A 72,089-nucleotide genomic window follows, 5' to 3' on the forward strand; every position below is an offset into this window, starting at 1 on the left:
TAACGATGAAAGCGGAAAAGTGTAGATTTGGTTGTTCACAGGTTACTTATCTTGGCCATGTTGTCGGCCAGGGCACGAGACGGCCGGCCGAGCTGAAAATAGCTAGGATTGGAGAATTTTCTCAGCCGCGCACGAAAACAGACCTTCGTTTATTTTTGGGACTTGTGGGGTACTGTCAACGGTAGATTCCGAATTACTCGCAAATGGCAAGTCCATTAACGGACGCCCTCCGAAAGGGAGCACTGAAAAAGCGTACACTCGGATAAGGGCAAAGAGAACGCTTTGCAAAGTTTGAAAACGCTATTGGTTTCTCGTCCTGTGCTTCGCGCGCCAGACTACACAAAGGAATTCGTAGTTCAATGCGACGCAAGCGACAGAGGTATGGGCGTGGTACTTAGTCAGGTCGGCGACGATAACGAGGAGCATCCTATCCTCTATGCCAGCCGTAAACTAAATGTAAGAGAGGAAGCCTACAGCGCTTCAGAGAAGGAATGCGCTTGTTTAGTTTGGGCCGCCGAGAATTTGTCGTGTTACTTGTACGGAGCGAAGTTCATCTTCGAGACCGCCCACTGTCCTGTGACGTGGCTCAATCAAATGTCACACAAAAATGGCCGCTTGCTCCGATGGAGTCTCACTCTCCAAGAGTACAACTTCTCCGTTAGATATAAGAAGGGAAAGTTGTATAGCAATGCGGATGGTTTGAGCAGGCTAATCTGAATTCTGCGTTTGAGGGTCCCGCCTAAATTTTAGGGTTACTAGTGTTAATTTTGTTAAGCCAAGAAGATCACCTCTCATTTAGCAGGATTCCCTCCATGATTGCTGAATTTGTCAGCACGAAATTGCTTCAAAAATTGGCATAGCGAAATGCAGCATTTTTTGTTTCTGCACTTATGTTTTCTTTGAAGCCTAGCGGGTCTAAAGTGAGAGCCAAGGTACGTCTTCTCGGCGCAGAGCCGTGTTGTGGGGTGAGTTTTGCAGTTGCCTGTCCTTGTTCGATGTTTTGGGGCGGTGACATCATTACACAAGTGGTTGCTGCGAGCCAAGGCATCACCCCCTGGCCACCAGCCATTCTCTTCCTGCCTAGCGGTTGTCTGCGCTGGACAGTCGAGATTTTCCGGGCCATGGAGGCGCTGTTAAGAACGACCCAGCTGAGGTGCAAGTTTTGCTAGCCAGTTGCGACAGCGGCGTCAACTTTCTTGGAACACCACCGTTACGCTCTAGGCTCGTCGCCGTTTTGACTGAATGCGATCAGCGGACCAACTATTGTTACTGAGCCCGCCACCGCCACCCTGGTCTGCCGCGAGCGGGGGAGTGCTCGCGGGAGCGTAGTTCGAGGCTCCTTCCCACGCGCCGTCCAAGACGCAAGAGAATGGGCACCCGGCCGCGCTGCGGGGGTCAGCTCGGGGAATAAAATGCATCTTTCCTGACACAAGCCCCGAGTTCTACGAAGTCCATCTGACGTTGGCTTCGGACCGTGAACCTGTGCGGAAGTGTGTGTGTGTAAGCTGTCCCACAGAGAGGAGGCTTGTTTACGATGACTGGACGAACGTTTCTGTCACCTTGGGATCGAGGGGGGGACCGAGTGTTTATAAACCGCTGTTGTGCGGATGCTCAGTGTACTTTTCTCAAGCAGTCATGTTAGACTGATGTACTTTCTCTCGCAGTCATGCTAGACTGATGTAGATACTGTAAATAAACCCATATTCCTCGTTCTCGATGAGAAGCAGTCCTTCCCTTTATCAATGTCCTCAGCGTGGATAAGTTGGACGACGGCATGGGCCAGCTACCTTCTAATTCATGCCGGACTCCAATCTTGACAACGGGTTACGAGCGATGGGATTGAGCCCCCAATCCTAACAGTACCTATAGCACGTCGCTGCAAGAGCAAAGGCTCCCGCGACACATCGATAGGAAAAGTACCCGCGGCTATGTGCTTGCTCTCGCGATAACCAGTGGGCCAACTCGCGTGAGCTCGGGCAATCTCCTTCGGCTCGGGACTCCGATAAGTGCGGCTCGGCGCAGTTCGACCACGCGCAAGCACTAGGCACCGCCCTTCAACATAAGGCACGCGCTTGCCGTACGGGCAAAGGCACCGTACCGGAGCTCGACTCCGAGACTCAAAGGGGCCGGCGGACGAGAGGAACCGTTGTCAGATCGGAAGAGGACTTGGCACCTTTGAAGGCGCCGCGTTCATGAGCTTACATGTACTCATCAACCCAGCATCATTCGATACATTGACCCCGGTTCTCCCCCTCAACCCGGGTTGACTGGGCGGGGGGCTTTGGTTCGGGCCAACGGTCCTTCCCGGACAAGGGGACTGTTGTGCTGCAGCAACACTGAGTTACTGCACTCAACACACAAACAGTCATGTCGGTCTTACAGGACACAAGCCTGACTGACCCTCGGACTGCCTTGACGCAAAAGAGGCGAAGGCATACAACCATGGAGAGCACCAAAGCCGCCCGCGTAGCAGCGCGACCACCCGAGGGTGCGCCACGACCGGTTCCAGCTGTAGGTTCCACTGAGCCAAACAAAACCCCGTAGATCGACTGGCACACACGGCCGAGCCGAGCGCATCTTAGGAGCATGCATCATAACTTAATGGATAGCTTTCCACCTGCCTCGTCAAAAATCACAGCAGGACGAGCCCACATTTCGAGAAACTTCTCGCCCAAGCGGTGCCGCTTCCGAGTGAGATGGAATCAGACCTCCTTCCGTGCTTTCGCAAGCACTTCGTGAAGGTCCGGTGCCCGACCCCCGAAAACTGCATCGCGGCGTGCCAACCAAACTTGGTAGGAGCACTCGGCGAGGAGAAGCACGAACTGGTTGATCGCCTGATTGGGCAAAGGGTGCAAAAATCGGACTATCTCATAAGGAACGCCTGGGAGATTAAAAAGACTAGCAATCCTTCGGAGAAGAGCTGCAGGAAGGAAACACTGCGTAAAGGCATGAACTGAGTCCTCACGAGCGCCACAGAACGGGCACACCCCACGAGCCGGGACGGTTGTGAAGGGCCTGTAGCCCAACGGCAGGCACCCTCGCGCCAGGCGGTACATGAACGTAGCTCGCCTAGCGTCGAGGAAACTGGCCGTGATGAGTTTCCAGTTTGGCCTGTGAATGGACAGGTCATACATTTGGCAATGCGAGGGGAGACCTGGGGTGAGTATATCTACTAATTCTTGGAGTGGAGTTGAAACTACGTCGATATCGGGGCGAACCGTGCGGAGGCTTACCAAAGAACTGGCAGCCGCCGCATAAATGGTGGACGGGGAACCTGAGCGAGGAACACAGTGGGAAAATGTGCTCTGCGAAAAAGCAGAGTCGGGTGCTAAGGAAAAATGAGGTAAAGCTTCGAGTCAGGAGCATACCCGAGTTAAGAGCGACCTGGGTCCACCTGACGTGTAGTGCAGTAGCCACGACGCCCAGGTCGGGAATTCCGAGTCCTCCCTTATGCCTGGGTAACTTGAGCACCCGCCTAGCTACACAGCCATTTGTAGCCTTCCAGAGAAAGCGAAAGAGGACCCTCTCCAAGATAAGCTTGGTTCGGGTTGGAACAGGAGACACACACGCCACATACGTCAGGAACGAAAACAGAAGTGAGCGCAGGATTGTCGCTCGAGCAGTCAATGGGCATGACAACCGGCTGAGTTCCTGAATCCTGGTTTCAAGTTTCTCCTTAGCCTGTTGCCAGTTTTCAGGAGAGATACCATCTGGTTCGAATTGGAAGCCTAGAATGCGCAGACGCGTTTTCACGGGGAGACCATGAACGGGCTGCGGACTAGACGGAGTTGAGTTCAAGTACATGGCTGCACTTTTCGACCTAATCAACCTTGCACCGCTCGCCTTGCAGTAACTGTCCATGACCTCCAAGACGCCGCAAGCTGATGCCTCGTCCGGGATGACAATGGACAAGTCATCCGCATAGGTAAAAAGTGCAACCGGAAGGAAACCTGGTGGGAGGAGGAACCTGCCAATTCTGCTGCCACAGGACAACCTCCGCAGAAGCAGTTCAAATGCGAGTACGTAGAGGGCAGGTGAGAGAGGGTCCGAAGCGGCTATCCTCGCGACGTGAGCGCCCCTGCCGCAAACCATTGCGAGTGGAGCGCCACTGCCAACAACCATCGCGAGTGCAAAGTGGGGAGAGGCGTAGGGACGGCGGAGCATGTGAATGCCCGCACAATGGCGCCGGTGCATACCTCAATCCCCACAAACAGTATATCTGTAAGTGGTCACTGATATCGCAAACTATGTCACTTGCTTTCAGATCTCCAATAGGAAAGCTGGTCACAATAAGATCAAGAGTTGTTTCAGATGCGGTAATTCTGGTGGATACGTCGATTACAGTTGAACAACCGTAGGAATGGAATATTTTTTCAAAATGCGAAAACGCAAAACCCCCTTTTTTAAGGACGACATATGGAGACACAGTCATAACCATAACCAGTTAGGACAAACTAACCAGTAAACGGGGACGTACGCCCATTATCTCAAGGAAACCAGGTCCACTTCTTCATATATGGCAATAGCACCATCGCTGTTCTTTTCCCGCACCAGCAATTTGCCATTTGTGCGTCAGACAAAAGCGTATCCGGACTTCTGCGCCCATTCTTTTGCTTTCGACAAGAGAAACGGTGACAGCCGCGCCAAATTCTCGCAGATATATAAGTTAGCATTTACCTGCTTTGGCTGTTTTCTGCTAGCAAGCCAGCAATCGCGAATTTCCTGGCTACAGAAACGTACTACGATACCTCACGTTTTTCTTGGTTTAGCCGGCAGTCTATATGCAAGGTTGCGATGTCTTCTTTCTGCAGCTGCAGAGTTAGCTTGATTTGACTTGCAATATCATTCACCTTCATGAACAAATCATCTTTACTGAAATTTTGCAAAAGGCCGCTTCTCCGCAATCGCAAACTCCCACCTCTTTAAATACTCCTACCCGCGCGCCGCCCAGCTCTTATGGGCATCGGCGCACTCCTTTCTTCCAGGTAGCGAGGCTGCCCACTATGCCGCTCGAGGATTCGTCAACCAAGCCCCGGATCAGCCGACACTAGGATCGTTGAGGAACCGTATCGTTTCCTAACAAGAAATCACGCGACACTACCGCCTAGACCGGGGCCTCTACCCAGCAGCGCATAAATCCTTCTCCAAGAAAGATGTAGATTGGAAGCAACTCCAAATCAATGCCTATCCGAACCCCATAGCCTTTTTCCACTACTATACCGAACTCTACTCCAACAAATGTGCTCATTGTCAGCAGATAGCTGATCTTGTTCGTATGTTATGGGATTGGCCATAAGGATACCCCCTCAGGTACCCCAATATTTAATCTTAAGGAGTGGGAGGCCGCGTTGCTCAGCCCCGACCCGGATGTCGACCTCCAGGTCCGCGTCATCCATAAGGCTGAGGCGGCCGCCAGAGCCCAAGGGCGCCTGACCGCCTAGCGTGGCCAACCGCTACCTTTTACTTCTTCTTAATAACTCACTCACTCACTCACTCACTCACTCACTCACTCACTCACTCACTCACTCACTCACTCACTCACTCACTCACTCACTCACTCACTCACTCATTCACTCACTCACTCACTCACTCACTCACTCACTCACTCACTCACTCACTCACTCACTCACTCACTCACTCACTCACTCACTCACTCACTCACTCACTCACTCACTCACTCACTCACTCACCGAGGCTGCTGTTCGCTCCAGTTTGTAAACCTCGTTCGTGAGTTCCGTACTCGTTTTCTCCTGTGCCTTTAAACGTGTTTGCAGCTTATCGAACTTATTGGAAAGGTGCTACCATGAATTTCAATGTTTAGCTGACAGCTGCGGCTCTCCAGATTGTGGGCATCTCGTTTGAGCTGAGCCATTTCTTTGCGTGAGACTGCTGTTCGCTCCAGTTTATCAACCCCGTTCGTGAATTCCGTACTCGTTTTCTCCTGCGCCTTTAAACGTGTTTGCAGCTTGTCGAACTTATCGGAAAGGTGCTGAACAGAAGAGTCCAGTCCTTGCAGTTTTGTCGGTAAAACCCAAAGGGCGTCTAATTTGTTTTTCAACTGCAAGAAGAACTGCCACATCTTGCTCATATTGCTGCTTCTAAATTTATTCAAAATAAATTTAGCCGCGGCAGCTTATGAGAACCGCTTATGAGCTTATGAGAAGTTCATTATTATCCTTAAAGCTCATTCACTATCCTGCCTATCGAAATCGACCCACTTGATTGAGAGCTTTTCTACGCGTTGTTAAACATTTCCGTTGGAATTCTTCTGGTAGCAGCACCATGAATCGTCAGAAATAACGACTGAACATATATGTCAGATTTGGGAATTTTTGGCTGGATAGGAGAGCCTGGGAAGACAGAACTTAGACTAAAGGTATCGTCTAAAGTAGCCTCCAGTGCTCCCAGCACTTCTTCAATAAAAAGATGCAATATTAGCGGTTTGGTCAATTCGGCAACATAATTTTTGAATGACAGCTGCAGTGAAGACACAGAAGCTTCTTTCGGCTTGTCAATTTTCCAATTTTATCGATGTCTCAAGCAACGGCAGATGCTCATGAGTGCGTGTTATTTTCATAATTCTGTTCGACTAATACCAAGTGCAACTTACAGCATATGTAGAAACTATTACGAGCAGTTCTTCCAGTAGTGTGGGGTTTTCAGTTACACAAGAACCCGCAGTCGATTTCAGACCGATCTTCGACCCAAGCTCGACTAGGACTCTAATTTTGGGCACCGCCTGTGCAAGTGTCCTTTTGCATTATTGTACAATATTGTGCAACACTCCACATTCTTGTGCACGACTGTACAGAAACTAAACAATGCATGTGCAGGCTCCAACGACGGTTGAACGCACACTAGACCACCTTGCTTGCACAGAAAAGCTGATCGAACGCAATAATCAAGTATATGGAGGCTTCTGCATGCTGCCTGACCTGACAGCCATTTCTTCGCGAGCCTGGTGTCAAAACAAATGCTCTCTGTACAATAGGAACTTACTTGTTTTCACACTTGCAAAGCAGCTGCTTCCCCGCATAGCGTGGACATCACTATGGCTAGTGATGACAACAAATCTTCATAATTTCTTTTTGCGTGACCTGACTTGCAAAAGTTGGCAACTAGGAACCAGGTGAATATTTTGTATATATCGGATATTTCTTTACTCTCAGTATTTATGCTAAAAATAGCAAATTATTACTTTCATTCGTGTTCCTTGAGGTGCTTCTCTGAAGTTTAACATAAGAATTCTAAAAAAATTGGAGAGCAATTATTACTGCTATACATCCATTAAAAACACCACTGATCAGGCTATAATTTTATGTATCGCGGTATACGTTGCGACGACTACGTCTTGAAATAAGATGTTAAATAGTACCGAAAATGAGCACATTTCTAGCGGTAACGAAGGAGTTAATCCAATATACAGGGTCTTTCAGCGAACACTTTCAAAATTTTTGTTTAATTTGCCTGTGGCAGATAGCGCAATTCTAGTTCATGAGCTGATCTACTCGAAGAGTATGACATTACTTGCACAAGAAATTGAAATGCATAGTCGTCTAATTAACAAAGATTCAAGGTTTTAACTAATTACCCTGACACATATTGCAATTTACAAATCCTAGCGGGTAAGACTGCGAGGTATATCTACTTGAAAATAATTGTTTGCATGACACCATTTACAAGGCATGCGCCGTCAAACTTGAGGTGAAATGCACTGTCGTACCACTTACTTTCTTAACACATCACATTTTGTGCATTGAAGCATTAAAGCAACTAGGACGCCAATGCATTTGTCGGCAAAATTCCAGAATTATCTCGAAACTGGTGTCATCCTCCTTGTGGATCACACCAGAAGTGGATCCGCCTTGCACACTGCCTGGCTAGAACGTGTAAATTGCAATATGTGCCATTAGGTAATCAGTTAAAAACTTAATTACTTAATTTTTTGTTAATTAGTCAATTATGAATTTCAGATTTTGTGCAATTAGTGTCTGCCTCTTCGAGTAGACGAACTCATGGAAAATAATTGTGCTATCTGCAACAGGCAAAATATGTAAAAACATATTTTTGAAAGTGTTGGCTGAACACCCAGTATGCGACCTGCTTTCCGTTCATACTCGTTAGAAAGAACAGAAAAATCCGTTAAGGGTGAATAAGCTTTGATCTTGAGACTATAATACAGAAGCAAAATGTCCTCTTTAATTTATTTATTAGGACTAAAAATACAACTGTACCTAAAGAATTCATGACTTATTCATCAACCAATAGCTAAAAAAGGGCGAGACGCGAGTATTTTAATTATCTATTCACCTCTTCGTGTGCAGGATGTTTCGAGAAAAAAGTTCTGCGCTTAAGCACAATGCTGAATTTGACAAGCTCCATGAGATCAATCGTAATCGAATCAAATTAGCAGGCAAAGAAATAACTGCTGCCTTTAATAAATATGTTGTGAGTGCTGCAAGCCAATTTGCTGTAGATATCGACCTTAAACATATTGCATATAATACAATATATACATATACGTATACATATACAATACATATATATACAATAAAAACTTTTTTTTAGATCATTTAAATGAAGCCCGAGTGGCTAACGAAATAATGGGTCTGAAAAACAGCAACCAATTACACTTTGATGACTTAATAGTGAAACCTGTGTGGTTTGTTATATCGGTTATTGCTCACATTTGTCATTTACGCCTCAATTTAGGGCACTTTTTACACTCCAAATGCGGGTCGCGTGTGTTACAGCGCTGTTTAAAAAGACGTATTTAGAGCGACATGGACAACTACATACGGCTTTCTATCCTACCTATATTTAGGTGCGATTAACATCGTTTGCCTATTTTAGCCACTCAGTTTGAGTCTATCTCTCTAGACTCCTACGCTGTCGTGATGCAGTTGTGGCCGTTTCTTTACCTGGACAGAGAGAGAGAGAGAGAGAAAGCAAGGGCAGGAAAGGTAGTGAGGTCAACCAAAAGAGCACCCGGTTTGCTACCGTACACTGGGGGTAGGGGAAAGGGGAATAGAAAGAGGAAAAAAAGGAGAGAGTAAGCACTGAGCGCGTGTGGGAGGGACACTAATTTTTTACCTGGATATACATCAGTACATGCATGACATGCCATGCATGAAATATGAATGACATGCATATCATGACATGTATGTCGCTTACGCCGTCGTGATGCTGTCGTGGTCGTTTAACTGGATATACAGGTTGTCCCACATAACTTGAGCCAAAGTTTTAAAAATGAAAGGTACTCCGGACGCGAGTTGAACCAAATGCATAATGTTGGCACTGGCCTAGTGTTACTCAGGCTATTTTTTATTTTCCCCTTAACTTACGGATTAGTTATGTTTAATTAATCAACTTTTTAAGTATTGGCTGCAGACCCCAAGTGTGATACGCAAAGTTGTGGAGCACCTTGAGAAACCCGTCAATACACTATATATGTCGTGTGGTCCTTTTCCCGCGTTCCAAAGAAAGCCCGCGAAATGTGGATATAGAAAAATTTGTCCGCTTTGGATGCTCTTATGGATATAGTTCACAGAACTGCGCCAACTATGCTTGGTGCAGAGCTGCAAATCTGTAGACTTCTTGCTTCTACTTTTTTTAACCTTAAGAATTTTTGAAAATTCCTTTTAAAACATTCAGGCCCTAAATAGAACTTCCTCTTCCAACCACTAGAGTTTAACTTTCTCTTTGAGGTGCAACAAATTTAATTAAAATCGGCCTGGTGTTGATCTCAGAAAAGCGTTTCTGCGTTTTACATGTATTTGAACAGGCGGCATCGGAGTTGGGCCCGAGCTTCCTCCCATACATTCCTGCTGCACTGCTCCAGGGATCGCTCAACTCGTGCACTAACGCTATACTTGTAACACAGCAGCGGGTGCGACGGCTGACGAATACGTCGCAGTTTATTACGACGTGATGATGTAATCGTTAAGTGGCGACCGACGACGTCTTCAAGCCATCTATGGCGGAAAGGACGGGAATGTCAGCGAAGGCAACAGTGTTGAAGAGCCTCTAAATAAACCAAGAAATCTGACGGTAAGGGAGGCGACAGGGGTGTTAGGCGATGTGCAGCTTGCGTCGCTTCTTGCGTCGCTTCCTCCATTCGCTGCGGAACATGCCGTGAACCTCGTTGTAATAAGGTCGGCTGCAGTCGCACATTTCTTCCATCAGACAAAGTGCGCACCAAAAAAGGAGAAGAAAAAAAAAACAGTCTTATTGTACTAAGCCACTCTTGAATTCATTTTAAATAAAGGTTTTCTGTTGCTGAACGTGCTTAGCCTGCTATATTGTGAGCGGTACTGTGCGCGATCTTTACAACGAAGTGACCAGTATAACGAAGGTTTTTAGAGGTTCCAAGACCTTCGTTATAAAGGCGTTTGACTGTAAAATCGGACTGTAGAACACGACAGCGCAGCTGAATAGACACAGGGCTGCTTTTCGCGAAGCTGCCTGCCTCACCGCCGTACTTCTGGACGAAGGCCCATCCCAGGTGTTCTTGGATATCCTCGCCGAAGCGCGCCAACAGGTCCGATAGCGTGCCGCGAAGGCGGCTGTCGCTCAACAGTACTTCGTCGTTGTCGGTGAGCTTGCTGTGCGTCTGCACGTGCCTGCGGGGGGACAGAGTCCCGTGACCCTAAATGCCACGGACAGTGGTAAAGGTACACGGAAAACACAATGTTGGCAGTTGACGGCGTCTCAAACGTCAACGCGATTGCCACCGTCAGTTGCGTTTCTCCGGAAAGTCACGACAGTTAGTCGCCTCACCTATAGACAGTTGACAAAATTGAGCTTTCTGTTGGGCCAGTTGGTGAAAATTACGTGCGCTTGTCCTTTCAGTGTTGATGTGTTTATTGAGCACTACGTCGCCGGCTTAGTATACAGGGTGTCCCAGCTAACTTGGACCAAGGTTTTGGAAAAACCTATGCGTTCTTCAGAGCAGAAATCGCGTGGATGTTGTTAGCGTTTATCTAAACTTACAACACAATTTTATGCTCGTATTTCTGAGTAATTAGCCGAGATAAATTTACTTTTTTAAATATAGCTTGAAACGTTCAGGCGTCAATAGGAAAGTTGTGGAGCTCCACAAAGATTGCCCAACCCAGGTACTTCCAACGAGATAGACTTAGCGTGGCCGTTTTTATTCGGGAAAAACGAAAGCCCGCGGAGTTTAAAAAATACCACGTGACACTGCGCTCTGTGCGCCCGAATGCGCCACGATTACAGCGCTCTCAACCGTGCTTTGTAAAAAAACATCGCTCGCTTCTTGCCTTTCGTGCTGCCCACGACAGAGCTTCGCGTTGTGCTTGGTTCCGAGATCAACGATAAAAAGATAAAATACAGCGCGGCTCCCGTTTCTGCGGCGATAGTTGCACTCTCACGCTAGCAGAATGCATGCGGAGGAAAAATGACAAGCTCATGAGTTCGAATTTGGGAGCAAGCCCCAACAAGCAAACACGCATTCTAACAAGCTTGATAACGTCGTGTGAATTACGCTGGTTCTCACAAAAGGAAGAATTGTGAACTGACACGGAAGGTTGCTTTTTAGCTTCCTATCCATTCCTTGTCGGCAGAGGATTTGTAATTTCATATTACGTGCCTTTTTCCACGTGAGTGAGTGAGTGAGTGAGTGAGTGAGTTAGCGAGTGAGTGAAATAACTTTAATAGGTCCAGAGAAGACGCAGGAAAGACCGCGCGGTGGGACCACCAAGCCGAGCTTGACGGCCCGATCGCGGGCACTCTGGACGGTCAGGGTTTGGTCGTTGAGTTCGGGGCTACCCAAGAGCGCAGCCCACCTATCCTCGCTGAAGGAGGAGCCGATGGCTTCGCACTCCCACAACACATGGTCCAATGTTGCCGTTAGTCCACAGACAGGGCAGTCCGCACTGGGATACCTTTCAGGGTATATTGCATGAAGAACCGCAAGGTTAGGATACGCACGGGCTTGTAAAAGTCGAAGGGCCACCGCCCGCGCCCTGCATAAGGCGGGGTGCGAGAGGGGGAATACCCGTCTTGACAGACAGTGGTGTGCGGTAACCTCATGGAACGTGAGCAAGGGTTCCCCGCGGGGAAGGGGGAGTGCGGAGGCGTCGCGGTCGGTGAGTCCTCGCGCGCGCCCTCGTTAGGGTTAGAAGGAGAGCCCAGTCGACACCAAGTGAGCGGGAAACCAAGTGATAGAATACGGACTTTTGGCGCTTTGGAGAATGCGGAGGGCCTGAGTGGAGACCTTCCCGGTTTGGTAGGCTTTAATGGCTGCCTTGGAATCGCTATATATTGCCTCTCTGCGACCATCGAGCACAGCCAGCGCGATTGCAACCTGTTTGGCTACCACGGGCCTCGAAGTGCGTAGCACAGCAAGTGAGCCTGGAATTGGATTCGACGATGGAGACGGCGAATGCCTCTTGATGGACATATGCCGTGGCATCCACAAAGCTTGCCTCAATGTGGTTGTTGCGGACATGCTCGAGTAGAGCTGAACCATTGCCCGACGTCATGCTGACGTTGTTTGCAGGGTGCATATTGCGGGGAATTGGCGCGATGTGCAGTTGAGACCTGATGTCGCTGGGAATCCGCATGGCATCGGGGCACTGGTCGACAGGGTTGAGGCCCATCTTGTCGAGTATCTTGCGGCCCGCCGGGGTGCTGGATAGCCTGAGCAGCTGTGAGCGCTCTTGTGCCTCGATTATTTCTTCGAGCGTGTTGTGGACTCCGAGCTTGAGCGTGTTGTAGAGATAAAGAATGTGTTCAAACAAGTCGCCCTCTGCCATAATGCAGTATTGGTACCTTTTCAGCACGTCAGATGTAGCTTTTTTTGATGACGTAATACGGTATCTCGCTGCACGTCTCAGCAATCTCTGCCTTTAGCGCTTCTGGTGTAGTGTTAGGTTTGCGGTACACTCGGTCTTTCACATGTCCCTACTAGAAGTCAAGAGGTGTCAAGTCCGGTGACCTTGCAGGCCATGCCACTGGTTCATGCCACCCGACCCAGTGGCGTTTGAAGGCTTCGCCAAGCCAGGCTCGGGCAAGGCTGCTGCTGTGAGCTGGTGCACGCCGTGCTGATACCAAGTTCGCTTTAGAAACGCAAGAGGCAGATCACAGCGAGAATCTTCGACTGGGCCTTCCACGATGTCGTTCACGTACCGCTGAGCAGTGAGCATGTGGGCAAAAAACATGGGGCCAATTATTCTTCCGTCAAAGATACCGCACCGCATACTGAATGACCATTGGTATACTGGTGTCCGGTCTGCGCCACCCAATGCAGGTTCGTATCGCTCCAGTAATGCGCATTTTGGATGTTGACTTGAGAATTTCTGGAGAAGGTTGCCTCATCTGTCCAAAGCACTTTGTCAACAAAATCCGGTATTTCGTCACTGTTCACAAGGATCCAATTTGAGAAATCAAGCAGCCATTGGAAGTCTCTTTCTTGCAGGTTTTGATGCAGGTGGAGGTCGTACGGATGCATTTCAGCCTTCCTAAGAACTCTTGACATTGAAGACTTTGAAATGCCGACCTCACCACTCACATCACGCACGCTAGAATGAGGGTTTGCAGTCATGAAAGCCAAAATGTCTCCTTCAGCCTCTTCACTGATGGTCCCCTTTCTGTGGCGCGTCTCCTTGAAGCTACCTGTTTCTTTGAGCGTCAAGTAACTCCTCATAATTGTGTTCGCGCTAGGTCTTCCCCCACATTGCCAATTTTGGTGTGCAATCAACACCAAAAGATTGCGGGATACGCGAGCGCGTGGCAAAGCAACCCTCCTCCCCTTCTAGCAGTGAACTCCTGGTGCCGAGACCGACGCCTGTACGCATGCGCGTTCCTCCGAGACTGCAGGCGTGCATGTTTCCGCACTTCCTCTTTGCGTACCCGGTGATATCCGAATGTAGCCGCGAGGTAGCCCTCTTGCGATATGCGCCGTGGCGGCTTCGACGGGAAGAACTTCGTTTATACAACGGAAATCAAGGGTGCGGTCTTGTACGCGTTCCAACTTAGAACGGAGGCGATCCGTTCCACCGAGCCGCGTACGCTTCGTCAATTTGAACCGTGATGAACGTCATGATGTCAATTGTGACGTGATATCTGCTGTCAATCATTCCGTGTCGTCTGCTATCGGACGAACGCAATGGCACGGACCGGCTATTTCGTGACGTAAGGAACGGACCACCTCCGTTCGATTTTGGAACGCGTACAAGATCGCACCTCAATTGTCCATTTTCGTCTTGCCGGTCTCCTTCTATAGAGCGGGTCTTCTGCCACGCTCTCTTGCGGTAGAACGCACCGTTCGTAAAAAGAAAAAAAAAACAGCGAAGATTGGCCACGAAAAGGTGCAGCCCAGAAAAAAAAAAAAAGAAACGGCTTGTTGCGTTCGCCACCGGGCCGGCCCTATGCGTCAGCGCTCGTGACTCGACAAAAAGCGGACGCAGTGGCGCCCGCAAGTTTACGCTTCTAAACACGTTTCACACAGTTTCTCCCGACGAAGACGCCACAGCGCATATCGCAAGAGGGCTACCTCGCGGCTACATTCGTATATCGCCGGGCGCGCAAGGAGGAAACGCGGAAACATGCACGCTTGCAGTCTCATAGGGACGCGCACGCGTGCAGGCGTCGGTCTCGACACTAGGGGTCACCGCTAGAAGGGGAGGAGGGTCGCTTTGCCACGCGCTCTCGCTTTCCGCAATCTTTTGCTGTTGACTGTACCTTGGCAGGTAAGCTACCTCTTGTCGCCCCTTGCCGCTTCCAAGGCGAAGACCATGTTCGCCTTCTGCTCGCATGAGTATGGCATGCTTTAGGCACTGCAAACAATTTCTTCGAAACGGTCGCGTGGTATGACAGTAACAGACAGTCGAGCTCACATGCATCTAGCTGCTGGCACAGCTTGGAAGAAAAGTAGCGTTGTAACAAATGATGCTCTCTGGTTCCAGATGTATGATGCATGTTTTGTGTGTATTTTTTCAATTCCACATCGACTTGAACGCTGGAAAGAAAAATTGCTCTTCCCGTGATATCGGAATAAACGGCTGATGACGGCGCGTTCTCCGGCGACAGGCGCGAGCGGCTGCTGACGAAGCGCTTTTTCAGAGCGCCGTCGCCAGCCGCTGCCGGTAATGTCGGAGCCGAGCAAAGGTTGAAGCCCTTTCTCGTAAGTGAAGGGAAGGCGCGGCGCTGGCGATGTTTTTACAAATCACTCATGAGAGCGCTGTAATCGCGGCGCATTCGGGCGCGCAGAGCGCGCTGTCATGTGATATTTCTTAAACTCCGCGGGTTTTAGTTTTTCCCGAATAAAAACGACTACGCTAAGTCTATCTCGTTGGAATTATTCTTTAAAACTGATGGTAGAGCTAAAAAGGACGGACACACGATGAAAAGACGACACGACGACGAGGAAACGCTACTGACAACTGGTTTATTTCTGGTTACTGGTCTTTTCATCGTGTGCCCGTCCTTTTTAGCGCTACCATCAGTTTTAAAGAATGCATCACCAACATGAAATAAACCAGTTGTCAGTAGCGTTTCCTCGTCGTCGTGTCGTCTTTTCATCGTGTGTCCGTCCTCTTTAGCGCTACCATCAGTTTTAAAGCATGCATCACCAACTAGCCCAGCACCAAGTTTTATCGTTGGTATTACCTGGGTTCGGCAATATTTGTGAAGCTCCACAACTTTCCTATTGACGCCTGCACGTTTCAAGCTATATTTAGAATGTTAATTAATTTATCTCGGCTAATTAATATAACAAAGACAACCGAAAAAACGGTGCTGTAAGTTTAGATAAACGTTAACAACTTCCACGCGATTTCTGTTCTGAAGAACGCATAGGTTTTTTTCAAAATCTTGGTCCAAGTTAACTGGGACACCCTTTATATAAAGCAGATGGGATTGCCGTCTTCTTTTTTCGGAGGAGCTGCTGGCACGCCGACGTAACGTTCTGCGCACACGAGCGTCACTTTGCGGGTAGGCTGCCTCGATGCGAGCGCGCGCATCAAAGCACCGGGTAGAGATGGCGCTGGCGTGCACCGACCGGGACGTCGGTAAAGGCACGCGTCCGTCGGCGCGTGCCAGCGACAGCCGCGTCGTGCACTGCAAAACAGTAATTCTCCCCAGCGCGACGTGGCGCCCACGCGCGGACGTTATGTCGGGCTATGAACAAGCCTTTATTCGAACAGTGTCGGTGGCGCGTACGCGGCTGCGGCCGCGCAAGTTTCTGTGGAGAAGAAAGCCTACCGGTTCAGCGCCGCCGCCCAGCTGTAGGGAGTGCCCTCGGCCAGGGCGCCCAGCGTGGTCAGCGCGGGCGTCTGCGTGTCGGCGACCACCAGCTGCCTGAACGAACCAGCGATTTCGCTCTCCATCAGCCGAAAACGCTCCACCCGCGCTTCGTCGAACTCCGCTAGTCGGCCCGAAAAGGCCCGGTAGAAGGCGGCCCAGTAGTCGCGGAACCGCCTGGGGTCGCCGAGTCGCGACAGATCGTTCTGCCTCTCGTACACGGGCGCCGAGGGACGCAGGACTACGCGCTGCTGCGCCTTAGGTCCCGGCACCAGCGACAGCCTGATCCAGCTCGGTAAATCCCACACGAAAGACAGCTTAACGAGCAGGTCAACGGGGTCGGCGGGCTTAGGCGGCCTGTGGGGCCAGGGCAGACCCAGCTGGTTCATGAACGCGGCCAGCTCCCGGGTCGCGTTCGCCACGTCCGTCAGCGAGCGCAGCGTGCACGTCCTGCGTGCCCACATCGCCGTCTTGCAGCTGGAGCGCACACGGCCTTCGATGCCGCCGTGAGGAGAGCGTCACCGACGAAGGCCTCGCGTCTCCTGATTGCGCGACGCTTCAAAGCGAGCCCGGGGGCGGCTTGCAGGAACACTTAGTAACGAAAGTAATAATGAATTTTGGAACGCGTTCTTAAATGATCCCTAGACAACTCCCTAGTCCGCACAAGAACGCGTTCTTAAATTCGTTATTACTTTCGTTATTAAATGTTCGTGCGAGCCGGCCTCAGTATCACCTGTCAAAACGTAATAGAACTGTATAAAAAACGTCCCTGTAACTGTTTGCCTTTGTTCGTTGACGAGCGCACCTAATATGCAGACATGCGCGGATACAGGGATGTCCTGATACCAAAGAAGAATAAAAAATATCCCTGGAACACATACGGCTGAAGCTAAATCTCGTCTTCTCACTGTAGCAAAAAAAAAAAAAAAAAAAAAAGACGAGAAGAAACAAACAAACAAAAAAAAGCTCAGCTGGAGGCGGAAGCTCGCAAGAGTTCTGACGCTACCACCTATACGCGGCTGAAAAATTTTGAAGTGCTATGCTTTTTCTAGAAAGACTGGCCTGGCTTTTGGCCATATTTCATGCAAATTGATCATGCGCAATAAGCAATGAGCATGTGTATAAATTTTAACTTCTTTTTACATTTTTCTTTCGATGTTCCGCTGTTTTTACTATTTGCACAGTTTTTTTTGTACACAGTATAACTCACTCCCCGCCAAATTTTGCGTACACAATCATAGGGATTTGTAAAATGCAAGTATCTAGGCTTTATTCTCATTTCCAGTAATTTTGACGATGTGCATTTTAAGAGGCCAGTTGTCAATGTTCCCGATAACTATATAATCTGGGTGAAAAAATTTTCCTCCAAATAATATATAAAGAAAATAATTTTTTAGTTTCACTTCAACTATTCCTGGCAAGTATGACAAACGGCAAGTTCAGGGACACTGAATACGACCTATACGATTCGAGTTGTCGATCAATTTAGCCTCGTCCTGCAACTTCTCTTTTGTTCGATCAGGTAATAGAGTGACCGCCCCGAAAAGGCATTGGGCGCGAGTGCGATCTGAGGACCGAGAACATGTATTTTTCAAATTCGAAACTTTCTTTCAGAAGTCCTTTATACATAGCTTCGTATACACTCCGAGTGGATGGCAATTTTTCATTTCATGGAACTTACGCCACATTGCGTGCTTACGCAGAACTGATTTGCCAGTGCAAACTTCTTTGCCATAATGCACGAACTGTTTTGTGGGGCTAATAGATGCCATCGAAGACCTCATCGTCATGAAAATTTTTTATGACCCCGTGGCATGTCCACCGTGAGTCCTTTCCCTCGCCTTGGTTCGACATGCCACGAATATACTACACATTATGACAACAGCCGCAATGTTTAAATAATTCAATATGTTTTGTTCCTAATTTTCAAGCACATCTTCACAAGAAGGAGGCAACCCATTTCGTCCGATCATTTTCCGTTAGCTCAAAGAACGCTGATAGCGGCCAGCGTTTTTTGTCGTCGCATTTACAGGGTGTCCCACGTAACTTTAGCCAAAAATTTAAACAGTGTGCAAATGCCACGTAGCTGGACAGAACCAAGGCAATATTGTTTGCCGTCGCTTGGACATACTCAAATTATTTTAATTCCGCCTATTTAGATAATTACTCTCAATTAATTAATCAACTTCTCAAATATTATAATTCGATGAAAAGTGTCAATGAGAAAATTGTAGACCAACATGAAAAATTCCCGATACAGACCTCTGTTGCTCAATATGCGCTACATAAAAGTTTTTCCGAGCGTGAAAGCAGCCCGCAAATGCACGCAAAATTGCCGCGTGACTGGACGCTCGAGGCACTTCGAGTATGTTCGCGGGCTTCTTTCACGCTCGGAAAAACACTCTTACGTAGCACGTATCGAGCAACAGAAAGCTGTATCGGGAGTTTCTCATGCTGCTCTACAATTTTCTCATTGACACTTTTCATCTAATTATAACATTTGAGAAGTTGATTAATTAATTGAGAGTAATAATCTAAATAGGCGGAATGAAAATAATTTGAGTATCTCCAAGCGACGGCAAACAACATTGCCTTGGTTCTGTCCAGCTACGTGGCATTTGCACATTTTAAAAATTTTGGGATAACGTTACGTGGGACCATACAAGATGTGGACGTGCTCAGCAAGGTGCGCTGCAGTGACCATAGTATGGTAAGAACTCGAATTAGCCTACACTTGAGGAGGGAATGGAAGAAACTGGTACATAAGAAGCCGATCAATGAGTTAGCGGTAAGAGGGAAAATAGAAGAATTCGGGATCAAGCTACAGAACAGGTATTCGGCTCTAACTCAGGAAGGGGACCTTAGTGTTGAAACAATGAGCGACAATCTTATGAGCATCATTAAGGAGTGTGCAATGGAAGTCGGTGGTAACTCCGTTAGACAGGACACCAGTAAGCTATCGCAGGAGACAAAAGATCTGATCAAGACACGCCAATGTATGAAAGCTACAGCTAGAATAGAGCTGCCAGAACTTTCGAAGTTAATCAACAAGCGTAAGACAACTGACATAAGGAAGTATAATATGAATAGAATTGAACATGCTCTCAGGAACGGAGGAAGCCTAACAGCAGTGAAGAAACTAGGAATCGGCAAGAATCAGATGTATGCCTTAAGAGACAAAGCCGACAATATCATTACTAATATGGATGAGATAGTTCAAGTGGCTGAGGAGTTCTATAAACGAGAAGAAAGGGAGTTAACCGAGGGGCCCGATTTTTATTAGTCATATCATAAGAAGCCAACAAACACTAACACCAAGGACAACATAGGGGAAATTGTGCTTAATAAATGAAATAAAGAAACGATAAATTCATGGAACTTAAAGTGGATGAAAAAACAACTTGCCGCAGGTGGGAACCGAACCCACAATCCTACTTTAATTTCCATTAATTTATCGTTTCTTTATTTCATTTATTAAGCACAAGTAATTTACCCTATGTTGTCCTTGGTGTCAGTGTTTGGGGGCTTCTTATGATATGAGGAGTTCTATAGAGATTTATACAGTACCAGTGGCATCCACGACGATAATGGTAGAGAGAATTGCCTAGAGGAATTTGAAATCCCACAAGTAACGCCGGAAGGAATAAAGAAAGCTTTGGGAGCTATGCAAAGGGGGAAGGCAGCTGGGGAGGATCAGGTAACAGCAGATTTGTTGAAGGATGGTGGGCAGATTGTTCTAGAAAAACTGGCCACCCTATATACGCTATGCCTCACGACCTCAAGCGTACTGGAATCTTGGAAGAACGCTAACATAATCGTAATCCATAAGAAAGGGGACGCCAAAGATTTGAAAAATTATAGACCGATCAGCTTACTGTCCGTTGCCTACAAAGTATTTACTAAGGTAATCGCAAATAGAATCAGGAACACCTTAGACTTCCGTCAACCAAAGGACCAGGCAGGATTCCGTAAAGGCTACTCAATGATAGACCATATTCACACTATCAATCAGGTGATAGAGAAATGTGCGGAATATAACCAACCCTTATATATAGCTTTCATTGATTACGAAAAAGCGTTTGATTCAGTCGAAACCTCAGCAGTCATGGAGGCATTACGGAATCAGGGTGTAGATGAGCCATATGTAAAAATACTGAAAGATATTTATAGCGGCTCCACGGCCACCGTAGTCCTCCATAAAGAAAGCAACAAAATCCCAATAAAGAAAGGCGTCAGGCAGGGAGATACGATCTCTCCAGTGCTATTCATAGCGTGTTTACAGGAGGTATTCATAGACCTGGAGTGGGAAGAATTGGGGATAAGAATTAATGGAGAATACCTTAGTAATTTGAGATTCACTGATGACATTTCCTTGCTTAGTAACTCAGGGGAATAATTGCAAGGCATGCTCACTGACCTGGAGAGGCAACGCAGAAGTGTAGGTCTAAAAATTAATCTGCAGAAAACTAATGTTTAACAGTCTCGGAAGAAAACAGCAGTTTACGATAGGTAGCGAGGCACTGGAAGTGGTAAGGGAATACATCTACTTAGGGCAGGTAGTGACCGCGGATCCGGATCATGAGACTGAAATAATCAGAAGAATAAGAATGAACTGGGGTGCGTTTGGCAGGCATTCTCTGATCATGAAAAGCAGGTTGCCATTATCCCTCAAGAGAAAAATGTATAACAGCTGTGTCTTATCAGTACTCACGTACGGGACAGAAACCTGGAGTTCTACTTAAATTCTACTTAAAAGTTCTACTTAAGAGGGTTCTACTTAAATTGAGGACGACGCAACGAGCTATAGAAAGAAGAATGATGGGTGTAACCTTAAGGGATAAGAAAAGAGCAGATTGGGTGAGGGAACAAACGCGAGTTAATGATATCTTAGTTGAAATCAAGAAAAAGAAACGGGCATGGGCAGGACATGTAATGAGGAGGGAAGATAACCGATGGTCATTAAGGGTTACGGACTGGATTCCAAGGGAATGGAAGCGTAGCAGAGGGCGGCAGAAAGTTAAGTGGCCGGATGAAATTAATAAATGTGCAGGGACGACATGGCCACAATTTGTACATGACCGGGGTAGTTGGAGAAGTATGGGAGAGGCCTTTGCCCTGCACACAGGCGACACACGAACCTACTCGCAAAACACGCACACAGTACGTACACAGCCCAGCGTCACAGCTCATTGCGCATTTATAGGACGTTTTAGTCATTGACAGAGCAATGACGTCCTGTTATATCAGGATGTACGAGCTTATAAAACTGCGAGCCATACAGCAGTCAAATGTCAGGTTAGGGAGCTGTCTGTATGCCCGTGCACCCTTGAGAGCCGCCCCTGTGGCCGCAAGGAACGGTATGATGTGGCGCGTGCCTATACAAAGCCTCCGGCTTGTTCATGATCCTGAGGCCGGCGCGGCCCTCGTTGAGCTGCGCCACTAGCGAAGTAGTCCAGCGGACGCGCGCGTCCACCTCGACGCTGTCCGAGTAGTCGACCAGCGGCCGCCAGCCGGAGCACACGAACGCCGAGAAGTCCTGGCATGGGTCCAAGGTGCGGTTCAACGTTCTCGCCACTAGCGTTGCGTGCTCCTCGCACTCACGGACCTCGCACACCTGCGGAAGGCAATTAAAGCTCAAACCCGACGACTATGTCTTGACATGTACGCAAGGCAGCATCCGCGGCTCATCTAGAGAGCGCAAAACAGACTCAGCTGGTCACTCGTATTATTGCGTCAACATTCTACGGGCCTTTCGTTGTCGTCGGCGGTATGCCCATGTGCCCGCGTGCGTGAACATGTCTTCAAACGCGGTGAAGCCTACAACGTAACTCGCTTTCCGCGACACGCTACCGGAGCGTACAGGTCCGCAGACAAAGTAGTTTTGTTGGATAACCTTAACGTCGACAAGCCTGGTTACGAATGCGCTCGCTTTCTCTTGTGCGCGGAGGGACTGGGCTACATTTACTCTTAATTAACGATGTCAAGAGGCCCATATCACGGTGGCGAACCTGCATTGACTTTGTACTCGTGCGCGATTTTACTAGCGTCTGATTTCTCCTGATGGCCCACTTCACCGTTCATAGAATTATCGTGCTGCGGTTTCTGCGACGCGGTAGTGTGTGCAGAACATTGACGCAGAGCGCGCCTTGGGCGAGTTGGCAGTTCATACTGTGCTGGGGCGCGCTTGAAGACAAAGACAGAGTGAAGTACACAAAGACGCCTATACGGGAGTGCTCCCGCGTGTTTGTGTGCCTCACTCTATCAAAGTGCGTTTGGTGTTCAATTGAAGTCTACGCGTGTGTTCAACTGGACAGCAGTACCTGCATTAGAATGGACAATTCGGTTAGTTGGTATTTAATTATTGGAAAGCTAGAGCACAGAAACGACGAGACGCGTAGAAGAGGACACAAACAATGCTTGTTTGTGTCCTCTTCGTGTCTCGTCGTTCCGGCCGCTTTAGTTTCCCAATAATTCAGTCCCTGTGCATTGTGTTCGTCGTCAGAACTTCGCAGAAGTTAACGCGCACACAAGCTTAAAATATGTGGCCATGTGTCCTGGCTAAACATATCTGTTGTCACCGAAACGGTAATTATCGAGTGCTCCCAAGGTGTCTGTCCTTCGTATGACATGGCGCGAATGTGTAGTCGTTGGTTGTCGCAAACGTTGTTTCTCGTGCGCATCGTCTGCAGGACTCCCTCTCACAGAGAACAGTGGTCGCATGCTGACGCATACATATGTCTCCCCAGCATAGCGTGAAAAGTCGGTGAACTTCTTTAACGCAGGGTATACAGGAAGGTACAGTATAGGGGCTCGCTTAAGCTATACATTTAGCCGAAAACCCAGACCGACGCGCTTGCTCTACGCGCGGAGCAACGGATAGTTTACCTTGAAATTTCAGTGTCCGGGCCCAGTCGTCAAGGTAACTACCTATTTCTTTCTTTTTCTATTTTTTTGCCCCGTCTACCAGTGAGCATTTTCATAGTGCGCTAACTCTTAAGAATCATGAGAATTCTTTCCTGCGCGAAAATAATGAAAGAAATTGGAGAACGCCGCAGTCAGTAACGGGTCAAGAATGTATAGGACTAGCTTCTTGCACAAAAACATGATATAGCACCTTCTCTCCGACCGTCCGCGCTTAGTAATAAAGTAGTTCTCTGTGCACAGGCCGGAAGAAAATGCCCCCCCCCCCCCAAACGGTTCAGCAATGAATGAAACTAAGTGTATACTAGGAAAAGTTCACAACCGGATTTTAGAATAAGTAGATGGTTAAAGAATAAGCGCTTCGTTTTTACTTTCTGTGTGTACCAGGAAGGATGTACACATAAGTAGCCTTCCTAGACAACACTGGTGTATATAATGATGTGAATCAGATAATGTGGAACACGCCTAAAGAATAGGGTGTCCGTGACGTGAAAATACGGCTGCTGAAGGTGGTTTACAGGGATAGTAGTGTCTGCGCTAAATGTGGAATGAAGGAACGCTGAGGCGCTTGGCACCCCGCTATCACAAATACACTTCTATTCATATTGTATATAGCACGAATGTAAATATCTCTAAAACAAAGCAGAGCAATTGGCACTTCCATAGTGGAACAAGACATAGTAGATCAACACGTAGTAAAGCAAAACGTACCACCGTTTGTTGGATCATCAAACTATAATAGTGTCAGCTGATGGCCGGCTATCAATTGTATGCTATGTTTTATCATGGTTGCGCCTTCCTTAGCTTTCGCCTTGTGCTATTTATCTTTTTGGCGTTATTATTTTCCTACTAACTGCTAGCTAGAGACACCAGGGGCCCTATAACGTAAAGCTGTTCCAATCTGTTTCTATTCAATTTTTGACACAAGCCTCTCCAAGATTCGTAAAAAAATTTTCTGGTCACCCCCACTTCGCCTGTACGTCACGTGACGTCACGTGACGTCACGAAAACCGCAACAATTCCCCATTGTATATGCCGTGTACTCACTGATCATACATGATTAGGCCAAACACAGGAGAAAAAAAATTGTGCAGATCCCACGAACTGTGGTATCGACGTTATGCGAAGCATTTTTCAGGCAACTGGCTGTGCAGCATTGTTTGGGGTTCCGCAAAGCGTTACCAGGTTGACTAATGTGTTTGTGTAAATCCACTATTTATGTGTGTGTGTGACACCGAGTACAGTGAACTAGAATTAACGCGAGTGCGTGCGTGTGACGACAGCAGCGAGACACGATGACGGTAACGACGATTGCACGGTTTCTACTAACAATCGAATTAATATGAACGAGCGGCATGGAAGTGTGAAATGGGTAAGAAATGCAAAAACTAAGTGCTCACTGACGACATTCGAGACAGCTTGGCTGCACTGTTCGGTGACAATATGTGACCCAGCATCTCCTGCGTGCAACAGGAGGTCTGCACGTGCCCATGATCCCACCGGAGTGCACAACCACCGATGAACAGGGAACGCGTGTGCATCCTCTGCGTCGGCAAAGCCTGTCCTGCTCCAAGGTGCTTCAGCGGGAATGGCACTGACGCCAGTACGTAGTATCCCTTAGAGGACACGAACAGGTGACTTTATGCGGCGAAGCTGTAGCCACAGCCTGGAACCAGTGTCCTTTTATAGCCGTTCGGACGAGTGGCGTGGTACAGCTGCTCGCCTTGGCCAAGCCGTGATGGCACTGCCATGGTGGGATTCGATGTAGTGTTGTCGTATTCAGACAATATGTGTACCAGGAAATAGCACGCCTCAATTTTTTATTGAGATGCCTGGTAACGACGAGAAGGGCCGGGAAAATCCGTTACGAGCTTTGAGAGGAACGAGGAGGCGGAGCGCATTGCTATCCGCAGCTCGGAAATCAACGCTCGTGGGAAGCTTGCTTTTCAGTCGCTGTTTGAACGGATGCGACCATCACCCGGTATTCTGCTACCGAGATGCAGGGATCTTATTACGCGTGCCACCGCCCACGAGCGCAGTCGGCGCGCGAGAATCAGAGGCGAGAGTCAGATTACGAAGGTGGAACGACGATGCGATCACCATCACGGCATCACGAATATAAGCATATAATGATCGACCCAATTAGTTAGTAGACAATTTTGTCCACTGGGTCCGCATAAGTTCTTGTCATGGTAATGTCATGCCGTGCATGCATGCGTGCATGTCATGACTTTATCTCACTCTTATCATGCAAGGGTTCATGGTCATATGAATGTCATACATTCATGGGAATCATGTTATGACTTGACATAAGATCATGACATTCATGCCAGCCATTTATGACACAGATGGCATGATATGTAGTCAATGTCGCACATGCATGTCACGACATGCATATCTAGAATATATATTTAGTAAAAAAATACATGCCATTTCGTTCAATTCATTACAGCCACCTCATCTATGACATTCATGTCATGATATGATTGTCATTCATGTCAGGTCCATTTTCTATACTCGCGGACGAATTTCTGTGGCTATGAAGGGAAAGCTACGTGGGCGGAGCTTCTGCACATGTGTTACCGCGCCGAGTAGTCTGCCAGCGTTTGACAGCGCTTTCGGTTGCTCGGAACAGGCGCTGAATCGACGCAGCTTCCACGTGCGACGGTTTCGCGTTCGCCCAGACGCGGAAGGGAGAAGGCTCAAAATAAGTAAACTTTTACATTCAGTGGTGTGTTTTGTCTTATTTAACTGTTTCTAATAAGGTGTTTACGTTCTCTTACCCAGCTTAAACTAACGTGGATGAAAACGCGGGACTCTTGTCACAAGCGCTCTCACTTGTGCCGCTTTGCCTTCGTAGTTTTCCATTCATAGCCACAGAAAGGTATCCGCGAGTATAAAAAGTGATATATAAGGATATCTATGACATGAATGAAATGACATGACATGCATCGCATGAATGACGCGAAATGCATGTCATGACATGATTGTCATGAATTGCATAAATGACATGAGGTGATGGCGTCATGGTCATTTCTTTACCTGGATATGTATCAGGATATGTCTGGCGAGACATGCGTACATGACATGACAGGAATGACATGGAATGAAATGCTCATGCATGTATTGTCATTATTGTCGTGTCATGCAATTAAGTGAAACACGCTGTATGTACTGCAGCTATGATTTCTAGGAAGGGCGCATTGACTGCGACGCAATTTTTATCTTTCTTTCGTTATTATTTTTTTCCCCAGAAACCATGCTCAGATACCTTTACGAATGGAAGTATTTTACGAGCTTCTTCTTCCTGCATGCAGCGCTTCCGGAAGTGTTTATAGGCTTTGCACGCGGTGCTGTCCCTACTTATGATATACATAGAGCCCGAAATATTGTCATGAGTCAACGACGTGAGCTAAACTTTACCTGAGCGTCAGAGCTTTTGACGTCCGGTTTGGTGAACCTGGGCTCTGGTGAATCTGGTCTCTGTTTCAGATCCCAGATTCACCAATCAGCTTGTATGCACAGGGGGCCGGTCGGTGAACAATTCTCTCCAGCAGACAGTCTTGTGAAACTGCTGCCTCGAAGCGCTTTCGCTTGTGAACGGAAGCGGGTGTTCAAATAGGAATATATAGCTAGCAGTATTTCTTTTTAACTAGCATTGTGCACTGACCATGTCCTTCCGCGTCAGCGGCGGCGGTCCCTCTCGCAGCAGAATGAAGATGATGGCGATCAGCAGTGTGATAGAGAAGGTGCCGATGAGGCACAACAGGGCAGTGCGGAAGGTGCAGTAGCCGATAGGGATCTCCTGCTGGCCCGACTGGCTCAGCACCTGCGCCACGAGGAAAGAAGCGGTTTACTGCGTGTTGCAGCTTGCAAAGCCGGAGAAGGAAGGCGACGAAATTTTGCAGCGACAACGTGACCGGCCGAAAGGCTCCAAGATATTACGGCCATCTGTGCGTTTCCTCGAATTGAGCGTTGAATTCACGGCACCGAGGAAACACGCCTTATATTAACACACTCCAGACACCACAAAGCAGCATACTCGGAGAATTGCAGCTGTCGATCTAGCTGACACAGAATGCTCCGCTGCAGCTCCTCATTCAGGAAACACTAGCACTTCCTTTCGTTCCTTTCTCTCATACACAGCTGCGAGACGAGGAAAGAAATAAAGAGAAAGAAAGAATAAATTGTACTGCTATAGCGAGCTCTTAATCCGCTAAGTGTGTCTCTCGGTAAATGAGCAGAAAAGCTCGTCGTATTGCGCAACGTGGTCGAACAGCGAGTTCAGTCGTGCTACGCTTGATCTGAGTGAACCATCCGGCGCGCGCACACATATATTCACGACGTCGTGACCATATAGTTGTTGATCGCTTGATATGCCGTATACTACTCGTGTGTGCATACAGACTGATAACTGAAAATGACATGCGGCTTGTTGTGTCTCGGTCAGTGGGTGATCAGGCAAGGGTTCTAACAGGAAAACGGTGTTTATTGCCCGAAGCTTACGGGCTCCTGGTTACATCAAGAATCAACGGTTAGCGCACATAGCATGGTATTATAAGCACTTGTGCGCACATGCGCACTAACAGCAGTCTGCTTATCAGGCGCGCTATCGCCGACACAACACTTCCTCCGCTTTTATTATGAACCTATCAAAGTTCACATTCCTGCTTGGAACCTGTCAGGTGGTCGACGATATCGAATTGGGTAGCGTCGATCCTCGTCGCACCGTGAAGTGTCAGCCTGCGACGTCGGTGGTGAAAGAGAAACATTAGCTGGTGGTACTGTAAGTGCTGCTCCCGATCCGGGGTCACTGTGTGGCCCCACGGAGAACCCATCGCCTTCAACGACGTTATCCGCAGCTGGTCCCGATCCGAGGTCGCTGTGTGGCCCCACGGCGAACTCATCGTCTTGAACGACGTTTTCCGCAGGCACTGTCGTGCTTTGAAGTAACTGGTTCTTGTGACGCCGCCACTCCAAGCATCCTGAAGGTGTTGATACACGAACCTTGAAAGACACTGGTCCAGTCCCATTACAACTGCTGGCATCCACTTTGGCTGTCCCCTGTAACTGCGTGCGAGAACATGATCACCAAGAGTGACTTCGCGCACTCGACATGGTCGGCTCACCGTCTGTTTGAACTGTTCGTAAGCCACCCTCTCCCCCACCACAGGTTTGAGCACGTCAAGGCGCGTACGCAAACGTCGACCCAACAACAAGTTGGCCGGCGCCTCGTGCGTTGTAGCGCGAGGAGTGTTCCGATAGGCGAGCAGAAACTTGTTTAGCTTTACCTTGAGTGGTTGGCGCGTGTCATCCTTTCGTAGCGCATTCTTCAGAGTTTGTACGAAACGTTCCGCGAGCCCATTTGCGCTAGGATTTTAGGGTGCTGTTTGCACGCGTCGGCAGCCCATCTCTCGGACGAACTGTTTGAAGTCCTGTGACGTGAATTGCGGGCCGTTATCAGACACAATTGTCTCGGGGAAACCGAAACGTGCAAAAACATCTCTTAAACACTGAATTGTGGCCTCTGTAGTAGTCGACGGCATCACGAAAACTGCTGGCCACTTGGAGTGGGCATCGACCACCATGAGAAACATGGATTGTTGAAATGGTCCTGCAAAATCAATGTGTATGCGTTGCCACGGCGCTGTGGGCCAGGACCACGGGTGCAATGGTGCTTTGCAAGGGGCGCTGCGTTGTTCTTGGCACATGATTGCACCATACGCTCGAGGTCCCCTTCGATACACGGCCACCAGACAATAACTTCGCGCGAGCGCCTTGCTGCGAACTATACCTGGGTGACCCTCGTGTAACTCATCCAAAACTGCACTCTGTAGTTATGCGGGGATGACTACTCGTGTTCCCAGCAATATACATCCTTGATGCAAGGTTAATTCATTGCGCCTGGTGACGTAATGTTTCAGCCTGTCTTCACCGACGGATCTTGGCCAACCTGTACTTATGAATTCTTTTACTTGGACCAGCTCGCTGTCGCGTTGCGTGGCACGCGCGATTTCTTTACTCGACGCTGGCAGGGAGGCCAGTCGCAATGTATAAAAAGTTTCACAGCTTTCTTGCGTCTCATCCTTGACATATGGAAGCGGCAACCGGGAGCAAAAATCAGCTTCGGCATTATCGGCTGACTTCTTAAAGAGAAGGTCGTAGCTGTACGCCGATAACGTCACTGCCCAACGCTGTAATCGCGCAGCTGCAATAGGCGGGATCCCGGTTGTTGGTCCTAAAATTTGCTGTAACGGCTTATGGTCCGTGATTAGAGTGAATGCTCGACCATAAATGTAGTAGTGAAACTTCTTTATGCCAAAAATCATGGCCAATGCGTATTTTTCAAGCTGGCTGTATTTCTTCTCCGACTCTGACAATGTGCGCGATGCGAAAGCAACCGGTCTAGACCTGCAGTCCTCGAAAACGTGGGAAAGTACGGCCCCTACTCCGTACTGCGATGCGTCACAGGCCAGCTTCAACGGCCTATCCGGGTCGTAATGGGCCAGCACCTGAGGTGATGATAACATTGTTTTGATTTGTTCGAACGCTGCGCGGCAGCGGTCGTCCCAGCACCACGAAGCATCCTTCTGCAAAAGCCGGTAAAAGGGGTTAGCAACAGTTGACAAATTGGGTACGAACTTCCCGTAATATTTGACGACACCTAGGAAGGACTGCAGTTGCTGCTTTGTTATCTATGCACAGACAGCAGCAAAATCAGCATTCTTCAAAATCCAACTTGAAACAAAGGCTGATTTTGAAAAGACTTGCCTTCTTCATCAAACTGACCTCTGCCTTCGTGCGTCGCCAGTGTTGTGTCTCGGTCAGTGGGTGATCAGGCAAGGGTTCTAACAGGAAAACGGTGTTTATTGCCCGAAGCTTACGGCCTCCTGGTTACATCAAGAGTCAACGGTTAGCGCACATAGCATGATATTATAAGCACTTGTGCGCACATGCGCACTAACAGCAGTCTGCTTATCAGGCGCGCTATCGCCGACACAACACGGCTCTATACGCTTTTGTTTCGCGTTTTCGCAGCGTCTTGTGTCGAGCAAAGCGGCTGCAGGCAGTTTACTTCCAACCTCCGATGCGAGGCATAACCGTCGGCTGAAATGTAGAGGCTTCCAAATGAAATGGGCACACGCCTCATAAACTTTTGCCCCTTACTAGACTTACGAAATATGCAGATTATTTGTTGGATGGGACTCTTGCCTTGGTAAGTCTGCAACGTATGCATCAGTGGTACGCCAAATATGACATACTGTCACGTTATAGTGATGGTGAAGAAACGCGCTACCAAACGTTTGTTCCGCGACGACATTAACTAATTTTCGGATACAGTAGGCGCGTCTTGTGCTCAGTAACAGATCAATATCAGTGACGATGTGGTGAAAGATGGTCACCGTCAAAGAGCAATGCAATGTACACGTGATATCTTTTTTTTTCTTTTTTTGCTCACTCAGGTAATTTTTCTCGTGTTATATTGATACTATATACTACATTTCGCCTATTTTGTAAGTCACGGGCGTTCGACAACTATCGCTACGAGAATAAATAGTCTCACTTCGTTTCAGTGGTGACTTACGAAATCTCTCCAATCCCGTCGATAGCCCAAGTCACTATCCAGCATGCTTTCAGTTCAAGCTATCTTCGCCTCTGTCGCGCGGTTCTTCATTGCAGAAGGCAGGTGACGACCGCAGAAGAACCTCCTGGTGGGGAACATGCAGACTACGTCGTAGCTTGGTTCTGGCCGGTCAGCATCCAACTACGTCTGGCAGCGCGCGTATCTGTACTCGTGACGGTGACTATGACGATGAGATACACGGGCTCTAGAATTTTGTGACAAGATGTTTCGTCACTTTACTGGGCAGCGCCGACAATGGAGACAGTCACAAAAAAGGAATGCAAAAGAGTGAAGTACCAACTGACCTCGCCGTCTATCCAATCCAAAGACGGTAGCTGCTGCCGCGGGACTAGTGGCTCGTACCCACTGTTCGGGATCGGCCACGAAGTGGGTGGCTTCTGCAGAGAGGTTAGGGTGGTTTATGTGATTTATAGTAATGTGATTTACAGTAAGTGAAATATAAAGAATGGGGAGGACGTGAAATCGAGCGCAGTCAGAATGACATCACAGCAAAGAGTGCCGCTTTAATAATAAAATACTTATTAGAGGTGCGTGAATAATTGAAGTTTCGAATACGAATCGGACATTAAACGCTAACTATTCACCTTTTAAAAAGGAACTATTCGGTATTTTCGAATACTCGTAACTAACGTATTATCTTGCAACAACCTACTGTGAAAGTTTTACTACTGTTCTCTTTCTGCTGGAGAAAGTATCGCAAATCATCGGAAGTGAAACAACGACAAAAGGTTTTGAAGCAATGCCGATACAAAATGGGTAATGCAAGCTTCCTTTACGGCTTTGCGGCGGAAGCCATGACATCAGTGATTTTTGTTTGTTTTTCATTTAGTGTTCTTGGAAGCCTACACTAGCGGACAAGTTCCACGTTCCGCGGTTTCGCGTTTTCCCAGACGCGGAAGGCGAAAGCCGCAAGATCAGTTAACTTCAACACTCAGTGGCGTGTTTTGTCTTATTTAGCTGTTGTAAAGAAGGTGTTATGTTTTCTGTCTCCCAGTTTAAGTTAACGTGGTTTAAAATGTGGGACTCTTTTTCAGAAGCGCTCTCGCTTGTGCACGCTTTGCCTGCATAGTTTTTCTTTCATTGCCTCAGAAATATTTTCCGCGAGTATAGTCACGTAGCAGTTTTATGTGTCACACTACAGTCAGCGATCTTTTCATTGTAACGGGCCCGTTTAAATGTGTTTACAGCAAACAAGTCCTCCAGCATCTATTTTTTTTTTGTGTTTCCACAACTTCTCATCTTTTTTCTGGCAACCATTTCTTTAACGTTTTTGAAAAACTAGTCATACAGTAGTCATTCACAATGTTGGAAAGGTTGTTTGCAACCAGGCTCTAAATATGTTGCGAGGATATTCGTGCAATTTCTAAAGGGGTAGCTTTCTTTGGCTCTTCTCCAAACTTTGTAGTTTGTTTAGTTTCTGGCCGTTTATGGCCAGATTGCGGCACTAGATGTCACTAGTTGTCAATTAAATAAATAAAAATGTCCGATGGTTGGTTTTGAACCGTGGCCCCCTAGCACAGGATCGCTATGCGTTAACTATTAGACCACGGACGCATGCCCGAAAAGGCGTAATAAACTCGTGCAAGAGAGCGCTTGTGACACTTCACGTAGGCACGTCGCACAGCAACAGTTTACATATAAAAACATAGCGCGCGCATCTCCTATTGCTGACGATGAAGAAATAAGTAATGGGAAGCGTTCGTCTCCGAAGTTCGCTTCCCTGAATCTCTTCAATAGCCTTACTATTTTCCCGACTTCACACCCATATTTCAGGCATAATTATTAGCAGTTGTACTAGCACAACGAAAAGTTCCACAAAATGCCTCATTAGCTGTTATTGAGACCGACTCGCTGTTTGTATGGACAGCACTTACTGTATCCACAAATTCAAGAATTCTGCGAACATTTTGTTCATTGGTTCCTCCGCACTTACGGCAAGTTCATTCGCTTTGGGTGCCGGGACACCACGGGTTGTACTTGAATGAAATGGCTGATTCACTCGCACAAGCATTCGCTCAATGGCCCTGTCTTCTCTGTTCTGCCAACATCGATGATGTAACCGCGGCTAGGCAGAGAAATTTCTCCATATCGCGAAAGTCCGGAAAACACACTCTAAGATCGTCTCCTGAATGCCACCATCTTTGTTTCCCGTGTAATGGTAATTAGTGTCCTTCAATACAATTTGAAGATGCCTTTACAAAATTGAGATGTCGTAGTGTGCCTTTAAATATTTACTTGCAGAGGTCTGGTCTGGCTGTGTTATTATAGAATGTTATTCTTGGAATCTTCTTGAATCTATTGAGAATATTCTTCTCTCGTGCCGCCGATTTTTAAGATAAAGAAAGCTCTTAGAAGTACCATTTAGACAACTTGGGCTATCACTAACCTCGCCAACCATTCTCTCTTTTGGGGCATCTTCGCTGGGATTCAACTACAGGGCCACTTTCTCGTCATTTACAATTATATTAGGGGCGCAAAAAGATTTCCTTGTTGAATTTATAAAATTATCATTTATTTCTAATATTTTATTTCTTGATGTTAAAGAAATGTTCTTAACAGTTCTTTCTAATCATTTTAAATTTGTCTTTCTTTAACTCACACTCTGCTACGCAAACTTTAATTTTGTTATAACTCTTAATAAAACACACGTGAAACCGCTTGCTTCATATCTTCGTGGTCGGTAGAAGTCAGTGTTTGGACACAATAACAAGAAATTCGCTGCACGCCTCTCGTCGTACTGTGGCTCTGTAGCTCATTTCTACAGCTCGTCGCATAGAAACGTATTTAAGCGCGTCGTGTAGCTGACGAATATGAAGAAGAATAAAGTTGTGGAACGCGTTCCAACACGTCACTGTGAGCGTCACAAACGGTTCTACCAATGAGATAGACGCGCTTTTGACGGGGTGTAGCAGGGGTGCTCTGCGATTGTTTTCCCTCAGTCCACTGCTATGGGTCGTCCGAAGGGCTCTCCCGCGGATGTAGAGGGCGCCGTGGCTTGGGCAGAGGCCAGTGCCGTGGCGAGCTCCAACCTGAACGTGAGGAAGGAGCGGGCGCTCATGGAACAGCGTGAAGCCACGACCACGGTGTACGCCATGCTCGGCGTCTTCTTCATGCGCGTACAGTTTTCTTTGGTGCGAGCGAACACGATCACTATTCACAAGTGGCAGGACGCGCCCTACAAAGACGTGGTGTACGATTACGACCGCAAGCACCCAGTGAGACTCGCTTGCGTGGCGCTACCGAATGCGGCCAGCATAGAGAGACTGCATACCTCATGGAAGAGGACAATTTCATGTTCGGACATGTCAGAGGATCCGTTGACAGAGTTCTCAGTGACGAAATGTCCAAGTTGAACAAGAGGGGTCTAGACACCGTCATGGAGGTGGCGGAGTCGTTCGTGCGAGACAGCTACGTTGCCTTCGCCTCAGTCAACGTCCATTGGTTGCACGACCACTCCCGCGACGGGGAGGTGAATCCCGTGCTCGGCAAGACCGAACACCTAGCGCTTTCCCAGACGTGGAATGATGAACCGGGACCCATCGAAAGGTTCACGTGCGTTTCACACAGCAAGGGGTCACAGAAGCAGCGTGCAGGGGTCAGCACGTACAAGAAGAACAACGTCACGCACTTCTCCCTGAGCGAGAAGCAAGGAAGGCCCAATTTTTTTGTCATATCATAAGAAGTCAATAAACAAAGACACCAAGGACAGCATAGGGGAAATTACATGTACTTATTAATTGTATTAAAGAAAGGGACCAATAAATGGAAATCAAAATAGTTGAAAAGCAACTGGGCGCAGTTGGGGCACGAACCCACGTCTTCGCATTATGCCTATACCATGCTCTTACCAATTCGGCTACCGCGGCGCCGTTTCCCTATCCACTTTCTGGGGTATTTATATTTATCTACTAGAACTAAACCTGGTAGTGTTATAGCCAGCGCCACACCTCACGGCCTTAACGGCGGATGTGGAACATCCTTTTTGTCACAGGCGTCACGTGTACGTGATCTTTTTGGGTGAAGGCAACTGGTCCGTAAACCGACACGTGCTATCTGAAAGCATCAACGCTGCCGGATTCGAGACCTCGCTATGTAATGAGCGAGTAGAAAGGAAACCGAGGGCCCGGTTTTTATTAGTTACAAGAAACCGACAATGACACCAAGGACAGAACAGGGGAAATCACATGCACTTATTAGTTGAATTAAAGGAAATTATAAATTGATAGCGCCAATGTATGAAAGCCTCTAACCCTACAGCTAGAATAGAACTGGCAGAACTTTCGAAGTTAATCAACAAGCGTAAGACAGCTGACATAAGGAAGTGTAATATGGATAGAATTGAACATGCTCTCAGGAACGGAGGAAGCCTAAAAACAGTGAAGAAGAAACTAGGAATTGGCAAGAATCAGATGTATGCGTTAAGAGACCAAGCCGGCAATATCATTACTAATATGGATGAGATAGTTCAAGTGGCTGAGGAGTTCTATAGAGATTTATACAGTACCAATGGCACCCACGACGATAATGGAAGAGAAAATAGTCTAGAGGAATTCGAAATCCCAAAGGTAACGCCGGAAGAAGTAAAGAAAGCCTTGGGAGATATGCAAAGGGGGAAGGCAGCTGGGGAGGATCAGGTAACAGCAGATTTGTTGAAGGATGGTGGGCAGATTGTTCTAGGGAAACTGGCCACCCTGTATACGCAATGCCTCATGACCTCGAGCGTACCGGAATCTTGGAAGAACGCTAACATAATCCTAATCCATAAGAAAGGTGACGCCAAAGACTTTAAAAATTATAGACCGATCAGCTTACTGTCCGTTGCCTACAAACTATTTACTAAGGTAATCGCAAATAGAATCAGGAACACCTTAGACTTCTGTCAAGCAAAGGACCAGGCAGGATTCCGTAAAGGCTACTCAACAATAGATCATATTCACACTATGAATCACGTGATAGAGAAATGTGCGGAATATAACCAACCCTTATGTATAGCTTTCATTGATTACGAGAAAGCGTTTGATTCTGTCGAAACCTCAGGAGTCATGGAGGCATTACGGAATCAGGGTGTAGACGAGCCGTATGTAAAAATACTGAAAGATATCTATAGCGGCTCCACAGCCACCGTAGTCCTCCATAAAGAAAGCAACAAAATCCCAATAAAGAAAGGCGTCAGGCAGGGAGATACGATCTCTCCAATGCTATTCACAGCGTGTTTACAGGAGGTATTCAGAGACCTGGATTGGGAAGAATTGGGTATAAAAGTTAATGGAGAATACCTTAGTAACTTGCGATTCGGTGATGATATTGCCTTGCTTAGTAACTCAGGGGACCAATTGCAATGCATGCTCACTGACCTGGAGAGGCAAAGCAGAAGAGTGGGTCTAAAAACCAATCTCCAGAAAACTAAAGTAATGTTTAACAGTCTCGGAAGAGAACAGCAATTTACAATAGGCAGCGAGGCACTGGAAGTCGTAAGGAAATACATCTACTTAGGGCAGGTAGTGACGGCGGATCCGGATCATGAGACGGAAATAATCAGAAGAATAAGAATGGGCTGGGGTGCGTTTGGCAGGCATTCTCAGATCATGAACAGCAGGTTGCCATTATCCCTCAAGAGAAAAGTGTATAATAGCTGTGTCTTACCAGTACTCACCTACGGGGCAGAAACCTGGAGGCTTACGAAAAGGGTTCTACTCAAATTGAGGACGACGCAACGAGCTATGGAAAGAAGAATGATAGGTGTAACGTTAAGGGATAAGAAAAGAGCAGATTGGGTGAGGGAACAAACGCGAGTTAATGACATCTTAGTTGAAATCAAGAAAAAGAAATGGGCATGGGCAGGACATATGATGAGGAGGGAAGATAACCGATGGTAATTAAGGGTTACGGAGTGGATCCCAAGGGAAGGGAAGCGTAGCAGGGGGCGGCAGAAAGTTAGGTGGGCGGATGAGATTAAGAAGTTTGCAGGGACGGCATGGCCACAATTAGTACATGACCGGGGTTGTTGGAGAAGTATGGGAGAGGCCTTTGCCCTGCAGTGGGCGTAACCAGGCTGATGATGATGATGATGATGATGATAAATTGATAGAAATGAAAGTGGATGAAAAAACAACTGGCCGCAGGTGGGGCGCGAACCCACGTCTTCGCGATATGCGTGCCATGCTCTTACCTATTGCGCTATCGTGGCGCCGTCTTCCCGTCCACTTTCTCGGGTATTTATATTTATCTACTAGAACTAAACCTGGTAGTGTTAGCCAGCGCCACACTTCTCGAGCTCAGTGGATGGAGTCTGTGCCATCTCCGGAGACAGCAGCAGTAGTGAAGAAGAAGAACGGCAATATTAACAAGGCCGGATCGAAGAGGTATGTAGCAGGAGGAAGAGGTAGGTAGCACAAATTTAGACAGAAGAAAGTAAAGAAAAAATAATGAACATTAATTGAAAGTTATTGCGAATAACAATAAACATGTGCATATGTAAATAGGTAATACGTAATACATGATATGCTGAAGGACGCTTAGAAAGATATCAAACAAGGTTAGTTCTTTGACTGTTTTCTTTATTTCCTAGTCGTCTTGCAAATGGGCGAATATCAACATCTTCAAATACGAATTGAATGCGAATAGTAAGTAACAAATGTAGAATCGAATTTCGAAGCGCACACGCGTATATTTACAGCAGGAATATTTATTTCGGCATAATTACGTATCATGCCTGTACTGTCTATAGTCAGATACAACTTAAGTCTGCAGTGAAGCCCTGCCCACGCCCTCATAACCACCAGCCACTATGCCTCCGCGAGGCTGCAAATAGTTTGTACTTCAAGCTTTCCGTGTTGCTTAAATAAGGCGGTAACCACAAAAATAGAATTATGAGCGCGTAATTTTATACGTTTTCAATCGTGTATTTTAACGGAATGGTAAAAGCCTAATTTTTTATTAAACTGAAATAAGACGCTTGCTTCGCTGAAACTATTTATTGTCGTTTCACTTCAGTAGGCAGTGAAGTTTCATGAGTAAAGCGGCGTCGGCAGTAAAATAAACTGTACCGCGGACTTTTGAAGAGTGAAATGCTCAGACTCCATGCACTTTGTCCATGTGTGTTGCAGACCTCATCGCTTCCGCCGATGTAAAGACTCTTCAAGAACAGCAGACGCTCCGGAGGTATCAGGTACGACGCCATTTTGAAAAGGTCGCATGGCGACGGTTTTGCTTACTTCTGTGATTGGCTGGCGGCGTAACAACCCCGCGCGGTCCGCGTGCCTTGGTTGCCAACTGCTGTTTTTTTACGTTGTACCCTGCTATAGAACACGGTTAAGTGGGCCGATCCCTATTGGCACCGGGCGCGGGATGGGTTTGGACCGCTGGCGCCTTCATGCGGCGGCGCAACGGATGTAATGGCATGTGACGACCAGGCCGGGCTCAGCAGGCGCTGCCGCCAGTTACGTGGATTTAACATGGTCCGTCGTCTTTTTATGTTTGCGTTACCGAAATACAACGTGAAACCAAATCTGACCAAACATGTTGCGTTCTTGGGTGCACGAACTGTTACTGAAACATGACAAGCTGGTTAGGCCATTAACTTCAGTCGATTTTCATCGCTGCCTCACCAGATAGAACGGTGGAAACCCTGGATATGCGTGGTGTGTAGGCAACAGTACGTACAGTGCCACGGTACAGTGCTCAGCAATTCAAAGGCGATGCTCGAAGCGCATGGTCGCTGGCGCTTTTTGCACCGACTATAAGCGCTTGGGACACCGAGCTGATGCATCGGGGTCTACAGTGAAAGCGAGAACCTTTGTGACACCTTGTGACTGCATTTGGTCCCACGACGATCACCTAGGGCTCACCTGCGCCGCAAAAAGAAAGAAAAAAGACAAGAAAAAAGCCGGCAGATCCCACGCTCTGTGGGAATCGATGTTATGCGAAGCAGTGTGTGGTGAGCCTACCAAGTTAGCGGAACGACCACGAGAGCACCAAGAAGTAGGAGGCTATTTCATGACCTACATGACACGCATGTCATGGTATTCATGTCATGACCTATCATTTACGTTCGTCATACACCCTTGTTATACTGTGTCAATTTTGGTACATACCAAGTTGACGAAACGACCATGAGAGCACCAAGACGTAGGCGGATGTTTCATGACCTACATGACATACATATAATATTCATGTCATGACCGATCATTTATGTTCTCCGTACACTCATGTCATATAATGCCAGTTTTGGTACATACCGAGTTAACGAAACGACCATGAGAGCGCCAAGACGTAGGCGGCTAGATAGATACTGTCAAAGTGGCAAATGTTCGCCAAGAAATGCTTTGCATTTAAAGGAAGGTGGCAGCCCCGTGTACCGAGTATTACGTTTCAATCGCTGTGCACTGTACATTTCCGACGCTGCTTTGCTATGGTCTAGTAGTTCTAACATTATTAAAGGAGCCGTTCATACGCAAGAGCTTCGTGTCCCATGGGACTAGCCTGTCTTCGCCTCCGCAGCTGTTACGGCTCCGCAACTTGGGCTACGAAGGCGAACACTCAGATTTGTAGTCGCCATTTTGCCGTCTTATCAGTGCACCAGTCTTCCTTTCAGGTATATTTTCCTTCCTTGCGCTTCCCAACTCTGATTGCGTCCGGCACGTGACTGTTTACTGTGCGTCGACGGCGATCGCAAACTCACCGGCGTGTTCACACTTGCCACAACCGACGACTCTTGTCGTGCTAAGCTGTGTGAAATGAATCATGACTGAAGATTGGGCTAGTTTCTATGACCTTAAGGATGACGAAGCATTGCAAAGATAAATATAATTACAACGGACAGCGAAGGGACACTGACCGACACCAGTGCGATCTGCGAAGCAGGTCAAGAAAAAAAGAAGAGACGTACGTCCCCCTTTTTCGTCCATGCTCTTTAAGTGCTTTGCATGGGAGATATTAAGCTAAAATGCTTTCGCTGCTATCGAAGTGATTCACGAAGACTGTTTTGATTTTCTCATTAATCATACAATGAAGTATTTGTCAGAACACTACAAAAATTACTAGAGTGACTGCAGTGGTTATGAGCGATAACTGGTAGGCTTGTGCGTGTATTATTCGGCTCCAATGGCAATTCTGCTGTTCCTTTAGTTTTTCTATATATGTAGTTGGATCGAACGCCTGACTCCGCAGGCACAGCAGGGCGACTGTTCAAACCGCACGCATGCTTCTCTCATGCCGACGCCAACTACAGTCGATCACCTCTACAACGAACGCCTCTAGAACGGAATGATTTGTATAACGAAGGAATAACTCTGTCCCTGTCCTTGTGTCAGCTGTGCGCTGCGCGACCTTTACAATGAAGTGACCTGTATAAGGAAGGATTTCGGAGGTCCCGAGAACTTCGTTATAAGGGCGGTGACTGTATTACACTTCTCTGACACGACTGGCACGTATCACATAGAGAGCGAGAGAGAGAGAGAGAGAGAGAGAGAGAGAGAGAGAGAGAGAGAGAGAGATAATTTATTTGAAAGGAGGCAGAGAGGTCGGCCTGAGATAACGCGCTCTAGCTTCCACTCGGCCGCTAGAATTAATGACTTTCTTCCTTGCGTCATGAGCCCAAGAGTATCAGTTTGTCCTATTCTCGCCTGTGGCAGCTAACCCCTTGGGACGCTGTGTTAAACTGCACCCCTGCGCTTCGGGGACGGCCCTGATTCCCCAGTCCTTTCCTTGTAGCAGAACGCTACGAAGACGCTGCTAGGCTTGTACCGCTTTCGCATTCGGCCCAAGTTCTACCGTGTCTTTTTGGAGTGAAAAATTCGCAAGTCGATTATGATACTCCCTAATGCGAAATATATACGTATTTTCATTTCGCGATGTATTAGCAGGCGCGGGAAATCTGTCTCGTGCGGCACATTGCAAATAAAGCGAAGTGTGGCGCGACTGCCTCGTTAATAGGTAGATCGCGAAAGGCAACGCGTCGGTGACGCGTGGGTGCGATTCACAACAGTCACCGCAGACAGACATCCGCTCATGCATTGCATTGTTTCCATATATGGTATCGGGGGACGCGCTCTTCCCATGCCATCGATGAACAGACGACGGCACGCTACTCTGACGCCATGTCGTAGCGGTCGTCACCGCAGAGCCCGTCTTGCGTGGCACTGCGCTTTTCTTCTCACGCTTTCGCCATACCCTCTTCCGCTTTCCGCCTCGTGGTTCCGCTGCAGCCTCCTCCTCCGCTTTTTTTCCTCGCGCTCTCTTCGCTATCGCCGTCTTTCATACCCCACTGCGTTACGCGTTCGTTCTTTCATCCTTCGCTGTGCTCGTTCGCTCGGTTAAGCCGACGACGACCCTAAACGCAGGAATGGGCGCCTAAGAGCTGAGAACGCCTAAGAACGTATGAAGCCACAAGACCGAATATCGGACAATACCATGTACTAACCATCATTCCCATTGTTGTCTGAACGATCGCAGTGCCAGAGTACCCTCTAGTGGTTATTGTAAGAAACTATTTATACGTGACCACGGCTTCCCGTCCTTGGTGCGCCGCTGCTCATCTTTTCTGGGCAAATTGCGGTCGTGCTCTTTTCTTCTTATGTATACTTGCATCCACGTCGGCAGTATTATCAGTTGGATGCTATGGCTTTTTCATGTAAACTCGCTTTCATTCTGCGTAAATATCACCACAGCAGCGTTGGTAAGCAAAGTTGCGGAGAGATTGGGATGCTATGGTGCGGTAGCGCGTATCTGGTTCATCGCGACGCTATCGGGGGGAAACCGCTCACGCACCGGTGGAGCGAAGGAGCCTCGCTTTTCCCTCACTTGTTATCTAGATTGTCACTCGAGTGTCAGCCGCTATAGCGCAGCATCTCAGCAAACAGGCGCAGTCTCTCGTCAGCTGCAGCAAACAGCCATGGATGAGCTCCGTCGCACGCGATCGATCCCGGGCGACCACGCATGATTTTTAAAGCTTTACTGTTCGCGAACTTGCGATTTCACCGTGGCGGTGCTCCGAGAAGGCACATGATGTCACAACGCGCGCCTCGCCACGGATATTTCTCGCTCGCTCGCTCTAGTCACTACTGCGCATGCGCCACTAGTAGCACCGAGCCACAGGTGTTCCGCCGCCGCGCAGCGCCGCTCCTTTCTGCCGCCGCCGTTTGGTATGACGTTGCACCGCGTTCCTCGTCGTCGCGCTCGCCTCCGCTCGCTTCGTCAGCTGCGTCGCATGCCTGATAACATGTCGGAGGATTGAAAAGGAGCTCGCGTGTGCCGCAGCAACAGTTGAGGCGGCAGTATGGGTGGCAACAATTCTGATAAGCAGAAGGCCTGGAATCGACATCGGAACGAGATGAAGAGGAAACGAATCGCCCAGGAAACAGACGAACAGCGCGCCGAACGACTGGCTAAACGCCGCAACATAGCTAGACAACCAGACTAACCTGGAATTGCAATCACGATTAACCAAGGCTAACCATGCTATGCCTTAGCTTTCGCTACGTATATCCTGGCCCGAGCCGAGCTACGTCTACGTCACTGCCTATTTTCCCTAGCCGTTTGGCCTACTCGCGTGTTCATGCCCGTAGAAAAAAAAAGGAAACTTTTTGTTGTTGATGATGACATTTTTCGTAATTATTTGATTCAATGGCAACAACTCTGCCACTTTCTGGTCGTCCGAAATGCATAGCTTTCATATGGTGAATAATTATGTGCTTGTAAATGTTCAATTAGTATACCGTCTGCATTGTGCATATACCTTCTATTGTGTTCTTTACCTTCTATTATGTGAAATTGCTAGCGGTTGCTTGCATTGAATGAAAAGAAGGGGAACAGGCCCCAATTTTTGTTAGCCTCAATCATGGATATGAGGTCAACAGATAATGAAGCCAAGGAAAGCACAGGGGAAGTTACTCGTAATATTTTTTTTTAGCTTGAAGTGTAGAAGTGATAAGATAAAAGGAAACGAAAGTGATAAAAAAAGAACTTGCCGTGTACCTACATGTGTATCTATGCTATCTGTATTTTGCTTTACTTCCTATACATAATCTTGTTATGGGTCCCAACTAGCCTAGAGCTAGGCATCCAAATGCACTGTTCGCATATTTTCCTGCGTACAGTACGCAAGAAATAAACTTCAGTTCAATTCATTAGTCGTACTGGAAAAGGTTGGTACATTTATTTGGGGGTGCATTATAACATTTACGACGTGTATATGGGACGGCTGTCTCGAGTTATTACGGCATGTTAAACACTGCTAATGAACAAAAACAAATCAATACGCTTTTACTTTTGCAAGCAGAGGACGGCAGAGAACTAACTCACGGTGTGAATAAAATCAGGAAATTGAGGGTATAAAATGGAGTCAGGAGAAGAAAGACAGGTGTAGTTGGAAACCATGCAGTAGAAGTAGTAGAAATAAAAAAAAGCTTTATTGCAAGCGTGAGGTAGAACAGTAGAAATGGTCGGGCCCTCAGACCAGAGCGCCGGTGGCCTCCGCTGTCCGCCTGACCTAGTGTATTAGGGTCAATTGGCCCTACAGTTGCTAAACAGGAGTGTCTCCCACTTCTCTGTTTATTTGATGTGTGTTGTGAGTTCCCGCATGGTGCGTACATCTGCCGGGAGTTTAGTGCATCCGAATGTGATGTGGATGAGTGTAGGGCTCTCTCCACACCAGTGGCATCCCTACTGTTGTTATCTGGCTTGGAACATGGCGTTCATCCTGCTGAGGTGTGGAAACAATCTTTCTCAATTGTTTTAATCTTTCTCCAATCGTGTGCGTCTCTCCCATTCAGATGTTTGTGAGGGGGCGCATAGGTTTCTCGAGTGGTTGCTTGATCAGCAAGAATCTCACGCGGTTGTGGTATTATGATTTGCGGTTGGACCTCCAGAGGCACTGTTAGAGCCCGCCATATCGCCCGCTTAGCTCGGGCTATAAAGTTCGCTGTCTCGTTACCTTCCAGGCCCTCGTGACCTGGGCACCCTGCGTTGGTGGGTGATTTTACTCCCTATGAGCCCTTCGTTCGCGGCGGTTATTCTACCTTTTAGGTATGGGCTGCATGCTTTTCTGGAATCTAGGAGAATAACGGTGTTCTTCGGCTCTCTCTCTTCCATGCAAATCGCCATCGCTTTCGCGAAAGACTCCGCCACGATGGGGCTTGTAGCGCGTAGGGTGTGGGGATGCGCGACTCTCGCGCGTCCCCTGATATGTTTTTCCCGCACGGCGCGTCTCCTGTGGCCTGGCGTCCGCGGCGGTCGGAGTGGTTGAGGCGCAGTACGAGAGAGGGCGCGAGTGTTGCGCTGCTTACGCCGCCGACAGGCGGGGTTACTTGGGCGCCGAAAGACAAGGCGCTTCCTCTTTGGTTCGGGACAGCAAGCAGTGCGGACGTGCTGTGCCGCACGTGCGCCGATCCAAGCTTCTGCGAGACTGTCTCGCGTGGCCGCCTTCGAACGCGCCACCGTTCGCGTGACCGTACACGCGAACGACCAGGCGTTGGGATCCAGCATGGGGCGAACATATTCGCTCGCTATCCGGTCGCGGTGAGTCGGACTTCTAGATTTGTCGCGCGCCCACCGGCATGTTTTGTGGATAGCAACTCGGCTAGCAGGCATTGATCTATGAAATGTGCAATAAATGCCCTTGTGATTGTTTGCACTACTGTGTTGTCGTTCCTATGTCCCAAGAGCACGGGTGAGAGAACCCCACAAGGGATGCCTGTATAACTGCCGGCCATCCAGCCCTGTCCGTGATGACCACCACAAAACACGCTGGCGAGTCTCGGTTTTGAGATTTTTCTCTCGTCTGTGGACGCGATATATGCTGGTGATAATGATGTCCCATCAACAATAGCCTGCCAACACATCCTGGAATTACTAAATCTTGGGGTTTGCAGATCACTCGATAATTTTTTGCTAGTGTGAATATAATTATAGCAAGGGCGGACATCACCAAGTGTACGATCAACTCAATACGCCATATAAGTAAAAAAATTCACTGATTGATTTTAGTAACTTTAGCACCCATGTAGCAATTGGAGCTAGTCAGTGCTGGCGGCGTGCCTGATAGTAGGAATTCTGAAAATAGCGCCACTGTAGATATAGTAGTCCCCAAACGTCAGCGACAAAATACAAATTGTAAGCAGAATACTGATTACTGTAAGCAGAATACCGATACAGAACACTTCGTCGCAAGTTTGGAGGTAGTCATGTCGAAACTGATGCTTTTCTCAGAATTCATACCTAGTGGATGTGGCTTGAGCACATTCAGGCTTATGCCTGTCGAATTCCGTGCTTAAGAGAGAGAGAGAGAGAGAAAAAAGCAAGGATAGGAAAGGCAGGGAGGTCAACCAGAAGAGCATCCGGTTTGCTACCCTACACTGGGGGTGGGGAAAGGTGAATAGAAAGAGGAAAAGGGTAGAAAGTGAGCACTGAGTGCGTGTGGGCGAGACACTATGCACAGGGACACTATAAGCGGTCTCGTAAGCCGGTGCACTTCAAGTATTGCACTAATGCACGATTAGCTTTTCGTGCCAGTGACAGGCGGGGTCACGGTCCGAGTATCTTTGACTCGTTGAACGGTCTTAAGTCCAGTCGGTGTAAAGTTTCCCGCAGAGAGAGGCGTTGTACATCGTAGCGGAGGCAGGTACACAATAAGTGCTCGATGGTCTCCTCGCACCCACAGGAATCGCACATTGGGCTCTCGGCCATTCCCAAACGATAACAGTATGAATTCGTGAACGCTACTCCCAGCCACAAGCGGTACAGCAAGGTTGCTTCACCGCGTGAAAGGCTAGATGGCAGTTGTAGCCGTAGCGTGGGGTCCAGTTTATATAATCGGTAATTGTAGGCACTTGAACTCCAGGGATCTTGCGACTTTTTGCGTGCATGTAGGCGAAGTTCCCTGGCAGCATCCGACCTCGCCAAAGGTATTGAACGCGTGTGGGTGTCTTCGTGGGCAGACCGGGCAGCCTTGTCAGCTAGGTTGTTGCCGACGATGCCACAGTGAGCAGGAATCCATTGAAATATGATGGTGTGCCCTCTTTCCAGAGCATGGTGGTGCGCTTCCCTGATGTCAGATGTCATCTGCTCGTAAGTTCTGTGACGTAATGCAGACTTGATGCTGTGAAGGGCTGCCTTAGAGTCACAAAATACGACCCATTTCTCTGTTGGCTTTTGGCTGATGTACATCATAGCGGCATGGAGAGCTGCAAGCTCCCTCGATGTAGATGTAGTCGTATGCGACAATTTGAATTTAACTGTAACCTTATTGGCTGGAACGACGAATTCGGCAGTTGAGCTGGCACGGGAGGTCGAACCATCGGTATATATATGTATGTGGTCCTGATTCGTCTGGTGCAGTAATAGGAGCGTAAGTTGCTTCAGAGCCGGCGATGGATGATCGGACTTTTTTGTAATTCCAGGAATAGAAAAATTCACTTGAGGCTGTCGTAGGCACCACAGGGGAGATGAAGGCTTCGTCGCCGGTGTAAAATATGACGGTATGCACTCTTTACGAGCGTTAATCACTCTTGAAAAGGTCGCTTGAGGTCTCTCGGCTGGTAGGGAGGCCAAATTATGGTCGGGGATCCTTGACAGATGGCGAATGTGCGCTCTGAGAGAGTCGACAGCTACGTGTGTGTGGATCATATGCTCCCCAGCGATGGCAATTGTTGCGGCTGTTGACGTGCACCGAGGCAGCCCCAAACACGTGCGTAGGGCTCGACCTTGCATGCTCTCCAAAGTGCGAAAGTTCGTCTTGCATGCATTTGACAACACTGGTAGACTGTAACGTAGGAGTCCGAGAAACAGTACCCCGTAGAGCTGCAATATTGAACGGACTCGTGTACCCCAGTTTTTCCCGCAGAGAAATTTAAAGACCTGAGCAATGGCAACTAATTTCTTCTTTAAATAGACGCAGTGGGGGCTCCACGAGAGGTTACGGTCAATGATTACACCCAGAAAGCGATGTGTCTTAGCATATGATACAGCTTGACCATTGATTGAAACAGGATACGATGTCATTTGTTTGCGCGTAAAGCCAACCAATGCGCACTTTTCAGTAGACAGGCTGAGGCCTTGTTCTCGGAGATAAGACGCCGTCATGGTTGCCGCCCGCTGAAGCCTGGCTCGTACCTGAGGGCGAGTCACCGCAGAAGCCCAGATGCAGATGTCGTCGGCGTATATTGAGGCGTGAACTGACGGCGGTAGGTACTATGCTAGTCCTACCATGAAGAGGTTGAACAGAATGGGGCTAAACACCCCACCCTGCGGCACACCACGGCAGGTGTAATTTTCCGAAGTCTTCAGTCTGTAAGAAAAAGCACCTCTCAGTCAAATAGTCCCGAATCCATTGATACATCCGGCCACCAACTCCAACAGCCTCAAGTGAGTTCAGTATGGCCTCATGGGCGACGTTGTCGTATGGTCCTTTTATATCTAGAGAAATTGCCACTGATAGGCGCGTGAGGCTTTTTTGATTTTGGACCCAGGTTACGATGTCAATGACGTTGTCAATGGACGAGCGACCTCGACGAAAGCCTGTCATGGCGTCCGCATAGACGTTGAATCGCTCTAGGTACCATTCCAAGCGAGCAAGAATCATTCTTTCCATCACTTTACCGACACAGCTCGAAAGCGCAATCGGATGATATGATGAGAGCTCAAGCGGAGACTTTCCAGGTTTCAGAATGGGGATCAAGCGGCTCGTTTTCCATTGGCGCCATTCTGCCAAGACTCATTGTAGTAGCTGAGCAGCTCAACACGTGCGTCATGTCCAAGGTGGCATAGGGCAGCATACGTGATGCCATCAGGTCCTGGTAACGATGAACGCCTGCAGGTCGCCAACGCAGCATCGAGCTCTCCGAGTGAAAAGAGCACGTTCATTTCTGGTACACGTGCCTCAGGGATGTCACGCAATGCTGCGTCAGTAATGATGGCCACGGACCCAGCATTCCCGTGCACAGAACTCTTCAGCCACTTGAAGTTCCGAGCGGAGTTGGTAGAGGGCCAGAGCAGCAAAGGGCTTCCTTTGATGCGGAGACGAGCGAAGGCCCCTAACCGTTCGCCATATGTGCGAGAGCGATTTCCGGGGGTCATGCGACTGACAGAAAGTTTTCCATCGCTTGTCTTCCAATTTATCCATACGACGCTGGACTTTCTTCTGTATGCGTCGTGAAGCCCTCAGATCCAAGACGCACTTCGTACGCCGATACCTCCTCTCCGCCTGTCGGCGTGCCGCACGCAGCCTCTCCAGTTCCATATCCAAGTCTGTTCGCCTTGCTGACCTTGTGAGCGAGCAGATGGATTTTTTCAATGCCTCTGCGATTGCATCTTCGATAGTGTGTGGAAGGCCTTCCCAACATGCGTCATCCATATCCTTCTTAAACTTTGTCCAATCAACTGTACGCAAGACAGTAGAGGAACGTTGCTCAACTCCTCTAATCTTTATGTATGTTGGAATATGGTCGCTTCCATGCGTTTTAATGTCCGTAAACCAGCAGCTGCTATAGGTCGTGCCTCGCTAAAACGTAGGGCTGCCGTCATTCACACAGCACAAATCATGGTCGGCACCAAAGGAGGCGAGACTCCTGCCTTTGGAATCAATTTTAGTGCTTCCCCATAGCTGGTGATGCGCTTTGAAGTCACCTGTGATAACCCAGGGGCCATTGTTCATCAGTAATATTTTCTTGAGTCGTTCGCCGTCAAAATGACCCGCTGGGGATATGTAGGCTCCAATTAGTGTAAATGACACATCCTTCTTTTGGATATTCAGGCAGACATATTGGTTGTCGTCATGAGGCTCTACCGCATTAGCGACATATGTGAAGTCCGTGCGGATATAGATGATTACTTTCGTGCTCGCACCGAATGTAGACGAGACGAAAGATTCGTAACCGGACAGTCTGAGTGGAGTTGGTGTACTTGGTTCGCAAATGACCAGTATGGGAAAGCGATTTGTAAAAATGAATAGGAGAAAGTCTGCTGTACGGGTCATTAGACCCCTAGCATTCCACTGAAAGATCGACGCACTTTTAACTTCAGTGCGGAAGGGGACCATTGGTCGAGCCATGATGCTTAAACGATGCTAGCAAGCACTGAATTTAGTGCATCCAGTATTTGCAGAGCACTTCGAGCTGCCGGGGTTTGCAGCTTGTTCAGTATGATGCGCATTATATTAATTAGCGAGTGCAGCATATCAGCCACCTGCCTGTCTTGGTCGCATAAATCACTGACAGTAGACGTCGGGGGTTGTCCAGCAAAATTTTGCTGTGATTCTGTCGGTGGATGCTGTCGTTTCAGTAGAGCCGGCCAAGATTCTGCAGATGTGGTCTTCTCAGTGGCCTTGTTCTTCGAGGTCCTTTCCACAGAGTCTGGCCTGGGTGGCAGAGGAGCAGGTGATGTTATAGGAAGTGGCATGTGCGTCGCAGAGACAACACCCTTCCTTGAGGAGCGCCGGCGACGAGAACGTCGCTTCCTGATTTTATCGGCGGCTTCGCGATGAGATGAATGGTCTCTCGCCATCTCTTTCAAGATAGCCATCTCCTTAATATGCGGGCATTTCTTCGATGAAGCTTCGTGTGACCCTCCGCAGTTTGAACACTTCAGTACAGTCACGCCACATTTATCTGCAGCGTGTGGCTCGGCGCAACGGGGGCATGCTGCCTGATTTTCGCAGACGCGGCTTACGTGCACCAGTTTCATGCTTTTGGGGCACTGAAGAGGTTTCGCAATGAAAGGCCGCACTGCATGTCTGAAGTGTCCCACCTTAACATGCGAGGGTATATATTTACCCTTGAATGCAACCTTCACGCAGAGTGAACTGCCTAGCCGCTTAACATCAACAATGACCTCCTCATTGGCTGGCTTGATAAGAATCGGCAAGTCGTTATTAAGGATGGCGACGTCTACGTCGTAGATAACGCCGGTGACTATGTCAGATCCCAGAGGGATGTAAGAGCGCACCTGAATGCCATCGATGTCCGTCACACTGCATAGAGTGGTCAGAGCAGGTACATACTGGACATCAACCGCCAGTAGATTTTTGCGGGTGTTGACTCGAATGTCTGATATTTCATTTGGCACCAGGGCTTCCAGTGACATCGACACAGATTGCCTGTTGAGTAGCTTCATGTTGACGGTGGGGAAGCAGGGGCACAAATATGGTATTGGCGTCTGGCCGCTGCGTGTGTCTTACTGTTTGCGTGCTTGACGATGAGGACGTCCTGGTGTTTCTTCTCTTCGCTCTGCGGCTCTGCACCAGCTGGAAGTCGTCATCGGAAATGTCCTCACTGCTGAGAGAGTAGACACGGGTGTCCTCGCTGTCGCTGTCGCTCTGCTGACCGATCGGCTTCCTGGAGGCGGCCGCCGCTGGCGCCGCCGTCGCCGGCAGACGTGCGGGGTCGTCCACTTCCATCACGACCGAGCAGGGAGCGAGGACCAGCGGATGAACTTAGATTTTCACAGAAATAAACTGGAGCTAGAAAGAACAGCGCTGTATCATATTTGGGAGAATCAGTTCAGCACTGATTTTAATGGCAATGCTAGTGCACCTTCTGATGCCCGCCAGTGGCTATATATTTTAGCTAGCAAAAATTATAAATTCTGAGTCGAATCAGTTACTTGTAATACCCGGAGACAGGCTTCGTTCAAGCAACCGGTATACAAAAAGACGGGCGAGAAAAATCCCCTTTATAAGCGCTCGAGTGCATTAACAACGACAGGTACGTGACGGAGATAGAGCCGTTGGTGCCTATCTCCGTTCTGCTTTTCCTTTCTTCTCGTTTTTCTTCGTTTTTTTTTCCTTTTTGCGTTTTTGCGATTAAGGGTTGTGATGGGCCTCAGGAACACTGGTACATACCCACTTTCAGGATCCGACCAAGAACTGGGCAGCGTGAGGAAAGAAAATTTCAAGAGTCTTAAAACTTAAGTCGAATGTCCGCGAAATATTTAAAGCAGGAAGAAATTATGAAATTGAGACCAATCAGACTGGCATGAGTATATGGAGAGGAGAAATATCAGCAGAAAAAAGACAGAGGGTGAGAAAAAAAACATGATTAGGCAGACAGACGGCGGGCCTCAATAATGAAATTTTCTATCGCTTTATATTAGAACCATTCCTTTGATGGCGACCAAGAAAGGAGGCACTCCCCTCAGGTGCGTCTGCGTCAGCAGGCGTTTGGTGCGTTGCGACACCACGTACCCTAGCACATGAAGGTCGGACCCTCCCGCGCGTAGCCGTGTGTGGCTTAGCCGTGTCTGGGGAAAGGGGGATCCTGGGGGTTGAGCCGATGCTAGTTTTTTCGACCTTAAGGCCCCCCGGCGGAGGAAACACACCTCTTCCGCCTCTGCTTCACATAGACGATACCTCCAGGCGGACCCACCTGGAGGAAATCGGCAGTCGCCTTTTCCTGTCCTCCTCTCCAATCTTCGTCTTTCTCTCCCACTTTTCCATCTTTCCTGTCTTATATTCATTTGTTTTAACTGCCTATTTTCTGGGCGGCAAGGGTTAACCTTGTGTAATATACCCAGTCTTGGGTATATATATATATATATATATATATATATATATATATATATATATATATATATATATATATATATATATATTAGTTTACAGTGGGAACGTACCGCTGGCGTACGCAGAATAGAATTTTTCTAATCTTGTGACGTCCCCAGGTTGGGCTCCGAGGTGGGCGGCAGGCATTCCTGCCGAATAAAGTAATCCTATATATGGCTTCTAGTTTCCCCCAACTCGCTGATCGCTCCCTGAAGAGGGGGCGCACAGATGAAACGTTGAACTTTCTGATGAAACCAAAAGAAATATTTCCCAAGTACCACGTAAGACATAGTCAATATGAAACCAAGACAGTGCGTACAATATCCCCATTTGTGGTCTCAAAATGTCTAGCAGAGGCAATCGGCTCTGGTTGCAAAGTAACTAAGATGGGAAGCGGCGTCCTTCTGGAAGTGCGTGACAAGCATCAATACAGCAAACTGACAAAACTTGTTGCGTTTGGTGACATTCCTGTCTCTGTAGGCCCCCACCGATCAATGAACACTGTGCGTGGTGTCATTTCTGATGACGACCTCCTTGAACTTGGTGAAAGCGAGCTGTTGGATGTTGGGCAAGACCAAAACGTGGTAAAGGTGCAACGAATTAAGTTAAGGCGCAGTGACAGGGAAATTCCAACAAACCATGTAATAATAACGTTTGGAACAAGTGAACTGCCTGATTCATTAGAGACGTGATATTGTAACCTTCGCGTACGACCGTACATTCCCAATCCGCGCCGATGCTTCAAGTGTCAGCGTTTTGGGCATGGGTCTCAGAGCTGCCGACGGCGTGCTACATGTGCAAAATGTGCATCTAGAGACCACACATCAGACAACTGTTCTTCCGCAACTCACTGTGCTAACTGTGACGGAGACCACCCCGCCTATTCGCGATCGTGCCCTTCATGGAAGAAAGAAAAAGAAATAATCGAACTGAAAGTGAAACTAAACATTTCGTTCCCAGAAGCGCGCAAGCGTTTTTCAGTTCATAATCAATCGAATTCGGTCTACAGTGATGTGACGCTCCCGGGGGCAGTGCCACATCCTCCGGCGGCTGCGCGAGTCACACGGAGTGTGACGGCGGTTACGCCGTCAGCCCCACTGGCGGGAGCCGCCACTGCTGTTCCGCCCCTTACTACTAAGGGCCAGCAGACCGCCGGGCCTTCCTGTCCCAGAGCCACTGCTCGTGCAGACAGGCCCGAAAAACCCCCGAGCGTGCCCGCTGCGCGGGTGTCATCCAGAGCCTCTGAAGAGGCGAGGGTTGCAACAAACACTACTCCGGCGTCTCAGACGCCGAAGGAACGGCGTATCTCCCTGGAGCGCCCCCCCCCCCCCCCAAGAAAGAAGAAAGATCTTGCATCACGAGGCCTGGAAAGGTCTCGTGAGCCAACCTAATTGATATCTCTTGACACACACCATAAAACACTTCCAATATAGCCAAACAGATAATGCATTGGAATGTGAGAGGTCTAATACATAATATTGATGACATTAAGGAACTCCTTCGCAAGTTTAATCCAAGGGTGCTGTGCATGCAAGAGACACACCTCAATCCTTCACATACTAACTTTCTCAAACAATATGCCATTTACTGCAAAGATCCTAGTGATGATTTCGCCTCGTCAGGCGGTGTTGCTATTATAGTTGATAAGGGTATCACCTGCCAGCATTTACATCTGCAAACGCCCCTTGAGGCAGTGGCAATCAGAGCCGTGCTATTTGACAAGCTAGTCACAGTTAGCTCTCTGTACATGCCTCCGTGTCATAAACTTTCCAGAACAAAATTCCAGAGCTTTATCGCAGAACTCCCCGAACCTTACATTGTAGTAGGCGATTCAAATGCACATAACACCCTCTGGGGAGATTCTCGCTGTGATACGAGAGGGCGCTTATTAGAAAACTTCTTTTTATACACAAATGCATGCCTACTAAACAAGAAAGAACCCACATTCTACAGCGTGGCGAACAAAACGTTCTCATCTATTGACTTCAGTGTAACATCAAGTACACTAGTGCCATACCTGGAGTCGAACGTGATCAAACATCCATATGGGAGTGACCATTTCCTAATAGTCTTAAAATTAACAAAAAGCTATAAGTTTTCTCCTCATGTGCCCCGTTGGAAAGTCGACTGTGCTGACTGGAAACGATAGAGAAAGCTGACACATTTCACCTTGGATGACATCTGTACTCTCTGAATAGATGATGCAGTGTCATATTTGATGGCATTTATAACTCATGCTGCATCAATATGTATCCCTCAAACGAATGGATCGCCCTCTAAACGACGTATTCCTTGGTGGAATGAGCAGTGTAAGGAAGCCCGCAAAAATCAAAATACGACTTGGAGTAGCCTTCGCGACTGGCCAGCCACCGAGAACTTGATCAGCTCCAAGAAAATATCGTCGGAAGGTAGAAGAACGCGCCCCCTTGCCAAAAGGGAAAGCTGGCAAAAGTACATCTCTAGTATTAATTCATATACAGACGAAATAAAAGCCTGGAACAGGGTAAACAAAATAAAAGGCCGCGAAACTCATCCTCTACCATTGGTAAATACACAAGGAGACACACTTATTTACCAAGCTGATTCTCTAGGGGTACATTTTGAAAAGATTTCTAGTTCATCCCACTACACAGATACATTTCTGAGATACCGGCAACAAGCGGAACGACTGCCTCTGGGTCGGAAAGGAAATAGTAATCAACCTTACAACCGTCCATTTAACATGGCGGAATTTCAGGCTGCACTAAATGCCTGTAACAAGTCCGCTCCAGGAAGTGACAGAGTATTGTATAAAATGATCAAACACCTACACCCTGAAACCCACAAAACACTACTGTCGCTTTTCAACTCTGTGTTCTCTGCCGGCTGCATTCCATCCGCCTGGAAGGAAGCAATAATCATTCCAATACTAAAGAACGGCAAGGACCCAACTTAGGTCAACAGCCAATAGCCTATAGCCTTGACAAGTTGCCTATGTAAACTGTTTGAGAAAATGGTTAACCGGCGTCTTCTTCATTTTCTTGAAAGTAACAAACTATTAGATCCCCTACAGTGTGGTTTCAGGGAAGGTAGATCCACAACTGATCACCTTGTCCGCATCGAGACGAATATTCGCGTTGCTTTTGTGCATAAGCAGTTCTATTTGTCAGTATTTATTGACATGGAGAAGACTTATGACGGCACGTGGCGTTTCGGAATTCTCCGTGACCTGACTGAAATGGGAGTCCGAGGCAATTTGCTGAATGTCATCCAAAGTTACCTGTCTAACCGCACGTTCCCCGTCAGAGTTGGTAATGTGCCATCTCGTCTATTTACACAGGAAACGGGTGTACCGCAAGGTGGCTTGCTTAGCTGCACTCTATTCGTTGTAAAAATAAACTCGCCTTATACTATCATACCACGTTTAATGTTTTATTTTGTGTATGTGGATGACGTACAAACAGGTTTTAAATCATTTAGTCTTTCCATCTGTGAGCGACATGTACAGCTTGGGCTAAACAAATTGTCAAAGTGGCCTGACGAGATTGTTTTAAATTAAACCCGCAAAAAAGCACGTGTGTTCTCTTCTCGAACAAGAGAGGTATATTACCTGAACCCGCTATTTACCTTAATCGACAACAGCTCTCTGTGAGCCATGAACATAAATTTTTGGGCCTAATTTTAGACTCTGAATTACCATTTATCCCCCACTTGAAATATGTGAAGGCGAAGTGCATGAAGACAATGAATATTCTGAAGCTCTTGTCCCGTACATCCTGGGGAAGTGACAGAAAGTGCCCTTTGAGCTTGTATAAAAGTCTGAAAAGGTCACGCCTTGACTATGGTGCTATAGTGTATAACTCTGCTACGCCCAGTGCCTTGAAGATGCTAGATTCGATTCACCACTTGGGTATCCGTCTTCCTACAGGTGCTTTCAGGACTAGTCCTGTAGAGAGCATGTACGTTGAATCCAGCGAATGGTCTCTACATCTAGAGAGAGCATATGTAACTTTCTCTTACGCCCTGAAAGTTAAATAAGATATTCAGCATCCATGTCATTTTACAATGAGCGACTTATCCACTGCCAGGCTATTCCGTAACCGCCCAGCTACCAGGCCTCCTCTGTCCCTCCGATTGCAAGCGCTTTCAGAAGAAACAGGTATCCCTTTTTTAGAGTATGTCTTAATGGCTCCTACTCGGCTTCCATTTCCTTGGGAGTGGCAAACTACCCAATGTGACATCTCTTTCTTCGAAATATCTAAACGAGCGCCTGAGGCCCACATACAATCACATTTTCTTAAACTTAAAGAGAAGTATTCCTGTTCTGAATTTTACACATATGCTTCGAAGTCTGCTGGTGGTGTTGCTTACGCAGCTCTCGGACCCTCATTTTCAACATCTGGGGCTCTAAACCTACACACAAGAATCTTTATAGCGGAAGCATACGCTATACTCCCGGCTATTAAGCACATAAGGCTCACAAACGTCGCGAAGGCTGTTCTCTTCACAGACTCATCAAGTGTCGTGAGACCACTAATTAGCTTACGAAAACATAAGAATTCCGTTTCGAATGAGCTGTATAACTTATTGTGCTCCCTATATATGCGCAATCAAGTGATTGTTATATGCTGGGTACCTGGTCACAAAGGTATAAAAGGGAACGAAACAGCTGACGAAAGCGCTACGCCAGTAACTTTTAGCGACACAGATGGAAATATTCCGATCCCTGCCACAGACCTAAAGCCTTTTCTACGCCGTAAATTGAGGAATCATTCGCAAGGCAAGTGGGGTACAGAAGCAATGAATAAGCTTCACATAATAAAACCAAAATTGGTTAACTGGATAAGTGGGAAAACAGCACGGTACAAGGAAGTACTTCTGTGCCAGTTAAGGATAGGCCACACATACGGTACTCATTCTTATCTCTTGACTGGGGACGATCCTCCGACTTGTAGTAAGTGCGGCAATAGTCTGACAGTACTCCATGTTCTTATTCAGGGCCCTGCAATAGAAACACAGAGGAAAAAGTATTTCCCTTCTGCATATCGTGAAAATATACCTCTTCACCCTGCATTTCTTCTTAGCGATGAACTGCTTTTTAACCTGAAATAAGTCCTAGAGTTTTTAGCGGAAACAGATACTCTGAAAATCATTTGGATAGGTAATTTTTAGCACACGACTAACAGCCCTTCTCTTCAAGGGCTCTCTTGAAGTTCTAGTGTCACTGTTATGTTTTATTTTGTTCCATCATGTTTTTAACGAAACCCAACTGCCATAGCCCACGCCCCTAACTCATCAGTGTCATCATTTTAGTACTTATGTATTTTACGTCATTTACAGCGACAGTTTTAGGGCTTTTTACAGCCATGCCGCATTTACCATGATGAATGCACTGCCCACGTCATTCACAATACGTTGTTCAAATTACCATTTGGCATGGCGCTCTTTGGCCACACCTGGCCCTTGAGCCATTAAACAGCACATATCATCAAGAAAGGAGGCGCTAACAGGTAAAAAAATGCATTCATGTAATGATCATACCCCTGACTCATTGGAAGTTCTGAAATTATTTTTCCTAAAGAGGACAATCCTGTACAAAAAAAAAATGATCAACACAACAGGGGTTGAATTCAGAAAGTGTTTTGTTCGAAAGTTCTGTTTACCATGGTTAGCCGTCTTCGCTTATACGTACATGTCACATGGCTGGTATTGGCTCTTACGACGAGTTCTATAGCGTAAGAAAATTTCTTGTGAATGGATACTTACGCGGCCCAAATCTGTGCCTGTAAAGGTTAAAGGGGTGAAACTTCAATCATACATCCTTTGTTGCTCTTGTAAATGCGACCTTCTTGGAGCAGGCTTCGTCGTAGCGGACGCGGATCAGACATCCGAACCAGGGACGTACAGCGCGTCACGCGTTTGTTCTGAATACGTAGTTCGGCACCCGCGCTCGACCTACTGCAGTACTTCTTTCACATTTTCTTCGCTAATGCGAAAGAGACGAACTAGGTGTTTCTGCAATTCCGGCCTAGCCGGAATTGAGCCTCAGGCACATTTTCAAACAAGGTAGAAAACTGCGAGGTTCACGAGGCTGCCCAATTTTACACAGTTTGAACCACCGATATTAGATAAGTTAGTTCGCTCTGTGCTTACTAGTGTACTCTTGACGAGTTGCTTCGGTTGCTTGTGTGCTTCATTGTCCCATAAACAAATACGGTCTTGTTCAACAATAATGGAACAAATACAGCATGCTTTCTTCCCAGTGGTACTGAAGGCGCCATTTCGCGCGACGCTAGCGGCGTCTTACGTGACTCATTGCGAAGCTTCGTGGCTATCACTCTTTAGATCCTTGTCGCGCTGTTAGACCTTTGGTCTTCGGGAGCCTTACATTCAAGGCTTACATGTAGACTCTTTATTTGGTCTTAATGAAAAGCCTCGTAAATTAACGGGCCATAGTTTCATCCGGTTGTAAAACTCCGCAATCATGCACCAATCGTCACGGTTATCGTAATGTGTCCATCCAGAATGTTCTGATTAAGCAGCATACCTATTCGGTGGAAATGCTGGCTGCATGGACATTTATTTTGGAAACTAAAAAAAAAAATAAAAGAAATAAAGGAAACACCCCTTTTTGTAGTAACTCCTTCAGTCATGAATCATGATGCACTGTTATTAAATGTGTCCTTTACATAATTTATTCCAATGTAATTGATTGAAAAAAATTTGGAGGAGTCGAAAGCGATAGCATTGAAAGCTCCCTGACATCTTGTCACGCTTCTCGGTAACCGGAGCTTTCTTGCGGATGCGCGTAGGCGAGCACCAACTGGATAATGTTGTTACAAGGAACTGAGAGGGTCGTGCCACTCAATGAATGGTAGAAACGCTGGAAAAGGGGTTTGTGTTTGAGTTCCCGCGTAACAGAATTATGTTTTCTGGTATATTCGAATTACAATCCGACGCTATCATATCTGTAGGTTTTGTTTAGGTCGTACTTTACGATTTTTCTGACGCATTTCACTTTGAGGAATTGAATAAGTTCAATAACGCCTCTGCGCCACGCGGAGGGCCTGCGTGGTTGTGGTCCGGAATGATTTTTCGCGATCCGACCATCCGACGTCCGGCGCCGACACCTGATTTTTTTTCTGACACGGGGACTTAACGCTGTCGCGTTAGTAAAGATGGTAGGATATTTTTTGGTAATAATAAAGATGGTAGGATGGAAGTATAGAGCTCCTCGGTGGAAGAAGAAAAGACTGGACTAGCGCCAGCAGGCATATAGGCTGGACGATGGTAGCCGCGACATTAATGCAGCCACCTGATAAATAAATGGCACTTCTTTGGTGTCTTTTGTTCCTACAGGTTGATGACCTCGGACGTGATAAAACATCACAACTGCATACGTCTACCAAGTTTCATGTCGACGCCATGGAACCGGCCGCCGAACAACGACATCTCGAAGAAAATGGAACGTCTTCCGTCACAGTACTGAAACTTCCCGATTTCTGGCCCCCGGACTTTGAACTCTGGTTCGTCGACATCGAGGCATAGTTTCGCCGTCACTGAGTCATATCTCAGGCGGCCAAGTACGACAACGTCGTGAGTGCGCTTAACAGGACAACTGCAGCTTTGGTCCGCGACGTTTTGCTAGCTCCTCCGCCAGATGATCATTACGACACCCTTAAGTGGGAGTTACTACGGCGCACCACCGACTCTGAGTCCCGACGGATTCAACAGTTCCTCTCATTGGACGAACTTGATGACAGAAAACCGACTGAACTCCTTCGCCGCATGACACAACTCCTGGGAACCAGTCCATCATCAGGATAGTTGAAAATCCTTCGGGTGCTCTTTTTCCAGCGTCTACCGATCAAGGTACGCATGATTTTATGTGCCTTGCCTACTACGACATCTGTCGAGGCCTCAGCTACGATGGTACACAAGATTATAGATTTGATGTAAAAGTTGTGCGGAAACCCGCAAGGTGGAGAGAAGTAATTATGAAGATTGTGAATTCTTTCCATCCTGTGATATCCGCTGTTGCCCCTTGTAATGTACCCGTGCGACCCAACCCCAGTTAAAGCAATACTTCGACGAACCCGAAAGTTCCAGCACACACCTTGCTGCACAAGTAGAGGAACTAACTAACCAGGTGAAGGCCTTGCGTTTTCGTGCGAATAACCATCAGCAGGGGCATCGCTCGCATGACGAAAACGTGTCACGCCCTCCGTCTCCCTTTATTTGTTGGGATCGCGCCAGATATGACACTCGCGCACGCCAGTGCCGACCGCCTTGCAACTTGTAGACACTGGTGCGGAAATTGGTGTCCTTCCCCCTACTTTTTAAGACTGCGAAGACATCACCATGACACGTATTTTCTCAACGCCGTCAACGGTTCCAACATTAACACGTATGACCAGAAATCTGTCACTCTTGAGCTTGGTCTTCGACGTACTTTTCGTTGGCTATTCACCGTCGCCCACGTCCGCGGGCCGATTATCGGCACTGACTTTCTGTGAAAGTTTAACCTTCTCGTCCACCTTCGCCGCTGCCGCCTTCTTGACTCCTCCACAAACCTGTCCGTACGAGGTATCACCACGTCTGCACCACCTTTGCGTCTCGTACAAGCACACACCCAGGTATCGAAACCGTGGTCCACCATCCTGCTGGAATGTCCAGAGCTGTTCGAACGAGCCTCGCAATATCGTCTAAGAGTGCACAACGTCACGCACCACATTGTCACTAAAGGACAACCAGTATACGCCCGACCTCGCCGCTTAACACCAGACTATCTGAATATTACAAAGAAAGAATTCGAACACATGCTCGATTTGGGCTTTGTTGTCCCTTCCGCTAGCCCTTGGACATCTGCTTTACACATGGTTCCCAAAAAGACGGGTATTGGCGGCCGCGTGGCGACTACAGCACCTTAAAGAAAGTGACGATTCTCGATAGGTACCCTATACTCCACATCCACGACTTCACCGCATCTCTTCATGGTTGCTGCATATTTAGCAAGGGGGATCAAGTAAAAGCCTACCACCAGATTCCTGCAGAGCCTTTCGACATTCCTAAAACCGCAGTCATTACCCCTCTTGGCATGTTTGAATACGTGCGCGTGCCATTCGGCCTCCGTAATACAGCTCAAACATTTCATCGGTTAGTCGATCAAGCACTCCGTGGCCTTACATGTTGCTTCGTCAGTTTAGACGACATTCTTGTATTCAGTCGCTCTGCTGTGGAACACGAATCTGACCTACGTAAGGTGTTTGAACGCAACCATTAAAATGGCCTGGTTGTAAACATCTCGAAGAGTGGGTTTGGCGTTGCTTCTCTCGATATCCTGCGCCATTGAGTAGACGAGCATGGCATCCAAACCATCCCATCCCGTGTCCAAGCCATTAAAGATTTTCCATGTCCGTCTTCCACGAAGATATTACGGGCATTTCTGGGCCTCATCAATTAGTATCGCCATTTCATACCTCGTTGTGGTTCAATTTGCAGCCTCTGCCATTCTAGTCTATGGCACAACAGGAGTTAGCACGCCTATATCATGGACTAATGCTGCTGAATCTGCTTTTATCTGTGCCAGGACCACTACTTTACTGGCACACCCGCAACCAGACGCTCCAATTTCTGTTATGGCAGAGGCCTCTGACATAACTGTTGGCGCCGTGTTTCAACAGCTGGTTGGCAAGACATGGCAGACTACTTCTTTCTTTTCAAGGATGCTGACACCACAAGAGACCCGCTACACACTTTCGGTCGCCAGTTGCTAGGACTCTACCTCGCAGTCCGCCACTTCCGTCAGTTTTTTATTCTCACCGACTACAAACCACTCATTTATGACATTACTTCCAACAGTTCCTCGCACGCTTCGCGCGAAATTCAGCAGCTTGCATGTATCTCCGAATTAACTACTGATATTCGGCATATCAGTGGTGCTGATAATGAAGTTGCCGACGCTCTGTCACGTAAATCCGAGTAAAGCCAAGTAAATTGTTCCGACATTGAAATCGGCCGCCTCGCTACCGCTCAGCGCACAGACCGGGAACTTCAAACACCCCGGACTGCCAACGATTCTCTGCGCTTCGAAGATATCTTACTGCCTGGCTCCAACGTCACAGTGATATGCGACATGTCTACGGGTCGCCCTCGACCGTACGTTCCACAACAATTTCGGCAGCAAGTTTTTGACGCACTACACTCCTTATCGCACCGTGGAGTACGTGCCACACAACGTCTCGTCGCTTCCAGCTATCTGTGGCCGCGTATGAACGCCCACGTCCGTTCCAGAGCTCGGGCATGGATACAGTGCCAGCGCGCCAAAGTCAGTCGACACACTATGAGCGCGCCTGGTCATTTTCCACTACCAGACGTTCGTTTCGGCCACGTTCACATCGATGCCGTTGGTCTGCTACCACCGTCCTCAAACCATACTAAATTGTATCGACCGCTTCACACGCTGGCCCGAAGCAATGCCACTCTCTCACGTTATTGCAGTCTGTAGCTCAGGCCATCGTAAATACCTGGATTTTTCGTTACGGTGTACGACACGCATTAACGACCGGCAGAGGAAGACATTTGACTCGTCCCTCTTTCAAGCTCTCTCCCGTCTTCCTGGCGTAACGCACATAGAGCGACAGCTTATCACCCAAGTTCCGATGGCATGGTACAACGCTTCCACCGTCAACTGAAAGCTGCACTTCGTGCCCATGAGTCTATGATTCGATGGGCAAAGTGCTTGCCTTTAGTTCTACTAGGTCTTCGCACAGCTCTGAAAGCAGATGCACAGTGTTCCTCAGGATAACGCGTTTTCGGCACCATACTTCGCGTACCCGGTGAGTTCTTCGACCCGGAACCGCCAACTGCTGACCTACAATCTTACGCCGAACGCCTTCACATTACAATAGCCACTGTTATACCACCGCCGTTTCGTAACGACTGCAGAAATGTTTATATGAGCCCATCTTTATACTTCATAGCAGCCACTTATTTATCCGCAGGATGTTGTATATCCTCCATTCTGGAGCCAAAGCCTCCCCTCCCCCCCCCCCCTTGCGCGCTGGGGGCCGCCGACGATGTGGCTGGCAAGGAGGGCTCCAGCCCAGAGGCGCAGGACACTTTATACCCCTCAAACTGCGTGCATCACTGGCGGGCGCGATCTACGAACAGCGACCGGCGGTGCGGTGGTGCCTTCCAGGTGTGGAGCGGGTTCTTGCACGTGCGTGGTGCAAGAATGCCTGTTTGGCACGGTGTATTATAACTTCCCCCTTCTCTCTACTCTCTCCCTTTTCCCATGCCTTCTAGTCGAAAATACATGAGTCTTCGTGATGCGATCGAAGCGAACGGACGTCTGTCATTTTTTCCATCAGTTAAAATTTCTCCGTGTCTTATTCCACAACACAGGACGCTACTCGCGCTCCTCTACAAGCTGCTTACGACGGTCGCTTCAAAGTCCTCGAGCGTGACGCGAATTTTTCACATTTCTTGTCAGCGGACGTGAAAAGACAATTTCTATCGACCACTTGAAGCCAGCTCATCTAGACTCTGGCACAACTTAAACCGCTCAACGGCAGTGCCTTCATCACAAGGCGAGGTGGGGGTGGAGGGAGCCCTGTAGTGGACAGTACTCATAGATCCCCTCGGTGGAAGAAGAAGGGACTGGACTAGCGCCATCAGGCATAAAGGCTCGACGATGGTAGTGAAGACATCAACACAGTCGCCTGATAAATAAATGGCAATTCTTAATAATAATATTTGGGGTTTTACGTGCCAAAACCACTTTCTGATTATGAGGCGCGCCGTAGTGGAGGACTCCGGAAATTTTGACCACCTGGGGTTCTTTAACGTGCACCTAAATCTAAGCACACGGGTGTTTTCGCATTTCGCCCCCATCGAAATGCGGCCGCCGTGGCCGGGATTCGATCCCGCGACCTCGTGCTCAGCAGCCCAACACCATAGCCACTGAGCAACCACGGCGGGTGTCAATTCTTTGTGGGCCTTCTGTTCCTACAGAGTCCATCGTAATTCCAGAGTAAATAAATTTCCATGTATTGAACAGTCAATCATTTCGGTTTCTTTAAATATAATGTTTGTATTATTCACTCAAACGGTATGCTCTATTGAATTGACTGAAAACGTTACGAGGAATTGAAAAAACTCTGCCTCCACAACTGCTGACGAAGCGCAGTACGTCCAATATGCATTCAAGTATGGTATACATATTGTGCATTTAGTAGAGGCTCAATCAACATGCACGTGATTTTCGAGCGACGGTGACAATTGACAACGATGAGCGACAGGTTCTCCCATTGCGGAGGGCGAGCCGTCAGCGTTGCCGCGTCGCCAGTTTTTTGGATACGCCAGAAAATTTCGATTGTCAGTCAGAAGACAGCACGGGGGCTGCTTTCGGTGACCGCGTTAATACGCAACCACATGGTAGCAGCCAGTTCATCCTCGTCGACAGCTTCGATGTGAATTCGTTCTTGCTAATTTTACTCGTCACCGTGACAGGAAGAAAAGTTGAAATCAGCCGTCGTTTCGTTTCATCGCATGCTGAGGTCCAAGTATTGACGATGTTTTGTCCTTCAGATCAGCTGTTTTGGTTTTGACGCTGCTAGAACCTCAGAGGCAACCCAGAGCGGTGAAAGTGCTTTGATTTCTCCTTGCCAGATGGGAGGTAGGAAAAGGCACAGCTTTCACTCTGGCAACGTGGAACGTATTTTACGGTATATAGATGACGGCATATTAAACGTGTATTGACTCTTTGGTTAAAACACAGGCCTCGCCCACGTTTGCGATCGCGTTACAGGCGTACAATATTGTATTTATTCGGACAATAAAGGAAATCAATTGCCATTTGTTTGGCGTTGTCGCTTCTGTTAGCTTTCTCACAGCACGACGCGACAGCGTGACAGGGTCCGCCTATCGCGTCGCTTGAAAATAAGATGCGTTTGGTTGTCTCCCCCATTGATCAAGAGGAAAAGTAGAACACTCTACATACACTGAAGACGATACTCTGTCTGGGCACTAAATAAATATACAAGCTTTCGCCTAAAAATTCGGGTTGCAAACCGCTGCGGTTTTCTGTGCAATTGTTGTCTTGTTCACCCAGGCGCAAGCTACACTGGTCGTGTTGGTGTTGCGAACGCCTCGCCACTGCCATCACATTCCTGCCGAACTTGCTTAGAAGGCAGCGGTGAAGGTGTGAAGGGCTCGAGGATGCCGACCTTCACGAAGTTGTCCCGAAGTTGTCCGAAGTTGACCGATGTTGTCGCTGACCTTGACGTCCGGCCGTGCCGTACGTACTGGTGACTTGTATGGCGGCAGCGGACGGTGAATCTTCCGGCGCGGCGCTTTCTTCGTGTGTCTCCGTTGTCTCGCGTAGCTGTTCACCGCTGAAGCTGGTGCCGACGCCGTGATGACGACTTCGTGCTCCTTGCGTGAGGAGTCGGGGAATCGCCGATGCTCTTCCAGCATTGTTCCGTAGTCCCCAAGAGGTGGGAGAGCGTCGCGGCTGCAAAGGCAGGATGTTGGCAGAGCCCGTACTCACGGGAGTCGTCTGTGTGGCCGAACGACGTTGGGGCCGGTCCATGCTAGTTCTTGGTTCCGAGCGTCCTTGGCGACGCTCTCGAGCCGTCATTCCTGACGTCGCCTTCACGAGTGCCGAAGCATTCGCATTGAAGAGCGCAACTTTCACGTCGACCACCGCCAACGCGACCGTCGTGCAAGCGTCGCGTCGTGCGTGACCGGTGGGCTTTCTGAAGATGGTCTCTTCGCACTTCGAAGCCGTGGCGACAAGTGTCTCCGGTGTCTCGCGTAGCCGTTCCCTGCTGCAGCTTCTGCCGACGCCGGGATGACGACTTCGTGCTGCTTGCGTGCGACATCGTAGAATCTGCGATGCCCTTCCATGATTGTTCCGTAGTCCCCAAGAGGTGGCAGAGGGTCGCGGCTGCAAAGGCAGGATGTTGACTGAGCCTGTTCTCGCGCGAGGTTTCAGCGTGGTTGAACGACGTTGGGTTCGGTCCATGCTAGTTCTTGGTTCCGAGCGTCCTTGGCGACGCTCTCGAGCCGTCATTCCTGACGTCGCCTTCACGAGTGCCGAAGCATTCGCATTGAAGAGCGCAACTTTCACGTCGACCACCGCCAACGCGACCGTCGTGCAAGCGTCGCGTCGTGCGTGACCGGTGGGCTTTCTGAAGATGGTCTCTTCGCACTTCGAAGCCGTGGCGACAAGTGTCTCCGGTGTCTCGCGTAGCCGTTCCCTGCTGCAGCTTCTGCCGACGCCGGGATGACAACTTCGTGCTGCTTGCGTGCGACATCGTAGAATCTGCGATGCCCTTCCATGATTGTTCCGTAGTCCCCAAGAGGTGGCAGAAGGTCGCGGCTGCAAAGGCAGGATGTTGGCAGAGCCCGTACTCACGGGAGTCGTCTGCGTGGCCGAACGACGTTGGGTTCGGTCCATGCTGCTTCCTGGTTCCGAGCGTCCTTGGCGACGCTCTCGAGCCGTCATTCCTGACGTCGCCTTCACGAGTGCCGAAGCATTCGTATTCAAGAGCGTAACTTTCACGTCGACCACCGCCAATGCGACCGTCGTGCAAGCGTCACGTCGTGCATGACCGGTGGGCTTTCTGAAGATGGTCTCTTTGCACTTCGAAGCCGTGGCGACAAGTGTCACCGGTGTCTCGCGTAGCCGTTCGCCGCGGCAACTTTTGCTGACACCATGATGATGACTCCGTGGTACTTGAGCGCGGCATCGTAGAATCTCCGGTGCTCTTCGAGGATTGTTCCGTAGTCGCCAAGAGGTGGGAGAGCATCGCGGCTGCAAAGGCTGCTTGTTAGCTGAGCACGTGCTCGTGCGCATCTTCAGAGTGGTCGAACGACGTTGGGGCCAGTCCATGCTGGTTGCTGGTTCCAAGCGTCTTTGGTGACGCTCTCGAGCGGTTATTCCTGACGTCGCTTTCACGAGTGCCGGAGCACTAGTCTTTAAGGGCTCAATTTTCATGTCAACCACCACCCACACGACCGACGCGCAAGCGCCGCGTCGCGCATGACCCCTAGGCTTTCTTAAGCTGGTCTCTTTGCACTTCGAAGCCGTGACAGCAGGTATCTGCGCTGTCTCGCCCATCTTGTAATGATCCGGGGCTTTAACTAAGCTGGAGCCCTGGATTTCGAGGTGCGCCATTTTGGCTTGGGCGGTTCCTTGCTGCCGACGTCTTCGCAGGATGAATCACCAGTTGCCACAAATTTCCTTTTGCGGTTGTCTCCAGGAACCACCTCCTAGACAGCGGAGGTCGTCTTCTTCGTCGTCTTGTAAGCGGTGCCTCGACCCCCTTTTCTTCGCCTGTGGCGAAGCCGTCGCAGGTTTGTCGTCTGTCCTTCCTGGCGACGCAACGTCGTCTGATGGCCGGGTCTCTGCCAAAGTTGGTCTTGCTGGCAGTGTGTTGGACCGTCCTGATCGAGAAATGTTCCCTAATAGCCCAGGTGCGGGAAAGCGTAGTTGCTGCAATGGCTGGTCGGAACGGCGGCCTGCCTGCTCGTTCGCTCCCGCGCGCTACGCGTGCGTACTTCTTCTTCTTCTTGCTTCAAGTTATGGCCGTACCCACGAGGAGGAGATTGGCCATGGTTCTCAGTGGAAACATAGTATGAGCTTTTTGCTTTCTGTTAATTTACTAATGTGAACTATCCATATTTAATGAGTAGTAAATATACATTTTCTTGTGTTTCCGTTTCTTGAATAGTGGTCATGCCAATTATGGCGAAGATGCTATATTATGAAAATAACGGGATTCAGTGTTAATAACGATTTAGTAACTTTAGCACACATGCAGCAATTGGAGCTAGGCAGTGCTGGTGGCATGCCCAATAGTAGAAATTCTGACACTAGCGCCACTTTCGATATTGTAGTCCTCAAAAGTCGGCGGCAAAATAGAAATTGTAAGTAGAATACTGATTCACTTCGTCGCAAGTTTGTAGGTGGCCATGTCGAAACTAATGGCTCGAGCACAGCCAGGCTTGACAAACTGAATCATGCCTGTTGAATTGCGTACCTATTATAATTATTAAATTGAATTTTGGGGAACTAGTTCAGTACTGACTTTAATGACAATGCTAGTGCACCTTCTGATTCCCGCCAGTGGCTGTATATTTTAGCTAGCAAAAATGACAAATTCGGAGTCGAATCAGTTCTTTGTTATATACCAAAACATGCTTCGTGCAAGCAACCGCGGTATACAGAAAGACGGGCGAGAACAATTTCCTTTATAAGAGCACGGGTGCATTAACAACGACAGACGTCACGGAGATAAAGCCGGTGGTGCCTATCTCCGTCCTCCTTTTCCTTTCTTTTCTTTTTTCTTCGTTTTTCCTTTTTGTGTTTTTGCAATTAAAGGTTGCTTTGGCCTCATGAACACTGGTACATACCCACTTTCAGGATTCGACGAAGAATTGGGCGGTGTGAGGGAAGAAAATTTGAAGAGCCTTTAAACTTAAATCGAATGTCTGCGAAATATTTAAAGCAGGAAGAAATTATGAAATTGAGACCAATCAGACTGACATGAGCACATGAAGGTAAAAAATATCAGCAACAATGAGACAGAAGGTGAGAAAAAAACATGGTTAGGCAGACAGACGGCGGGGCTCAATAATAAAATTTTTTATCGCTCTCTAAACATTCCTCTGATGGCTATCAAGAACGCAGGCACTAAAAGGTAACAAAAATGCATTCATGCAGTAATCATACCCCGGACTCATTGGAAGTTCTGAAACTATTTTTCATAAAGAGGAGAATCGCTTACAATATATAAAAAAAGAAACATCAACAGACCAGGGGTTGAATTCAGACAGCGTTTTGTTCGAAAGTTATGTTTACCATTAGCTAGCCGTCTTCAGTTATAGGTATATGTCACATGGCGGGCATCGGCTCTTACGAAGAGTTCTGTAGCGTAAGAATATTTTTTGTGCATGGATACGTACGGGGCTCAGATGTATGCATATATAAAGGTTAAGGGGTTGAAACTTCAATCATACTTCTTTTGTTGCTCTTGTAAAGGCGACCTTCTTGGAGCAGGCTTCGTCGTTGCGGACGCGGACCAGACATCCGAACCAGGGACGTACAGCGCGTCACTTGTTTGTTCTTAGGCGAGCGTAGGCGAGAACCATCTGGATAACGTTGTTACAAGGAACCGAGAGAGAGAGAGAGTAAAACATCTTTATTAATAATATTTGAATGGCGAGAGCAGTGTGGGAGGAACCCTCAGTCCAGGGTCCCTAAGATGATTCCGGCGATGTTTCGAGCCCGTTGTATCACAGCTCGGAGGACCTCGGGAGGTCCGTCGCGGAGGGCATCGTCCCACACCTCTTTGTTGCGTAGGGGGTAAAGGAGAGTTGGCAAGGGAGGAAAGAGATTTGCAGTGCATTCAATCGTGACGTGGAAGGTTGTGGGCGAGCTGCCACAGCCAAGGCAACGGTCTGCTTAACAGTGTGGGTAGAATTTATTGAGAGAGACAAGATTTGGAAAAGTTGCGGTTTGTAACTGGCGTAATGCCACTGCTTCCTCCCGCGAGAAGGACGGCGGTCGTGCGGCGTGGGTGCGACGAATGCGTGTATAATGACGGAGTATGTCTTTGTAACGGAGCAAGGGATCCCCCCACTCTGAACTAGTCGCCTCACCACGCCGAGTCGCCCGGAGGGAAATTTCTCGGGCAACCGCATGTGCGCGTTCGTTACCCGGCAGCGAGGTATGACCAGGGCTCCAGAGTAAGTGGATGCGGGGAGATTTGGTTGGTGTATTTTGCGGGATCTGTTTGAGAATTTGGTGCGCCACTCTCGGGATGCCATGTCCTGATAGGAACGCCCGGCATGCCTGTTGCGAGTCCGTCAATATATACACTTCCTCAGGAACACGGATGGCCTATCGAATTGTAAGAGCAACACCGAGAATTTCTCCGTAAGCGGCATTTGTTCCGCGCATTGCAGCAGAGTCTCTCAGGGATTCGGTGCCATCCAAAACTACCGAGGTATAGCCCTCTTGAGTGCGTGATGTGTCCGTGTATAAAGTATGTGTTTCCGGGATGTTTGCAAGCATGCGGCCAATGTATCGTACACGGGCTTTGCGCCGCCCTTTGTCATGCTCGGGGTGCATATTACGTGGCAATGGATGAATACTTAGTGCTTGGCGTATCGCTGACGACAAGATCGTTGGACGGGCTTCAGACTCAAGGGGTGGGACAGAGTATCCTAGCCGTGTGAGATGATGGCGGCCAGTAGGAGTGAGTAGGAGGCGCTGGCAATGGCTGACCCAATGTGCCTGTAGCAGCTCGCCTAGTGTGTTATGTGTCCCTAAGTTAAGGAGACGGCGTGTGGAAGTATAATTCGGGAGGCCATGCGCCAGCTTCGTCGCTTTGCGAATCATTGCGTCTATGCGAAGTTGTTGCGCTTGGGTCAACCGCTGAAATGGGAGATGGTATGTGAGGCGACTGATCACGCATGCCTCCACCAAGCGCAGCAGGTCATCTTCTCGAAGGCCCGAGCGCCTGTTGGAGACCCTCCGGATCATGGCCAGAATTTGCTCAATCTGTCTGGATAGAAGGGAAACAGTGTAGTTTGACCTGCCATCCGCTTGGACGTGTAGGCCGAGGATACGAGCACGATTAACCTGTGGTATCGGTGTGCCATCCACGTGCACAGTAATAGGGGGAGTAGAGGAACGGCTCCGGGGGCGAATGATTATGAGCTCCGACTTTTCCGGAGCACATCTTAAGCCGCATTTGCTCGCGCACTCGGAAACTGTATCGACTGCTTGCTGCAGTCGGTCCTGGATGGCTCCGTCGGAACCGCGTGTCGACCAGATAGTAATGTCGTCCGCATAAATAGCGTGGGCAACATCAGGGATCTGGTCGAGTAGCCGGGGGAGCCCTGCGAGCGCGATATTGAATAGAGTAGGGGAAAGAACTGAGCCCTGGGGTGTCCCACGTCCTACAAGGCGAATCGTACCGGATCGATTCGGTCCCATTCCTACGGTGGCTGTGGGATCTCGAAGAAATGCGCGGATATAGTTGTACATACGAATTCCACAGTGTGAATGTGCGACATTGCGAAGGATGAGGTCATGTTCAACATTATCGAATGCCCCTTTTAGGTCTAAGGCGATGAGTGCTCTCGTTTGGGCGGACGACGGAGGTCCTATGACTTCCTCCCGCAATTGTAAAAGCACATCTTTGGCAGACAGATGAGCCCGATATCCGAATTGACAGTTAGAAAAGAATAATTTTTCTTCGAGGAAGGGCTGCAGACGCCGCAATAGTACATGCTCCATGAGCTTACCAATGCAGGATATTAGGGAGATGGGTCGTAAGTTTTCAACCTTAACAGGCTTGCCCTGTTTGGGTATCAGTGTGATGTCGGCGTGTCGCCATGCTTGGGGAAGCATGCCCTTGCACCAGCAATCATTGAAGATATGGATGAGGTGGTTATTATCCGCGTCACTGAGGTTACGAAGGGTGGCGAATCGGATGTGGTCGGCTCCCGGTGCCGTGTTGCGGCGTAGGTCTTGTAGGACCACCCGCACTTCGTCAGATGTGATGTCTGCATCGAGCAATTCGTTCGCCTCGCCTACATAAGGATAGTCAGGGTACTGCGGCGGCGCGCACAAGGAACCGAGGGGGTCGCGCCCCTCAATGAATGGTAGAAACGCTGGAAAAGGGGTTTGTGTTTGAGTTCCGGTGTAACAGAATTATGTTTTCTGGTATATTCTAATTACAATCTCCCGCTATCATATCTGTAGGTTGTGTTCAGGTCGTACTTTACGATTTTTCTGATGCATTTTCTTTGAGGAATTTGATAAGTTCAGTAATGCTTCTGCGCCACGCGGAGGGCCTGCGTGGTTGTGGTTCGGAATTGTGGTGGTTCGGCTCAGGTTGGCGAAACGACATCCGACGCCGACACCTGATCTTTTTTTTTTTTTGTGACGCGGGGGTTTTAACGCTCTCGCGTTAATTATAACGATGGTAGGATATTTCTTTAGGTATTTTGTAGTCCTCAAGCGTGACGCCAGTTTTTCACATTTCTTGTCAGCGAACGCGAAAAGACAATTTCGATCGACCGCTTTAAGTCAGCTCATTTTGGCAGCGGCGGCTTGCGGCAGCGTGTATACCTGTCTGACACTTGACATTTTTGCCGTACAGACTGCCGGTTACCGATCCTGCCGAAAGACCACTGCGGCGCCAGCCATATCGTCCTGCTGTTTCCTTCGTGGGAACGCGTGCACCTACTTGCATCGTACTGCGCCTGCGTGGTTTCAAGCGTGGCCGTTAAAAGCTAGTCGAAGATCCAGGAACATTCCATTTGGCAGCAGCGGCTTGCGGCAGCGTGTATACCTGTCTGACACTTGAAATTTTTGCCGTACAGGTCAGTGTGTTTCTACCAAGTTTTTCTTGTATCTATCACACCTTCTCCTGCCGTAGCTGCTGCTGCTACTGTTACTGTTATAGTGCCTACTTCTTCTTAAGCTGTGCATTACTGCCTCTCTGTATCTACTTGTAGTGTTGTACTTAATCTTGCTACTTTGAATTTCGCAGTACTTGCATAGCATGACAAAGGAAATGAATAAGTTGTTGGAGGATCTCAAGCGAACATTGATGCAGGAGTTTCGTGATTTTCGAGAAAGTCTTGAGAGGGACTTAAGAAAGAGCATCAGAGAAATAAAGGCTAGCCTGAACTTCATAAACGAAGGCTACGAGTCAATGAAAG

Source organism: Dermacentor variabilis, chromosome 1 (assembly GCF_050947875.1).
Source record: "Dermacentor variabilis isolate Ectoservices chromosome 1, ASM5094787v1, whole genome shotgun sequence".
NCBI classification, from domain to species: Eukaryota; Metazoa; Arthropoda; class Arachnida; order Ixodida; family Ixodidae; genus Dermacentor; species Dermacentor variabilis.